General features: G+C 39.2%; 1 pseudogene and 6 gene segments (V, D, J or C); 1 reads left to right on the top strand and 6 right to left on the bottom strand.

The window, feature by feature from the left end:
* Window positions 1-8,972: 8,972 nt before the first annotated feature.
* On the bottom strand, window positions 8,973-9,512 carry LOC127186571 (Ig heavy chain V region 23-like; annotated as a pseudogene).
* Window positions 9,513-20,215: 10,703 nt separating this feature from the next.
* On the bottom strand, window positions 20,216-20,885 carry LOC127186570 (Ig heavy chain V region 1-72-like). The segment is given in 2 exon segments: window positions 20,216-20,712; window positions 20,795-20,885. Coding segments are annotated over 2 exon segments (588 nt in total).
* Window positions 20,886-25,408: 4,523 nt separating this feature from the next.
* On the top strand, window positions 25,409-25,900 carry LOC127186569 (Ig heavy chain V region 3-like). The segment is given in 2 exon segments: window positions 25,409-25,469; window positions 25,554-25,900. Coding segments are annotated over 2 exon segments (393 nt in total).
* An 8,603-nt stretch (window positions 25,901-34,503) lies between these two features.
* LOC127186591 (Ig heavy chain V region 3-like) lies at window positions 34,504-34,951 on the bottom strand. The segment is given in 2 exon segments: window positions 34,504-34,832; window positions 34,909-34,951. Coding segments are annotated over 2 exon segments (372 nt in total).
* Window positions 34,952-39,477: 4,526 nt separating this feature from the next.
* On the bottom strand, window positions 39,478-42,616 carry LOC127186568 (Ig heavy chain V region 3-like). The segment is given in 4 exon segments: window positions 39,478-39,851; window positions 41,447-41,515; window positions 41,877-41,948; window positions 42,586-42,616. Coding segments are annotated over 4 exon segments (546 nt in total).
* A 4,553-nt stretch (window positions 42,617-47,169) lies between these two features.
* LOC127186595 (Ig heavy chain V region 3-like) lies at window positions 47,170-47,825 on the bottom strand. The segment is given in 2 exon segments: window positions 47,170-47,705; window positions 47,783-47,825. Coding segments are annotated over 2 exon segments (579 nt in total).
* A 2,695-nt stretch (window positions 47,826-50,520) lies between these two features.
* Window positions 50,521-50,973, bottom strand: LOC127186592 (Ig heavy chain V region 108A-like). The segment is given in 2 exon segments: window positions 50,521-50,845; window positions 50,928-50,973. Coding segments are annotated over 2 exon segments (371 nt in total).
* Between the last annotated feature and the right edge of the window lie 21,116 nt (window positions 50,974-72,089).

The raw sequence follows: 72,089 nt of genomic DNA, 5'->3' as shown, positions 1-72,089 counted from the left end.
TCAGTGTCAGTCACAGGATAATTCCATCTGTGTTAATAGACAGGGATGCCCTACAGGTGCCAAAAACTGTATTAGATATTGCCATTGCTCTTGTTGCTCACAGTAACTCCATGGTTAGGCCTTATATCTTAAAAAATCTATTTAAAATAGGAACAGATTATAAAAGACAGAAAGATTAGATGATGGCAGTAAAACAGAGTCTTTCAGATCCAAGAGCACTGATGTGAATGTAAACTCAAAGAGACTACTGTGGCTTCAGGAATGTAGACTGTACCAAGTTAACCAAGAAATGATCCTCATATTGGGAGATGGCATGGACATGGGTTTTCACTCCCAACAAAAAGTTTCTGCAACAGAAAAAAATTGTTTGTATAGTAGAATTTAATTCTGTATATAACCACCCTTAAAGGTGGACTCATGCCCATCTAGAGATGGCCATCACAAAGTGATCTCAGTGTCATTACTTTAGACATCATATATCATGTCACTGATGATTTCTTTTTGTCTTACTTGGCTTACTATTTGTCATGGATCTAGAGCTGTGTTTTTATCTGGTGTGTGTGGGTGTGGGTGTATGTGTGTGTGTGTGTGTTACTATTTTTGCTTGCTTTAATCCCATTTTAAGGTTTTTTTGGCTATGTGTTTGCTTCTACGGAAGGAATGAAAGGGAGAGTACTTGGGTGAGTAAGGATATAGGATGGATCTGGGAGGCCTTGTGGGAGGGAATTCAGAACTCAGAATATATTGTATGTATTTTTGAAAAATTTGTACAAAAAAAAAACCCTGAGTAAAATAAGAACGAATATATAAAATTGTAAAGTGTGTAACAGAGGATCTTCACTGTGTTTGAGCATGGAAACTTCACAGCAGGTGCAGGTCAGCTACTACATATTAAGGAAGGAAACCACAGAGGATACAGAGTCCTTTCCACATCAACATCATCTCTATCTCAAGATTATTGGCTCCATTGTGCCCCCTGCTGGTCATGAGATAGGTTTGTCATGGCTTATATTCAAGTTTCCCTGTCTTCCTTGAGCAGTAACATATGAGCAACTTCAGTGCTCACAGGGCTCAGCTGCAGGAAGAAATGGATCTTGCTTACATTAAGATAATGCCTGATGTGTCAGAGGTAGATTTAAATTTTTTTTCTATATTATCTTCAGTGGCTTTTCCCTGGTGGCAGTTTGATCCAGCTCTAGCCATTCCGACTTGCAGTAAGGTGATTACGAGAAAAAAAGGTCTTGGAGACCCTCAGTATGCTATACCTGAGGCAGAGCACCTGAGGTCTGAAGGGCCAAAATCAATATTAGGCTCAGAAAGCAGGACTCCCATGTATGCAGGTGTGAACTTCTGGGACACTCAGATACAGGAGTTAATAGAAAGAAGAACCACTTTTGGGTTATATAAACATTGTGTGGAGACCTCTTCTTTATGCAGTGGGAAGTATCTTGAAACTTGTTAACAACTTCTCTAGCAGGTACCAGATAAGTCACTGAACCAAGGTGTTAGAGCCACTTAATAGATGCCTTCACAATGCACTGCAGAATTGCATTCAATTCAGAGGCCAAAACTGAAAGATTCCCCTTCATTCTGGTCAATCCATGATTTCTAGGAGTAGGAGACAGGAGTGTAACATGTAATGGTAATTTTCTGAGCGAAAAAGACTTATTTCTGAATTATTGTCCTTGTGATTGCCAAGTACCACAGGTCTCCCTGCTGGTTGTTATTCACCCATTATTCAAAACCAAGTAGTTTATTGAAACATGGAGACCACAATGCATACAAAGAACTGTGAAAGTTGATGCTGCATCAGTGTTCTGTAAATGCTTGAGAATGTTACTGAGACTGGCAGGGAAGGAAATATGGGCAAAATATATGTATGATCTCAGGACCTACCTCAATGAATGTGTACATACCATGAGTTGATAGATGAGTTCTATGAAAAGATTTAATCATACATTTGACCAAATTACAGGAATTATACTTCTGTGGCAATACATTCTGTATAAGTATAACTTACAACCTAGGAGACTGGGACTTTTGCAGGAACACAAATCCAGAATTAACAACACACCTTCAGGTTACATCAGAATTGAGACAACTAAATGAGTTTTTGTTAGACCAAAGGTTGGTGATTTGGATTTACACGTCATATTCATATTATTATTCCCAGGTATTCAAAAAATGTTTTTCTGTCTCGTAATTTAGGGATATTTTTATCATACATTGCTGGGAGCAACTACATGCTGGATTGGCAAAAGCAAACAAGTGAGCTTCCTCAAGGTAGCCCACTCCTTCTTACATGAATGATGATGGGTGTGTCCCAGGTTTAACCATAATGGCTTATTCTTGGCTATTGCCTTTCCATGCTTGTGCCTTATATCTGACATATATAGGCAGAGACCCTCATTATCTATAGAATAATAATGTTCCTCCATTTGTGCTATTCTCTCTGTTGGTCAGATTTTATAACTCCTGACAATGCTTTCTAATTGATTTAAATAACTTTAAACCCTCCTTTTTGTAGCAAAAACTGTCAGGAGCTCTATGAACATTCATGTAAATTATAACAAGAAGAAAACCAGATTGAAATAAAGTAATAATCAAAGAGGTGCATCCATTCTAAGCTTACTCCAAGGACATGGCCCAGGTGTGTAGCATGATAAGAAAGAGAATATGAATATAGAAACAAAAATTGTTTAACTGTACAAGACAAGAGAGACACCGGTGTCTTAGAGAAACGTTGTCATAAAAAACTCTTTCTTTGAACACGTAATATACATGTGATGTTAGAGAAAGAGAAAACTTCAGCTTTGAACTCATAATGAGCACAAAGCAAATCTTTTGTTTTAACCTTGTAATAAACAAAGTACATAGTCAGATATTAGGATCAATAGTCCTACTGTAATTCCATTTTTTGCAACAATTTATCTATTTTTGAATGAGGTAATTTTTTACATACATAGAAAATCTTTGTATTAGATCATATAAAAACTGAAGAGAGAATTAAACAGTCATTGAAACCATCTGCTTCATCCAAAAATGTGTCTGTCTGTCCATTTAGATGTCTGATTGTATATCTATGTATGTTCATGTATATGTGGATGAATGGTGTCTCTGGGAGCACATTTTTTTCTACTGATTGTCTATGTACAAGTGTGTGTGAGATTCATAAAAACCTGCTTGCTTTGTCTGCAAAAATATAAATAGCAAGGCTACCACCCTGAAAGATGAAGAGTTATAGTACATAGAGAAACACCAGCCACCAGCTGGCCATTCACGAATGTTATGACCTGCCTCAGTTTACCCTGTGTGCTGGAGCTGATCTCTAGTATCCTGGCTAGAGAGGCCTGAGGAAGAAACGTTTTGTCACAGTTAGTACCTCACCCGGGCTGCTGCAGAGTCCCTAGCAGAAAGCTAGACCACCACTGTGACCCACCTTAGTTTACCTTGTATGCTGGAGCTGGTCTCTATCAATATATCATCATGGTTTTCCCTTTTTATTGTTTTGTTAAAGAAGAACTTCGTCAAAGGAGATTGTCACTGTTGAAGATGTTGAAAGGTGTGGAGTTCTGTAGGGGTGCAGCACCCGCACTGCTAGTCTAGGCTACAGCGAAAGTCTGCGGATTGAAAAGATGACACAACAATAGGTCGTTCGTGCTAAGAGAATGCCATTTATTGGAAGTAACAGAGCTGCTTATATAGGGGAGGAACCAGTAATCAAACAGCACTGTGGAAAGTCTCCAAGAGGGAGCAAATGAAGGGCCAAATCATGAGACTCAAAACAAGAAAATGAAGGCAACCAGTGGAGCACAAGGTTTCAACTGCAGAAGAAACAAGTAATGTTTCAACTAGAGACAAAAACAAGTAATGGTCAGTACCAGCACAGCTGCAGTTCCCCTCATAAGGGCATCCTAAATCTACATCACTTTACTCATAGATGTCCTTTTACAAAACTGACAAGGGTACTATGGTACAATGAAGAGATAGAAAAATGAATGCTCAAAATGATTATTTCTGAGCAAGCATCCAGGTTAATCTTCCCTTTCATCTTAGTCCCAGGGCAGCTTTTTGCTCCTCCAGGGTTTCTGACACTCTCAGGATTTGGTTGCAGCCCTGTGTCTCTTGCACAGTAATAGACCTCAGTGTTCTCAGATGTCAGGCTGCTGAGCTACATGTAGGCTATGCTGGAGGATGTGTCTGCAGTCAGTGTGGCCTTGTCCTCAGACTTCTGATTGTAGCTAGTAATACCATATTCAGGATAAATCGTTCCAATCCACTCCAGTGCCTGTCCAGGCCTCTGTTTCACTCAGCTCATATAAAAATCAGTGAAGGTGTAGCCAGAAGCCTTGCAGGACAACTTCACTGAGGACCCAGGTCTCACCAGCTCAGCCCCAGACTGCTGCAGCTGGACCTGAGAGTAGACACTTGTGGAGAGAAAGGCAGAGTGGATGATATTGTCACCTCAGTTCCTGTTTCCTCTTCAGATTTGGAGCTGTTGAGCCCCTTACCTGTAGTTACTGACAAGAAAAGGACGATCCAGCTCCAGTCCATCCTTAGGGACAGTGTATTCTCTGGCTGTGGGGAGGACACTGATCAAATGTTGTTTTGGGGGTGTGGACATCCCTGTATTTACCACCATAAACTCAAATAATTTGAATATTCATGAACATGGTACTTCTTAGATAAGGCTCTAGGCCAGCTGGGGAAGAAGGAGGTACAAACACCTGGGTCAGGCAGCAGGATGCTGACTTTCAAGTCCTAATCTCCTGAGTAAATGCATTCCATATTCCCTCCCTTCTTTCAGATAAATGCAATTAAAATTTGAGTGAGAGAGTGACATCATTGACTCTTCTGTGGCTGAGTTCTCTGCCAATCATTCTCAGCACTTTGTCCATCATGAATGTCTGCTTCAGTAAGCTTCAAACTGCACACTGAGAGCTGAGAGCAGCAGTAATCTACTTGATATAAACATATATAATTATAAGGGATTTTGACAGCGTAACCATTAGCAGTACAACTGTGGTCTACTAGGGACTATGTCATCTCTATCCAGGACTTTTGACCATGTTTACCTGGGACAAACTGTTTCCCATGATTTAGGACAAATATCCAATTAGAAAGAAGTTGGTTTCTATACAACAACCAGGCACTAATGGGTACATCTTACCGGATGGCTGATGTAGACTGCAAGGCCTGGTATTGCATGAGATCACTGATATCTTTGTTCTTCCTTCAAGCTTCACAGCACCTTCCTGCACTAGGAAACCTAGCCAACAGTGAGAATTACAGATCAGGAATCTAAGAATTGAAAGGTAGATGAAAGGAATTTTAATGTTGTAATTTGACCTCAGTCAGATTGTGAAATACAAGAATACAAGTGATGACATGGATGCCTTAAAAGGCTGATCCTCTCTCACACTTGATGTGATTGTAGACAAGTGTACTGACTTTGGAATCAGTTTGGATAATTTACCAAAAAATAATAAATAAAATTATAATATATCCTAGCTACACCCTTCAAAGCCTATATCCAACTGACTCTACAGCTTGTTATAGGGACATATGTGGACTTCTATGTTTATTCACGGCATGTTATTTGTGATTTATTCACAGCAGGTAGAGAATGTAGATTTCCAACAAAGGACAAATATATAATGACAGTGTAGACTGGGTTGAACATTGTCTGTGCATCCATTGTGGAAACTGTCCTGAAATTTCTCTACAAAGTTTGTTCTGCCAGTGCTTGTGACATCCATCGAATCAACTCAAGCCCATGACCAGGCCTCTGCCTTGCAGAGCATTCACATATAGGAAATGGGAAAGCTAGCTGAGTCAAAAATGCTTGCAGGTAACCTTTCCTGAAGCCTGCTCCAGACTGCTGCAGCTAAATCTGGGAATAAGCACACATGCAGAGAATGACATGATAGCTTCAGTCTCTGGTTCCCACTTAGCACTTCTAGGAAAACACTTACCTGTAACCACTGGCACCTGGTAGAGGATGACCCAAATTCAGGGCAAGGTAAGAACCTATGTGCTTAGAGACTGTGGACAAGTGGGTACTAATGTAATACTGTACGTTTTGTGGACATCCCTGTATTTATAAACACAAACTGTTAATTTTGAAGTCATGTGGAAAGGTCAAGATGTGATCATTTTTTTAGATAGAACTGGTACAGTTTTTGTACGTTAGTCAGTGGCATGGTGAGGTTCTAGTGTCTGAGGTAATGCATTCATGCTCTATCCTGGCATCTGTGAACACAGAGCACTTCAGTCTCACTGAGAATCCAGTCATCATATCCAATGTTCATTAATGTGAACCAAACTTCAAATCGTTCAAAGACTACATGAATCTTCTCAGGGTCAACCTCATTTGAGATGCTAAGAAGAAACATTGACAATTGTGTTTTTCTCAGATACTTACTCAGAGCTTTGGAGGATATTGTCCACCACAATGATCTATGATTATGACTATGAATATGAACACCTCTTCTACCAGCTGCAAACTCTGAGACACTTTTCCCATATTGCTTAGGATCCTAAGGATCCAATATCCTTAATAATTATTTATTAGTATGTCATGAACTACTATTCTATCCAGTGAATATATAAATCAGATTTGGACCTTGGAGATCTCAATATGGATGTTATTTAGCAAATAATCTCTCTAAGGTTGAGCATCAAAATGGTATGTGTCAACACTGCCATGGTCTCTGAACATAAGGATGTTGGCAATGAAATCCCAGAGGCTGTTGGAATACACTCAGTGAACAACTTCCTTATCTCCTTCAGCTGCCCCTTTACTTATTAGAGAACGGGTGGATCTACAGTGCCCCCTGCTGGTCCTGGTAACTCACTTGTATAATTTCTCACACATAGACTGCTAACTTATTTCTATTCTTTGAAATGTACCTATTGAGTTTGAGAAGATATCTCAACAATGGAAGCTGAGCTGTTCCTCAAACGCTGAGTACATGAATCACAGTCCTTTCTCTAGGGGCTGTTAGATCTATCAATAGACGTGACCACTGATGAAGTATTGAGTTACCACACACACACACACACACACACAAAAACTAGAGATAAACAGGATGTACAAGCTCTGTGCAGGCAACTTCCTGACTCATGAAGCTGCAGTTGGGACAGAAAACTCAGAAGATCAGTAACAGGAACAAATGTGGCACTTACATGTCAGTTCCCAACTACAGAAAATATATTCACATCTAAGAAGTAACCAGAATTAAGAAAAATTTGTACTGTGAATCACTCTGTTTGATTATTCAGCATTCCTATCAAATGTAGGCTATATGGTTGTAGGTAAAGACTTAGCAGGTTGGTGTTTTCCCTTTGCCTTGGATCTTTGAGGATGAAAAATGCTGCTGTGTCTTCTGGAACCTCTTTTCTCTCTGGATCTAGCTTTCCCAAGCTCACCTTCCTCATATTCATGGAAGGTCATGAGTAATGGTTTTCACAGTCCTGTATATATTTTCTAAGACTTAGAGAATGACAGCTGTGGAGCTGAATCAACACTACCAGGTGCAATGTGTTAGTGTAGTCTCTCCAATATATATGACAAACTGTTTGTGTCCCTGCATGTAAATAACTAAAGAAAATTCACCTAGGTCTACTCTTTCTCGCAAAGAAGACTAACACGCACCTTCAGAGACTCTTCCTTTCTGGATCACATCCTACCCTCTTTCTGTGGCCTCCCTCTCCCTTCACACCATGTTGCCTTTGTTCTTTCCCACGTCTTAAGCTGCCTTCTCTATTGTCTTGCTTCTATGGACTGATGAGTAGTCACTGTTCTTACTGAGCACACATGGCTCCCATTCATCAAGGTTCTTGCCTTTAAGAAATTCCAGACAGCCTGGATTTTTCAGAATCTTTCATTCCCATTCATACTTTAGCAGAACAATAGTATTTTGGTTTTTGTGGCTACCTAGACTCAGATTCTTCATTATCTGAGCAATGTTGGAAATTGCTTCAAACTTATGCAGTCAGCCTGAAATAACAATCAGATATTACTGGTTATTCCAACAAGTGATTCTCTGTATGACAGGAAAGGACAAATGTAAACACCATTCCAGCTGCAAACCCTTTGGCCTATAATGGTGACCTGCATTCAAGGCAAAAATATATTTTCTAACTATATCCTAAAAACATCCTTATACCTGAAGATAAAAGCTCCCAATCCCTCCTCACAGAAGCTTTTGCCTTTTTTAATTGATGATCGTGACTATTACAGAGATCCACATTAGGTAATCATGCAAAGGGGAAGTGACCCTGGGATGCCCAACTACAGTTGATACAACATCAAGGCAAACCATGAACTTACAGCTCAAGGGAAATTCTGTAAGGAGGAGCCCAGGAACAACTGCAAGATCTAGAGGATGAGAATGCCACTTGTGATAGTATCTTCTACACAGAAAAGTGGTGATGCCCCTATGAAATCTCAACAATATGTCCATGTCTGTAAATGCCTGAAACTGTAAGTCGTTGCAACAAGACTAGAAAGTAAGTACATATGAGAACAGAGAATTGTGCGTAATCCCAAACCTATCTTCAATTACCATTTACATACATTGGGTCAATAAATTAGTTTTATGACAATGATTAATAACTTTTTATCAAGTTATGATAAATTACATTTATGAGGCAGTATAGTATTCTTTAAATGTCTCTTACATTCTAGGAGAGCAAAGCTACTTCTGGAAAACACAGCCAGAGTTTAAAACACACATTCAGGTAATTTAAGATGATGAATGAAATTTTTGTTTAGTAAAATGTAATATATATGGATTTTAAAAGTAAAATTCATATTATGCTTTATTCAAAGAAACTTCATTGAAAGTTTCCGTCTTGTAGAATGCAGAGATATTTTGTAACTATGCATTATCAAAGTTTTCCCATTCATAACAAAGATACTTGCTAATGGAGGCAGTCACTAGTGTAGAGTGTCAAGGCATAATGTACTATAGGGACAAATTCCAAGTCTTCAGGTTAATCTTCTCTGTCTTCTCAGTCCCAGGGCAGCTATCTGCTCGTCCAGTGTTTCTTACACTTTCAGAATGTAGTGGCAACACAGTGTCTCTCGCACAGTAATAGACTGCAAAATCCTCAGATGCCAGGCTGCTGAGCTCCATGTAGGTTGTGCTGGAGGATGTGTCTGCAGTCAGCATGGTCTTGTCCGGAACTTCTGATTGTAGACAGTACCACCATTGCCAGTATTAATAACTCCAATCCACTTCAGGCCCTGTCCATGGCTCTGACTCATCTAGTGCATAATGTAGCTGGTGAAGCTGTAGCCAGAAGCATTGCAGGACAAATTCACCGAGGATGCAGGCCTCACCAGCTCAGTCCCAGACTGCTGCAGCTGGACATGGGGATGGAAACCTGTGGACAGCAAGGTAGAATGAATGGCATTGTCATCACAGTCCCACTTAAGTGTTTGAATTGGGGAATCCCTTACCAGTAGATGCTGCAAACAGGAAAAGAATCAAGATCCATTCCATGGTGAGAGCGACAGTGTTCAGTGACTGTGGAGAGGACACTGATCACATGTTGATATGGTGTGAGCACATCCCTGTATGTAACAACCACACACTCACAAATTTTGCATATTAACGACTAATGTACATCTTAAATAAGAAACAGGTCCAGCTTCAGAAGAAGGAGTTACAAAATTCCTGGGTCAGGCAGCTGATGCTGATGTTCAAGTGCTAATCCTCTCTGAGAAATGCATCCCATATCCCTTCTCTGAGTCCTGTACAGGTTCTGTGGAAGTAACATCAGGGCCTAACCTCTCAATATATTTCTGGCCTGATGGCAGTTGCCTCACCCTAAGACAAAGTTATCCGATGAACCTAAATAAAGAGGTTGTGATATTGATAGTTATTTGAAATCTCCAAACCTGCTAAGTTATGAGAATTCACAGCTTCCTTCATGTTCATTCATTTTATACTGGGATTTAAAGTAGGTTACATACAAAAACCTAGTCAAAATGACCTAAATGGATCATACATCAGAAATATTAGAGCATCAAATTTTATTGCAGCAGTGTCTGCAGTAACTATATTATGGAAATAAAATACATGTCTGTCATGACATGAATTCCTAAGGAAGACATGATTTTATATGCACCCGTACAGAACACTTTCATCTGAAAGAATAAATCTCCAAAAAAATTAAAGAGTAAATATATGCTGTGTCCCAGCTGAATCCTTCCCAAGCATATACTCAGATGACTCCACATCATATTAAAGAGACTCTTGTACATCTAGATTCATCACAAAGGACAAGCAGATAATCACAGTGTGTGATGAATAGACACCGCAATTCTGCTCAGTTGTAAAAACAAGAATTAGGAAATCTATATTTATGTTGATGGACCTGGAGAAATGTGGTGAATGGGGTCACCCAGGTCCTTAAAGACAAATGCTTCATGTTTTGACTCATATACTATTTCACATTTTGAGTAATTTTTGTGTGTTTAATTTGTAGAAATTAAGAGACTAAAAATGTGTCCTTAGGGTCTGAAGAACTATGGGAGAGGATATATAAAATGAGCATAATAAAATGAAAGCAGATAGGGAGGAGAATGGGAACACAAAGCTTCAAACATGAACTGGTCTTGGGCAACGAAATCAAGAGGCACTGAAGTAGAATAAACCAAAATGAACAATTATAAGAAAAGTAGGATGAAGTCTAGGTTCTAGAAATAGAAGTAAAAATAAAGTTAGATATAGCATGCTTGTGACATGAGACATAATAATGAATATAATGGGAGTAAATAAAATTATATTAAGAAGTAAAGGGAAGCCATTACAGTTTTATTTTTATAACAAAATATCTGGAAAGAGTGAACAATTGCTAGTTGCCTAGTTTTAAATTTGTGATTTTATTTGTGTTAATGGTATAATTTTGCTTTCAGACTATGGAGTGGTTTTACTGATCTGCTGATACAGGTTTTTTTTTTTTATCAAAATTATTAAGCCTATTGAAAGTGTATGCAAAACTTGCAAGACTTGTAATTTACTTTTTAGTGTTTTCTCAGTTGTCTGGTACTCGTCATGCTCTATGGTTATGTACGATTTATGCTTGTATATAGCTGAGTAGGAAGCACATGTGTGGTTTTTATGTTTTATTTTCACTTAAGAGTCTTTGAACAGAGGCACCTGCATGGGTGGGTAGTGCTACTATCCGAAGACACAAGTCATGGAATATACATGTCAGTACAATCACAGGAAATCTCCGTCTGTGGTAATGGACATGGAGGCCCTACAGGTGCTGAAAACTGTATTAGATATTGCCATTGCTCTTGGTCCTCACAAGAACTCCATGGTTAGGCCTTATGTATAAAAAATCAATTAAAAAACTGACTAGATTATAAAAGACAAAAAGGATAGATGACTCCAATAAAACAGAGTCTTTCAAACACAAAAGGACTGACGCACATATGAACTCACAGAGACTGTGGCTCAGGAATGTAGCCTGTACCAAGTTAACCATGAAAAGATCTTCATGGTGAGAGAGGGCATGGTCACAGCTTTTCACCCTCAACCAAGAAATACCCGCAACTGACATTCCTTTACTAAGGAAAAATTTGTTTCATTAGTAGAATTTAATTCTGTATATTAACCACACTTAAATGTGGACTGGTGCCCGTCCAGAGATGGCCAACACAAAGCAACCACTCATGTCACTCACTATTTATTTCTTTTAGTCTTACTTGGCTTTTGCCTATTTATTATGGTTCTAGAGTTGTCTTTTTATCCTTTCTCTCTCTCTCTCTCTCTCTCTCTCTCTCTCTCTCTCTCTCTCTCTCTCTCTCTCTCTCTCTCTGTGTGTGTGTGTGTGTGTGTGTGTGTGTGTGTGTGTGTGTGTGAGCATTTTTTCTTGTTTTGATCCCCTTTGGATCTGTTTGACTCTGTGTTTGCTTCTACAGAAAGAATGACAGGGAGTGTAGTTGGGTGAGTATGGAGGTAGGAAGGATCTGGGAGGACTTGGGGGAGGAGATTCATAGCTCAGAATACATTGTATAGATGTTTTCAAAAAAATTATATAAAATAAAACCTGAGTAAAATAAGCAAGAAAATGTAAACCTGTGAAGTGAGTAACAAAGAATCTTCACTGTGTCTGTGCATGGAAACTTCACAGCAGGTGCAGGTCAGCTACTACATATTGAGGAAGGAAATCCCAGAGGATACAGAGTCCTTTGCACACCATCATCATCTCTATCTGAGGATTATTGACTCCACTGTGCCCCCTGCTGGTCATGAGGTAGGTTTGTCGTAGCTTCTATTGAAGTTTCCCTGTCTTCCTTGAGCAATATCATACAAGAGTAACTTCAGTGCTCACAGAGCTCAGCTGAAGGGGGGAATGGCTCTTGCTTAAATAAAGATAATATCTGATGTTTTAGAAGTTGACTTTAAATTGTTTCTGTACTATCATCAATGTTGGGGCACTGATGGCAGTTGGATCCAACTCTAGCCATTCCAACTTAAAATAAGGTGATTACAGGAGAGAACAAAGTCTTTAGACCTTCATTATGCTATACCTGAGACAGAGCACCTGAGATCTGATGGAACAAAATCAATCTTAGACTCGGAATTCTGGCCTCTCGTGTATGCATGTATGAACTCCTGGGACACGTAGATGCAGAAAGAGGATGGATTTTCAGAACTAACTGCAGTGATCTCTGTAAGATCTTATATTTTTCAAGACAAGAGTTCTGATAGCCATAGTTCATGGTCTCCTGGCGCTTGTATGTGGTAAACTGGGAGGAAAACACTCTCAATAGAGTCAGGAAACACCCTTGCTGGTCCCTTTCTGCACCTGCTCCTCAGGCTTAGCACAATAACTTTATTTATATAGTTTCTTCAACTGTTTCTGATCAGCAAATATTTAGAAATTTTATTGATGACATTGCCATACAAATAATACACTTTCCCAGTAGAATACACTCTGCACATTTAGAGAAAAATAATGAAAATGCTCTTTTAAAAACCCAATGGTAAAGGCCAAAGAAGATTTTACTAATTTATTTCACTACACTTTATTAATATGCTTTTAAATATGCACTATCCTGACATCTCATTTAAGTCTCAACTTCTGGTTAAATATTGAACAATTTAGCAAACAAAGGACACTTAAAGTCTGTCTACTTGGGAAAATGTGATATTTGCTCAACACAGGTATATCCAGAATCTCTACTTCCTTGCTTGCTTTCTCTCTTTCTTTCTTTTCTCTTCCTTTCTTCTTTCCTTCTTTCCTTTCTTTCTCTGTCTTTGTATTTGCAATTCTTTTTGTTACATTTTTAACTGAATAAAATTTTTTTTCATGCAATATGTACAGATTGTACTTTAACACCTTAAAACTTCTCCCAAATAACCATGACTTCCTCTCCAACACAAATCTACTCTTTCATTCTCTCTTTCTCTCCATTTTAAAATATTTTATTAATTTATTCATGTTACATCTCAATTGTTAGCCCATCCCTTGTATCCTCCCATTCCTCCCTCCCTCCTACTTCCCCCCTACTCCCTTCCCCTATGTCTGTGACTGAGTGGCACTTCCTTCCTCCAGTCAACGGTGGAGAATGTCCTTTCCACTGTCTAGGTCTAGGTAGGGGTTCAATGTTTACTGCCTATATTTTCCTTGACTGGTACAATAGTTTGAGCAGGACCCCAGGACCAAGATCTGTCCATCATAATATTCTTCTTGTAGAGTTCCAGGACCCTTTGGATCTTTCTATTCTCCCACATTTTTCTCACCTAAAGTCCCCATAGGATGTCCCCCCTCTGACCCTCTTTCCTGGTAAGTAAAGTCTTTCATGGGACATGCCCCTTGGGCTAGTGTCTCAATATAAGTGAGTATATACCATTTGTTTCTTTGCTTCTAGGTGAACTCACTCTTTATGATAATTTCTAGATCAATCCATTTGCCCACAAATTTCAGGAATTCCTTGTTTTAATGACTGAGTAGTATTCCATAGTATAAGTGTACCACAGTTTCTTTATCCATTCCTCTGCTAAGGGACACTTAGGCTGTTTCCATGTTCTGGCTATTATGAATAAGGCATCTAGGAACCTGTTTGAGCATATGTCCCTGTTGTGTGGTATAGCATTTCCTGGGTGTATTCCTAGGAGTGGAATAGCTGGGTCTTGAAGAAACCCTATTCCCATTTTTCTGAGAAAGTGCCAGATAGATTTCCAAAGTGGTTGTACTAGTTTGCATTCCCACCAGCAATGAAGGAGTATTCCTCTCTCCACATCCTCACCAGCATGTGGTATCACTTGATTTTTTTATCTTAGCCATTCTGTTGGGTGTAAGATGGAATCTCAGTGTCATTTTATTTACATTTCTCAGATGCCTAACAAGGCTGATCATTTCTTTACGTGTTTCTCAGCCATTCGATATTCCTCTGTTGAGAATTCTCTGTTTAGTTCTGAGCCCCATTTCTCAATTGGGTTATTTGGTTTGGTGGTGTTTAATTTCTTGAGTTCTTTATATATTTTGGATATTAGGCCATTGTCAGATGTAGGGTTGATGAAGATCTTTTCCCAGTCTGCAGACTGTCGCTTTGTTCTGTTGACGGTGTCTCCTGCCTTACAGAAGCTTCTCAGCCTCATGAGGTCCCATTTATGAACTGTTGACCTTAAGGCCTGGGCTGTTGGTGTTCTGTTCAGGAAGTTGTCTCCTGTGCCAATGTGTTCCAGGCTCTTCCCCACTTTTTTCTCTAACCGATTTAGTTTCTCTGGTTTTATGTTGTGGTCTTTAATCCACTTGGACTTAAGTTTTCTGCCTGGTGACAGATAGGGGTCTAATTGCATTTTGCATATCCACTCTCAAGCTGTACTTTAAAGCCACAGTAATTAAAACAGCATGGTATTGGCACAGCAATATGCTGGTGGATCAATGGAATCGAATTGAAGACCTAGAGATGAATCCACACACATTTGGTCACTTGATTTTTGACAACGAAGCAAAATCTATTCAATGGAAAAATGATATCATTCTCACCAAATGCTGCTGGTCTAACTGGATGTCTACATGTAGAAAAAGCAATTAGACCCCTATTTATCACCATGCACAACAATCTCTTTCGCTTAATAAAAAACAGATTCTCAAAAGTCTGCAATGACTTTCTCCACTTCTTACTTTCTTTCTTTCTTTCTTTCTCTCTCTCTTTCTTTCTTTTGTTCTTTTTTGTTTTATTTTCTATTTATTGTTATTTTGTTTCATTAGGCTTATTTCCTTATTCAGTTACATCTCAAACACAGCCCTCTCCCTCATTTATGGCCTCATATTCCTCCCCTTCTCTCCATTTCCCCCATCAACTACTTCTCAGAAAAGGAAAGACTGCCCCTCAACAACCTAGACCAGTACATTGGGATTAAGAACATCCTATTACACTGAGGCCAGACAAGGCAGTCCTGCTAAAGGGCATTGATTCAATAACAAGCAACAGAGTCCACTTCAGAAACACTTGGTAGGGGACTCCCATAACGACAAAGCTGCCCATCAGTTACATACCTGTAGGGTCATAAGCCCAGACCATGTATGCTCTTTTGTTAGTCTGTCAGTCTCTGTAAGTCTTCATGTGCAGTTCTTGTCCCTCCAGGTCCTTCTATCCTTCCCCTCCATACTTCCAAGCCCCGATCTCTGCCCCATGTTTCTCTGGGACTCTTGCATCTGATTTGATCTGCTTCTGGGTGGAGCCTCTCACTGGATAGTTATAAAAGGCTTCTCTCTGGAAGTATAGCAGAGTATCATGAACAGTGTCAGATGTTGGATATCTACCATGGAGTAGCACTCAGATTGGGCTAAATATTTGGTTGGACATTTCCTCAAACTGTGTTCCTGCTTTATCCCTGCACTTCTTGTAAGCAGGTTAAATTTTGGGTCAAAGGTTTTATGATACCTCACTGCTAATAGTCTCACCTAAGACTCCTCTCAGGAGCCTACCTTGTCAGAGGTCTTCAGCTTGTCTCAGAAATGACCTGCCACCATATTCTTTTCCCTTCTCACTCTCTGCACATTCACGCCTTGTTCCTTCTCTCTCCAAAACTAATCCAAACCTTCATTTTTCTGCCCATACAGCCTCCTATCAAGTTTACTCATTTCACCTACTTCCAGCTCTTTGTGTTTGATGATTGTAGTAAGATTATCCTGTAATATATGGCTAATTCTCAATTTTAAGTGGTATGTACAAATGGAAGTTGGTCTCTTCAGAATCTGGGTTACCTCACTCAGCATGACTTTTTCTACTTCCATCCATTTGCATGCAAATTACATGATCACTTTGTCTGTCATAGCTGAGTAGTATTCCAACCTGTAAACTTACCACATTATCCTTATCCTTTCCTCTGTTGAGAGACACCAAGACTTTCTCCAGTTTCTGTCTGTTATGAATAAAACAGCTATGAACACAGTTGAGCAAATGCCTTTTGGGTATATGCCCTGGAGTGGTATAGCTGGGTCTTGAGGAACAGCTATTCCTAACTTTCTGCAACAGCCCCAGAATGATTTCCACAGTGGTTGTGCAATTTTTCACTCCCACCAACAATAGAGGAGTATTTTCCTTGCTACACACACTTGCCAACATGTGCTATCATTTGAGTTTTTTATCTTAGCCATACTGACTTGTGTAAAGTTGAATCTCAGAGTTGTTTTGATTTGCATTCACCTGATGACTAAGGATGTTGAGCACTTCTTTAAGTGTTTCTCTAGGCCATTAGAGATTCCTTGGTTGAGAATTCCCTGTTTAGCTCTGTACCCCCTTTTTTAATTCGATTACTTGTTTTGTTGTTGTTTAATTTATTAAGTTCTTCATATATTTGTATATTAGTCCTTTATCTGATGAAGGGTTTATGAAGATATTTTAATATTCACCTGTCTCTGCCTCCAAAGTCATGAGATCAAAGCAAGCACCACTACTACAGCTTTTGCTGAATGCAAGAAATATCATTTTGTAGTGATATGGATGCCTGAAGACTCATAGTAGAGAATAAGAAACATAAGACACTTATGTAAAATGCATATCCTCCATCCCATCCCCTCAAAAAGAAGCAGCTTAGACAAAAAGCTGTCAAAGGGAATGCTTAACAATTGTGATAAGAATGTTGATGTGTTGTTCTCTAAGATTGATATATTCATGCAGGGTTGCAGATGGGAAAGGATTCAGTTTTCCTAAAGGGATGGTCACTTGGTGCATGGATATGCCCCAGTAAGTATATAAACAACAAAAATTGAAGTTGTTTGTTTGTTTGGAAGGATTGCTGCTGCTGCTGCTGCTGCTGCTGCTACTACTACTACTACTACTACTACTACTACTACTACTACTACTATTGTCACTAATACTATTATTATTATTATTATTATTATTATTATTATTATTATTATTATTATTATACTCATCCTCCTCTTCCTTCTTCTTTTTCTTCTTCTTCACTACAAGAATGGGTTGTAGAATTTGGGAGTACCAAGTAGGGAGTGTGATCAGAGTGCGTAATGTGAAATTCTAAAATAATCAATGAAAATATTATATTGGAAAAAAGAATAATAAAAGGAGGTGTGAAGAAAAAGCCCTGACAAAGCATTATGAAGCAAAGGACCTCTTAAAAATGGGTTAAGTTCATTTTGCCATGTGCATCTACTGCTAAGCATAGACTTGTCATTAAAATTGGGTTGTAATCCCAGTCAGACATCCTTGAAGAAAATTAATTTTTCCTATGTGAGATACATCCTAGGATAATAATGGGGCTTCTGTACATTTTCACTCTCTGCACTGAGACTCCATCTAGCTTAGACCTTTGAGGTCACTGTGCATGCTGCCACAGATTCTGAAAGTTCATATCTGTACCAGCCCTATTGTATCTGGAAGACTTTGTTTTCTTAGTGTCACAAATATGCTCTGGCACTTAAATTGTTTCATTCACCACCTTTAGAGTGTTCCCTGTGTCCTGAAGGGAAAGCTTTGATGGAGACATCCCATTTAGGTTTGAGTATTCCAAGGTATCTCAGTCTCTGCATATCTCCAGTTGTGGGTCTCTGTGTTTGGTCCTATTTAGTGAAGGAGGGCGCTTCTCTGATGATGAATGCACAAGACACTGACCTATGAGTATAGCAGACTCTTCTTAAGAGTCATTTTATGCCTATGTTCCTTTAGCAGACCAGTAGTTTTTTCCCCTAATTCCTTCACAAATCTAGTCTCAAGTTCATTACCAACATATCAGAGTCCAGTATGGGTTTAATATCAAAGAGTGAACATAAAGTCCAGTTATTTATTGATTTGGTACATTCACAAGATCACAATCACACCAGCAAATATTACAGGCAGATCACTATTGTATATCAAAGAGTTTGTTACTGTGTTGGTTTGTACTTGGGCAGCATGCAGAGTACCTTGGAGTAAAATTAACACTATTCAGTGAAAAGGGAAGTTCACGGAAAACATCAAACAGAGCTCTGATGTTTAATGACTTGTGTATGTATGGTTTTCAACAAATGGCCTAAAACACCCTACACCTCTATGTCCTGTTCCTCAATGTTCATTGTCTGGCCACCAATCCACCTGCATTCGCCAAGCCTGATACTCCATGAACATTCAGCTTAGACTCTTTCTTCCATCAAATACCTTGTATCCTTGGGACGCTGAGACACAATAACCTCAAGCTGTGTGCTATCCCCAAACTACTTTGTCTGGTCACTCCACATATGTTCCCCAAGGCTGACACTCCAGAAATATCCAGGCTAGACCTTCTCATAAAGATTCTTGACCAGGGAAATGTGGCCACTCCATAACACAGCTATCTTACTACAGCAAGCTATGGATACACTGATGCAATGGAAGCACAAGAAATGTACGAAATTCCAATGATATAAAGATGATAGAGGACTTTAAAAGGATGAAATAAACAAATCTATCAAAGACACACAGGAAAATATCAATCTCCCTTAGAGAAATACAAGAAAACTCAGTTAAATAGGTGAATGATATGAATGAAATTGTTCAAGACCTGAAATTGGATGTAGAAGCAATAAAGAAAACACAAACTGTGGGAATCCTCAAGATGAAATACCTACAGAAAAGGAAAGGAGAACAACAGATTACAAAAGATGGAAGAATCTCAGACATAAAAGATACAATAGATCTGTCCAAGAAAATATTAAATCTAAAAAGTTCCTGAAAGAAAGCACTCATGAAATCTGAGATACTATGAAAAGACCCAACCTATGAATATTGGGATAGAAGAAGTTGAAGAGTCCCAGCTCAGATTTAAGAACATTTCTTGAGATCATTTAAGACTTGAGACTATCAAAGGAGTTTTTCTTTACCCACATGTTGGTGTTAGGATTTTGTAGGTCATATTCATGTCATAATTTATTCTCAGGTACTCTAATAAAACTTCTCATCTTTCCTCATCCAGGAATACTCTTATCATTCATCATTAGTATTTTCCTTTTTATGGTTTTATTATAGAATAAACATGTCAATGGACCTGGCCATGGGTGAAGAGATTGAAATGGTATGGTATGTTGTAGGGGCACCCTAAGTCACCATTTCTTTATTTATAGGTGTCTCTTTAAAACATTGACAAAGGCACTATATGTAGTTGGTTCTGCCCATGCTTAGGAGGTTCCATCCAATCCACTAAAGCCCATGACAAGGACTTTGTCTCACACAGTGTCACCATACACAAAATGGGGAAGCTAGCTGAGTCAAATCCTTGCAGGTGTCCAGGTGTGAGTGAGGGTTGTAAAAATCTGCCTTGCTTTGTCTGCCAAGGTGTAAATAGCAAAAACACCAGCCTGTACCTATTAGAGTTGAAGTGTAAATAGAAAAAACTAGCCTGGAAGATGAATAGTTAAACTACAAAAAAAAAACATCTGCCACCAGATGAGCATTTAACTATGCTGTAACCCGCCCCAGTTTTCCCTGAGTGCTGGAGCTGATCACTAACATCCTGGCTAAAGAGACCTGTAAAATATAAGTCTCCTCACAAGAAGGAATTCACCTGGGATGTGGAAGAATCCCTAGCAGAAAGGTGGTGCACCAATTTGATCCACCTTCGTTTAACCTGTGTGCATCTCCAGGGTTTTTCATTTTTTATTTTTTTATTAAAGAAGAAACGTATCAGTGGAGGAGGTCAGTGGTGAAGATGTCAAATGGTCTGGTGTTCTGTAGAGGCATCCTAAACCAACATCACTTTACTCATGGATGTCCTCTTACAAAGTTGACAAAGGCACTATAGCACTGAGAGGAGGAAGCAGAAAAATGAATGCTCGAAATTATTATTTCTGAGCAATTCTCCAGGCTAATATCCTCTGTCTTCTCAGGCTCGTGGATGCTTCCTGATCCTCCAGAGTTTCTGACAGACTCAAGATGTGGTTGCAGCACTGTGTGTCTCACACAGTAATAGATCGCAGAGTCCTCAGATGTCAGGCTGCTGAGTCCCATGTACGCTGTGCTGGAGGATTTGTCTGCAGTCAGTGTTGCCTTGCCCTTGAACTTCTGATCATACTTAGTACCACCACTTCCAGCATAAATCCTTCCAATCTTCTCCATGCCCTGTCCAGGCTTCTGCTTCACCCAGTGCATATAGTAGCTGGTGAAGGTGTAGCCAGAAGCCTTGTAGGACAACTTCACTGAGGACCCAGGTCTCCCCAGCTGAGACCCAGACTGCTGCAGCTGGACCTGGGAGTGGACACCTGTGGGGAGAAAGAAGGAGTGGATGCCACTATCACCTGATTGTATGGACTCTCCTCAAGCCTGGAAATTGGACCACCTTACCTGTAGCTGCTGTAACCAGGAAAAGAATGATCCAGCTCCAGCTGGGGTAAGGACCTGTGTACTCAGTTATTGTCAAGAGGACAGTGATCATAAGTTTCTTTGGAGTGTGAACATCCCTGTTTTTACCACCACAGACTTACATGACTTGCATATCCATGACCATGGTACTTCTTAGATAAGGACATCCCACAGCTGGAGAAAAAGGAGGCAGAGGTCATCTGAGTCAGTCAGCAGGACACTAGACCCAAGTACATATCCTATCTGAGGACATACATCCCATACCTCTCCCCTGAGCTGTGGATGCTATGGGTGTAACATCAGGGCCTAGGCTCTCATTGGATTCCAGGCCTGAGATGATTGCTCCAATGCAACATATTGTCTGACTAGTTTACAGATGGTGATTGTGAAATTCCAAAACAGCCAAGTTATAGGGATTTACAGCCTCCTTTTGATACAAACAATTAACATTTGCCTTTCTATGAGGTTATATGCTAAAATGTTCACACAAATGATCAAAAGTGAATATTCTTCAGAAGAATTTGCACAAATGATTATTGTAGCACCATCACAATAACTAAAATATGGGGGAAAACTATCTGTAAGAAGAGTAAAAACGACAGGGTTATATATACAACACAACAAAAGTTCTACATCAGAAAGAAATGTGGATCTTAAGTCATTTTTAGGAAAATGGATGCAACTGGTGATAACTGTATTAATTAAGACTATTTAGAAAACACAGACATTGAGTCAGGCATGGTGGCACACACCTTTAATCCCAGCACTCTGGAGGCAGAGGCTGTCTGATCCCTGTTTGTTTGAGGCTAGCCTGGTCTACAAAGTGAGTCCAAAACAGCCAAGGTTACACAGAGAAACCTTGTCTCAAAAAACTGGAAAAAAAGAAAAGAAAGAAAACACAGACATTAAATGAGACACTTGAATACTTCTTAGATATTTTACTGTTATATAGAACTATGTATACAAATACATAATATTGTTATAAATTAAACTATCTAGCTTACTAAAGTGAAAATATGAGAGGCAAAAAAAGGAAGGGTGGAAGTTATGAGAAAAATATTCACAGTGTTTACAAGACTCATCTGAAAATTCTAAACCAATGTGAAATTGTTATTTATACTTTATAGAATGATTTTATTTGAAAACTTCATTCATAGATGAAATACATTGTGATCATATCTACCCCCACTAGTCCAGTGGGATCTTCCAATAAGTCTCTTTCCCAACATCCTGACTTTTTTTTCTTTAATAACACAGTGAATCCGATTAGTGCAATTTATATGCACATAAGTAGTGTCATTTATATTACTGCATAGAACACCTGCAGAAACAATTAAAAATAGAGATTTTATTTTCTTCATTAGTCATTAAATGCCAATAGTCCTTAGCTTGATGTGGACTCTCAGGAGTTCTCTGTTATCCATGTTGTAATATTTTTAAAACTGTGGTACTATCTTTAATGATGAGACTGGAGCCCATGTGTCATTCTCAGAGGACAACTTAAAAATTCAGTTTCTGTATTGTACCATCTGGGTCCAAGGAATCAAACTGATATTGCTAACCTGGCCAGAAGACACTTTTCCCTACTCAGCTATTGCACAGTCTCTCAGGCTGTAACTTTGACTGCCTTGATTTGTTCAGGTCTTGTGCTGGTAACTACAGCTGCTGAGAGTTCATGTGTACAGTGATTATATCAAGTCCTAAGACAGCCTTTCATGTCTATGTTCCCATATTCTGGACCTTTTTTCCATTAATTGATTTACTTATTCACTTAAATTCCTATAGCAATTTTTTATATCTCCTGTGTTCCAGGTCCTCCCTCCGCCCAGCTCCCCAGTCTCACCTGCCCTTCTCCGAATCCCCTTCCTTTCTCCTCAGAAAAGGGAAAGGTTTTCCATGGATGTATTCACATATAAATTTCTTAAACCCTCAGATACAGTAGTCAATAGAAGGAGGAGTAACCTCTGTGGTACTCATAGAAAAGTTAACAACCTCAGAAATGTAATATATCCACACTGAGAAGGAAGCAGAAATGAAGCGAAAGTACACTGCCACTCAATCTGTTTCCAGTACTGCAATTGCACACATTTAACAGGATTGAGGAGGAAGGAAATCTCCTTGACAAGGATCTTCATGTTTGGAGGACATGTGAGTGTAGAAAGCTTTATATCTACCTGTCTACCTTTCCATGTCCAGAATTTTCTAATTCCTGGACAGGGCATGTGTTAGTATTTCTTTTTATTAGTTTAAGATTTTCATTAATGACAGATAGATTTTAGATATTCCCCAAATGAGAGAAACAAACAACACTATGTAGGAATTCATGTGCATGTGTTTTTACATGGCTGAAATGTATCTATACATATTAAATCAAAAATATATGCTACATACATTCAGCCTATTCATGTATGTTTTCACTATTCACACTCATGAATCAGATGCACCTGACATGGCAGGAAATTAGGCCCTGGGATCTGTTGAGTGCATGTCTTCTCTTCTATATCTGGTCAGAATCAATGTGATGTCTGGTGAATTTTAAGTTCACAGGGCAGCATTCTCTGGGAATCAACATATCCTCATTAAAGTGCTAGATGGCTTTAACTTGGCATTTCAAAATCTCTGCTATGCTAGGTAATGTTTACTCCAGAAAGTGGGATGCTGGTGGCTAGCACAGGTTGTGATGGGCAGGAGTGCATGCCTACTTAGGTAGTATGGATTAAATAGACATCTATTCTATATGTAATCTATTCACAAAATCTGGGCTCTGGGATTATAAATGGATAATATTATCTTATTGTCCTAAAATAAATAAATATGAGGATCACTGTACTTCCTGATCTGGTGCCATGTCTGTGACACAGTCAGGGAACTTTCCGTGAATGCATGCATACAAAGATTTCCAGCATTTTTTCCATTCTCTCTCTTCTCTGTGAATTATTTCACCCTTCTTCTCTGGCTGGGCCCTGTATTCATCGATCACAAATACCCAGCAGTTTATTCTGTAACTGTGCCACATTTGATGCGTCTGATCACCACATAAGAGCCTAGGCAACATTTGCACTTTCTAGGGCCCCTTTGCAGAGGATTCTGTATTGTGCAAAGAGGCTCACATCTCTTCACTCTGATTCTCTCACAGATTGATACTATGATTGCAGGACAGTGTACTGTGACTGGGTAAGACTTTGATTGTGGAATCAGTGGCCGGTGTTTAATTGCTGAACTTCATTGTGAAATCTCTTGAATATGACCTAGATTGATGACAAAAAAGTGTAAGAGTTCTTCAACACATGAGAGATAACTGAATTAATTTACCTCTCACAGAATAAAGCCTATCCATTTATAATCTCAGAGCCCAGACTTTTGTGAACAGATTACTTATAGAGGAGAAGTCTATTGTTAGAACACTAAATTTAGTCTTAGTGCTCTAAATACAGCCTGCAAGGGAAAGCTCCAAGGCTTGCTTTTTTGCCTTTTGTTTTGTTTTGGATTTTGCCTCTATTATATTTATCACATAACATCTTATATTAATAGTACTTTTGATAGTGTGTCTCTTCATATGGCTATATAATTCCTTGAGTACATGGATCTCATTTCTGTATAATCATAGGACAGTTGTAATAGAACACACAGATGGTAGTCATTCAATAAATTTTCATTATATATTAAAAAAGAGTTATTCAATATAACTAGGAGGTGGTGGAGCATGTCTTTAATCCCAACATTCCGGAGGCAGTCGGATCACTTGGTTGAAGGCTAGCCTGGTCTACAGAGTGAGTCCCAACACAATCAGGGATAATGCACAGAGAAACCCTGTATGGAAAACAAAACAAAAGAGTTTGTTAGTAGCAATTTTGTTCACATGATGAGAATTAGACATTGATTGAATGTGTGATCAATCACTTCTGCTCCAACGTATTAAACCAATTAGGTAGACACCTGCTCACATTGACATCATCAATGAAATATGGTGGAACAATTTAAATGTCCTGTTCTCTTAATTTTACATGCAAAGTGATTAGGAAATTTCTTTATCCAGTGAGAAGTAATTATGTTTTCAAACTTTACTATTATGTTTCTTTTTAACATATTTATATTATTACACCTGAGTAAAATCAACTACACACAGCAGAAAGAGCCATGAAAAAATCAGAATTTACATAAATGTTACATTCATAGTGCTTTGGCTATTTGTATTTGGCAAGCTTGATGTAAACATCTTTCCTATCTTGTTGGGTCTAAAACATGCAGTATGTATGAACTGATGCAGACATTCATGATGGTCAAGTGCTGAGAATAATTGGTAGAGTACTCAATCACAGATGAGCGAACGATGTCACCTTCTCACCAAAATATGGAACATCTGAAAGAAGTGAGGGGATATGGGATGTGTTTCCTCAGAGGATTAGGACTTGAACCTGAGCATCCTGCTGCCTGACCCAGGTGTTTGTACCTCCTTCTCCCTCTGCTGGGCTATGGGTTTATCTAAGAAGGACCATCTCATGAATATGCAAATTACTTGAGTCTATGGTGGTAAATACAAGAATTCTCCACCCCCAAGTCATCATCTGGTCAGTGTCCTCTCCACAGTCAGAGAACACACCATCTCTAAGGATGGAATGGAGCTGGATCATCCTCTTTCTCCTGTCAGTAACTACAGGTAAATGGGCTTACCAGCTCCAAATCTGAGGAGGACACAGGGACTGAGGTGACAATGACATCCACTCTGCCTTTGTCTCCACAGGTGTCCACTCTCAGGTACAGCTGCAGCAGTCTGAGGCAGAGCTCAGGAGACCTGGGTCCTCAGTGAAGTTGTCCTGCAAAGCTTCAGGCTACACCTTCACCAGCTATCTTATGAGCTGGGTAAATCAGAGGCCAGGACAGGGGCTGGAGTGGATTGGATGGATTAATCCTTCAAATGGTGGTATTGACTGCAATCAGAAGTTCCAGGGCAAGGCCACACTGACTGCAGACAAATCCTCCAGCACAGCCTACATGGAGCTCAGTAGCCTGACATCTGAGGACTCTGCTGTCTATTACTGTGCGAGATACACAGTGCTGCAACCACATCCCGAGTCTGTCAGAAACTGAGAAGATAGAAGATATTAGCCTGGAGACTTGCTCAGAAACAATAATTTCAAGCACTCATTTTTCTCCTTCCTCCTCACAGTCTTTTTCCCCTCCCCCCTACCCAACTGTAAAATATTTATTATTATGTATACAGTGCTCTGCCTTCACATATACCCAAATGACTCTACACATTGTAGAGACACTTGAAATTCCATATTTATTCATAGCATGTTGTTCATGCTCTATTCTTAGCAGCTAGAGAATGAAATCATCCTAGATTTACACAAAGGTCAAATAGGTAAAGACAGTGTAGTCTGTTTTTAACATTGTGAGTATCCAGTTTGTATCTGTCCTGAAATTTCTCTACAGAGTTTGTTCTACCAGTACTTGGGAGTATCCATCCAACCAATTCAATCCCATGCCCAGGCTTCTGCCTCACCCAGTGTCCCATTATAGAAAATGGAAAACTAACTGATGGGAAATCCTTGCAGGCAACCTTTCATGAAGCTCCAGCACTCCTCAGGGCCGCCCCAGACTGCAGCAGCTGAACCTAGAAGTGACACCTATAGAGGATGCCATGATCTCTTCAGTCTCTAGCTCTCCCTTAGCCCTGCTCCTTGGAATGCACTTTCCTGTAGATGCTGCCACCAGGTAGAGGTTATCCAACTCCATGCTATGGTGTGAAGCTGTGTGCCAAAAGACTGTGGAGATGTGGGTACTAATGTGGTACTGTTGGTTGTGTGGACGTCACTGTATTTACAACCACAACTAATTTTTGAAATCAAAAAGGAGAATGTTTCTCAGATGAAGACATGATTTTTTTAGATACAACTGGTAGAGTTTTTCTGTTAATAAATGCATGGTGAGGTCTGGTATCTGAAGAAATGAATTCAAGCTCCATCATGGCACGCATGCACACTGAGCTCTTCCATCGCACTGAAAATCCATTCACCACATCCATTTTACTGCTGTGAACCTCACATCAAGTTTTCAAGAGACACCTGAAGCTCCTCAGGGTCAACCATATTTCTGATGATGTGAAGGTGCATTGACCATCCTACCCCACTCAGACACATAGAGCTCTTCCATCACACTGAGAAACCAGTCACCATATCCATATTCCTTAATGTGAAACACTTCAAGAGTTCAAAGACAACAATCAGGTTCAACCACATTTGCGATTTTGAGATGGTTCATTGATGATCCTGCTTCTATCAGACACTCACTCAGAGTTCTGGAGGCTGCTCTCTATCACAATCCAATGATCAACAAGATTAAAAATACCTTATCTAGAGATTGAAAGCTCTGGGACAATTTTCCCCATATTGGTCAGGATCCTGAGGCTCCTATATCCTTAATAAGTATTTGTAAGTATGTCATGAACTTGTATTTTATGCAATCAACATATGCATCTGGTTTGGCCATTGTTCTTCTCAATATGGATGCTTTCTAACAAATAACCTCTTTCAGGATGTAGCATGGATGTGGTAATGTGTCTACAATGTTACAGTCTCTGAACATAATGATGTTGCCAATTAAATCCACAGAGGCTGCTTGGAGACATTCACTGACCAACTTCCTTATCTGCTTCAGCTGCTCCTCTACTTATTAGAAAATTGGTAGATACACAGTGCCCCCTGCTGGTCTTGATAACTCACTTGAATAATTTCTCACACAGGGATAGCTCACTTATTTCGCTTCTTTGCAATGTACCTATTGATTTTGAGAAGATATTTCAACAATGGAAGGTAAGCTCTGCCGCGAACATTGTCTCCATGAACCACAGTACTTTCGCTAGGGTATGTTAGATATAGCATGGAAGTGACCACTGACGAAGTAGTGAGTTAACAAACAAAACACTGGAGCTAGAGAGGAGCTACAAGCTGTCTATAAGGCAGTTTTCCCACCCCTGAAGGTGTCCTTGGGGTAGAAAATTCAAAACACCACAAAGAGGAACAAATGTGCCACCTACAGATCACTTCCAATATAGAGAAAATATTTGCACATCTGAGAAGTAACTAGAATTAAGGAAAATATGTGCCATGATTCATTCTGTTTGCTAATTCAGCATTAGAACCACAGGTGGGCTGTATGGTTGTGAGTAAAGACTTAGCAGTTGTGCTGTTTTCCCTTTGCCATGTATCTTTAAGGTTCAACAATGCTAACTGTGTCCTCAGACAACTCTTGTCTCTCTGGATGTTGCTTCCCCAAGATCACCATCCTCTTATTCATGGAAGGTTGTGACTAATGGTTTCCAGAGTCTTGATATATTTGCTAAGGCTTGGAGAATGACAGCTGTGAAGCTGAATAACCCACTACCAGCTCCAATGTGTTAGTGTAGCCACCATCAATGTATACAACAAAATGTGATTGTCTCTCCATATGAACACATGTAGGAAAATCACCTGACAGAAGAATCCAACACACCTTCATGTTAAAAGTTTCAGATAGCTCAGGGATACAAGGAACATACTTAAGTACAATAAAGGTAATATACAGCAAGTTTATAGCCAACGTCAAATTAAATGGAAAGAAACAAAGCAATTCCACTAAAACCAGGAACAAGACAAGGCTCCCCACTCTCACTGTATCTCTCCAATATAGTACTTGAAATCCTATGTCCAGTAATAAAACAGCTAAATAAATCAAGGGGAAAAAAAGTGGAAAAGAAGAAATCGATGGAGCTCTATTAACAAATGACAGTATACATAAGTGATGCCAAAAATTCTACCAGAGAACTTCTACATTTGATACAGACCTTCAGCCACATGGCTGGATTAATATTAACTCAAAAAAGTCACTAGACCTCCTATATACTAATTCCAACATGCTGAAAAAATTAGAGAAACAACACCCTTCACAATAGAAACAAATAATACAAAGTACCTTGGTGTGGCTCCCCCTAGGAAATTGAAAGACCTGTATGACAAGAACTTCTATTCTCCGAAGAAGATATCAGAAGAGAGGAAGTTCTCCCATACTCATGGATTGGTTGATAGGACATTCTCTCAATCTCTGTTCCCTCTTTATCCATGTACTTATTGTAGGCTGGGTAAATTTTGGGTCAAAGTTTTTGTGGGTTGGTTGTTGTTCTTCTCCCTCCACTAGGAGTTCTGTTTGGTTAGGGTGTGACCTCGTCATTCTCCAGGACCCGCAACTGTTAGGAGTCTCATCTAGAGTCACCCACATTTCCTCCCAGGAGATTAACCTGTCAGAGGTCTTCAACTTGTCTCAGACATGAAGCCCCCTTCTCTGCCCTAGACCTCTCACCTGCCAACACCACGCCCCCCATATCTGAACCCTATACTGGTCCTGCTTCCCCAAACATCCTGCTATGTATTTCCCTCTCTTCATCCACTTTTTTTTGCCTATGCTGTTTGCTCTTCAGAGTTTTAATGACTTGCAAATGTAGATTTTTCAACAATATGGCTCTTTCTGTTTGAATAGTTATGGCCATCATCGATTCATATGTTTCAATGAATGGTCACAGAGAGTGGCACTATTGGGAATGTGAGCCTTGTTGGAGTAGGTGTGGCCTTACTGGAGGAAGGGTATCCCCATAGGGGCAGGTTTTGAGGTTTCCTATGTTCAAGCCATACCCACTGTGGGACACAGTCTCCTGCAGCTTCCTGAGGATTAAACACACAGAACTCTCAGCTCCTTCTCCAGCACTATGTCTGCATGAATGCAGCGATGCTCCCAAAAAAGATGATGATGATAATGAACTACATCTCTACAACTGTAAGCCAACCACAAATAAATGTTTACATTTGAAAGAGTTGCTGAAAGCATGGTTCTCTTCACAGCAATGAAAGACAAACTAACACAAGGGCCTTACCATCGGTTTGATGACAGTTACCAATAGCCTTAGCAATAGACTGGCTGTTTGGGAGTTTGCATGGTGTCTTTTGACCAATAACTTGATTAATGTACCCCATTCTCTGAAGTGGAGGCTTCATTTGGGTAGGGAAGATGTCTGGGTGAATCGTTCTCTCCCCATTATTTTGAGATTCAATTTAGATTTCTTTCATTTATCTATATTTCTTTAAATGCTGCTACTGAACATCTAGGCTGTTTCCTCTTTCCAGCTGTTGCAAAAAAAGGGGGCAATGAATATGCTGAGCAAGTGTCCTTGTGGTATGGTGTAAGGTCTTTTGGGTATATGCCAAGGAGTAGTAAAGCTGGGTTGTGAGACACTATTCCAGTTTTCAAAGCAACCACCAGTTGATTCACCCAGTGGTTGTACAAATTTACACTCCCAGCAGTAATGGAAAAGTGTTTCCTTTGATCTACGTCCTTGCCAGCATGAGCTGTCACTTGAGTTTTTTTTTTTTTTAACTCGGCCATTCCAATAGGCTTTAGATGGAATCTCACAGTGATCTTCATTTATGTTTCCCTGACAGCTAAGTATGTTCACCATCTTTTTATGCGCTTCTCAGACATTAGACACTCCTAAGTTGAGAATTCTCTATTTAACACTGTACCCCATTTTTAACTGACACTGAATTGCCATCCAGAGAGCATACACATGATGTACTTTGGCCACCTGCATATAAGTAACAGTTGTGCAGCATTCAATTCAGAGGCAAGGACTGGAAGATTATCCTGAATTGTTATCAATTCCTGCTTTCCAAGAGTAGGAGACTGGAGTGTTCCTTATAAACTCACTGGTATTTTGAACAACATTTATATTCAGCATAGATTTAGAAAATCTGGAGCACAGAATTGGCCTAGGGGATTCATGCCCCCACATTCCCATAGGATGGCATCCATATGAAGCACATGGCAATCAGGTTTCACAGAGTGAATAACTGTTGCAGAAACATGAAAATTTAGTATTCCTAGCTAAAAAAACTTCATATTGAATTCTTTCTTTGAGATTACCAAGTACTACAGGCTTCCATGCATCTTGTAATTCACCCCCTATTCAAAACCAAGTATTTCATATAAAAAGGAATACCACAATGTATGTAATGGACTGTGACAGTTGATGCTGCATCAGTGTTCTGCAAATGCTTGAGAACGTAGGGCATGTTACTGAGACTGGGAAAGAATGGAATTTGGGCCGAGAAGTATGTACATACAGTGAGGTGATAAATGAGTTCTAGAAAAAGACATAATATTTTAACCAACTTACAGTAATTATAGTTATGTTGCAGTGCTTTCTAAAATAAGTATATCTTCCAATCCAAGAGACTGGATCTACTACTGCAACACAAATCCACTCACTTATAGATGAATGAATTTTGAGAAAATAACCTATGTCACATAGTTGAATAAACACGTCTTCAATTAATGGTGTTGGTCGAACAGGATGTCTCAGTGTAGAAGAAGGCATATAGATGCAGGTTAATCAGATTGCACAAAAGCGAAGTCAAAGTGGATCAAAACATAAAAATAAAACCAGATACACTAAATCTATTAGATGAGAAAGTGGGGAAAAGCCTTGAACTCATTGGCACAGGAGACAACTTCCTGAACAGAACTACAACAGCTCAGACACTAAAATAAACAATTAATAAATGGACCTTATGAGATTGAAAAACTTCTGTAAGGCAAAGGACACTGTCAATAGGACAAAATGACAACCTACAGAGTAGGAAAAGATCTTTACCAATGCTACATCTGACAAAAAGCTAATATCCAAAATATATATAGAAAGTAAGAAATTAATCACCATCAAATAAAATCACCTAATTAAAAATAGGGTAAAGAGCTGAGTTGAGAATTGTCAACAGAGGAATCTCTAATTGCTGAGAAGCACTTAAAGAAATGCCCAATGTCCTTAGTCATCAGGGAAATCAAAATCAAAATGACTCTGAGATTCTATCTTACACCTGTCAGAATGTCTGAGATCAAAAACACAAGTGACTGCATATGATGGCATTCTGTGAAGAAAGGGGAACACTCCTCCATTGCTGACTGGATTACAAAATTGTACAACCACTTTAGAAATCAATCTGGCATTTCTCAGAACATTGTGAATTGTGCTACTGCAAGATTCAGCTACACCTCTCCTAGGCATATAACTGACCGATGCTCTACCAAACAACAAAGACATTTACTCAACTTTGTTCATAGCAGCTCTATTTGTAATAGTTAGACTATGGAAACAACCTAAATGTACCTCAATCAAACCATTGGTAAAGAAAATGTTGTACATTTACGCAATGAGATACTACTTGCCTATTAAAAACAATCATGAAATTTGCAGGCAACGAGGCTGAAGTAGAAAAGATCATGCTGAGTGAGGGTGGGACTAGGAGAGGGTGGAAATCAGGCTATAAATTGATTAATAAATTATTTAATAGAAAACAAAGAAATAACAATAGATTTTCTTTTCTCATAGAATATATCATATTTACAGTTCCCCTCCCTCTACTACTCCCAAGTGCTCCCTTCTAATCCTCCTGTATCCACTACCTTTCTATGTCTCATTAGAAAAGGACAGCCTTATAAAAGGTAAAAAAAAAAACTTAGAACAATAAGTACAATAAGCTAAAACAAAAATTATCACATTGTCCATGAAGTTGGACAAGGCAAATCAAGAAAAGACATCAGAATCAGAGACCCATTTGTTCATGCTCTCAGAGTCCTATGAAAATAATTTTGATGACAAGTAGTGAGATCCAATGGAGACATTATGCAGAAAGACAGACCTTGGAACGCATAACATTAAATGGGATGCATACATCAAATCCCACCCTTCAGAGCTCAGGGAAGTCCACAGAAAATGTAGTTGAAAGAGCCAGAAGGTGTGGAGGGCACTAGAAGAACAAGGCTGTCTAAGTCAACTGAGCAAAAGTCATGTGAACTCAGAGAAACAGAAGCAGCCAGCACAGGAAACAAACAAGTCTCAATCTGGCACTCTTCGTTTATATTAGAGCTTTCAGTTTCGTACCACACTTCTTATCCAGTTTTTCCATTGACTGACCTCTAGGTTGTTTCCAATTTTTGCTAATATCAATAGAGCAGCAATGAATATGAGGATCAAGCATCTCTAATGTAGTTTGGGTTTATGCTAAAGAGTAGTGTATTTGGATATAAAGACAGAACTGTTCCCAGCTTCCAGTGCAACAGTAAGACTGACTTCCAAAATGACTGCACACAGTGGGGAGCTTTGCTCTGTGAGTCATCTGAGTACTTGAAAATGACTTCTACATCATGTAACAGGAAATTCCTTGAATCAAGGACTGACACCACTGGACAGATGTCTCTCCAGTACGTTGGAGAGTCACATTCAGTTCAGAGACATGAAAGGGAAGATTTCTCTGCCTTCTGATCATGTCTTATCATCTAGCTGGAGGACACAGGAGGTTCTTTTATGAAGTCACCGGTATTTCAAAAAATAATTTCAAGTACAACATAGGTTTGAATGATCTCTACCATAGAAGTGACCAAGGACTTTCATGTTTACCACAACATAATCAGTGTATGAGATCTCATCCACACTAGGCAGAGGGCATTCATATTAGAGGAGGAAAGAATGTCTCCTACACGAACATGCAAAATTAATGTTCTGAGCTACAGAATCAAACCCTGAGATTACCAGCTAGCTACCACAGGTGTCTCTGTACTGAATGATATTCACCCATTTCCTCAAAATGAAATGTTCTATTAAAAAGCGTGACCTCTTTGTAACAAGGAGTATACCCAATGGATCCTAGAGACACTTGCTTAGTCATAGTCATTGCTGGTGTATTGACATTAGCAAAAACTGGAAACAGCTTAGAGGTCTGTTAGTGAAAAATGGATAAAAAATCTGGACTAAATTGAAAGCTGTAATATATAGGGAGAGGAACAAGGGGCAGAACTGTGTCTTTCCTGTGATGTCTGCTTCAGTTTCTCTGAGTTCACATGCCCTTTGCCCAGTGGACTGTGAGAGACGATGATGTGTCAGTGTGTGTCCATGTTCTGAAAAAGCCTGAGACTTTAGGTCAGTGCACCAAGATAGGGGTTGGAAATACACTGGAGAACAGAGACTTGTGCATAATCTCAAAACTATCTTCAATTAATATTTACATACATTGGATCAATATATTAGTTTTATGAAAATTGATCTAATGATTTGGTCAACATATGATAATTAAGTTTATAAGGCTGTACAGTATTCTATAAATATCTCTTACATTCGAGAAGACCAGAACTACTTCTGGAAAACACACTCAGAATTTAAAACACATATTCAGGTCACTTAAGACTATGAAAGAAGATTTTATTTAGTCATAGGTAATTTATGTGGATTTTAAAAGTGAAATTAATATTATAATTTATTCAAAGATATTCTGTCAAGAGTCTCAGTCTTGTGGAATCCAGAGATATTTTGTAACTATGCATTATCAAAGTTTTCCCTTTTGTATTGATTTATTAAGAAGTAAACTTGATAATGAAGGCAATCACTAGTTAACTGTGTCAAGTTGCACTGTAAAGTAGGGACAAATTCAATTATCATCACTTTATTCGCTGCTGTAATCATGAAAATTTAACAAAGTACATAAAGTAATGTGAGCAAGAGGAAGACAAATGGACACATGGGACAATTGTTCCTGAGCAAGTCTCCAGACGAATATTCTGTCTTCTCCATCTCAGGGCAGCTTCCTGATCCTCCAGGGTTTCTGACACACTCAGGATGTGGTTGCAACACTGTGTCTTGCACAGTAATAGACTGCAGAGTCCTCAGATGTCAGGCTGCTGAGCTCCATGTAGGCTGTGCTGGAAGATGTGTCTGCAGTCAGTGTGGCTTTGCCTCTGAACTTCTGATTGTAGCTAGTACCATCAAGTACAGGAATAATATCTCCAATCCACTCCAGGCCCTGTCCAGGGCTCTGCTTCACCCAATGCATAACAGAGCTGGTGAAGGTGTAGGCAGAAGCCTTGCAAGACAACTTCACTGAGGACCCAGGCCTCACCAGCTCAGCCCCAGACTGCTGCAGCTGGACCTGGGAGTGGACACCTGTGAGGAGAAAGACAGAGTGGATGACATTGTCATGTCTGTCCCACTTAAATGATTGAATTGGGGAACCCCTTACCAGTAGATGCTGCAAACAGGAAAAGAATCAAGCTCCATCCCATGGTGAGGGCCAGAGTGTTCAGTGACTGTGGAGAGGACACTGATCACATGTTTTTATTGTGTGAGGACATCCCTGTACATAACAACCATACACTCACAAAATTTGCATATTCATGACCAATGTACATCTTAAATAAGGAGTAGATCCAGCTGCAGAAGGAGACAGTACAGAACACAAGGATTAAGCAGCTGATGCTGAGGTTCAAGTGCTAATCCTCTCTGAGGAAATTTATCCCATATCCCTTCCCTGAGCCATGTATTTGCATCTACAGAAAGAATGAAATGGAGTGTAGTTGGGTGACTATGGGCATAGGAAGGACCTGGGAAGACTTCGGGGAGGGATTCAGAGCTCAGAATACATTGTATGGATTTCTTAATTGAACAAAATAAAAACTGAGTAAAATAAACAAGAAAATGTAAACCTGTGAAGTGTGCAACAAAGACTCTTCACTGTACTTTAGTATGGAAACTTCAAAGCAGGTGCAGGGCAGCTACTAAGTATTAGGAAGGAAGCCAGGGAGGATAGAGAGTCCTTTCCACATCTGTATCCTCTCTATCTGGGGGTTATTGACTCCATTTTGCCCCCTTCTGGTCATGAGGTAGGCTTGTAATGACATACACTGAAGTTTCCCTGTCTTCTTTGAGAAGTAACATATGAGAGTAATTTCAGTGCTCACAAAGCTTAGCTGCAGGAATTAATGGGGTTTTCCTCCAATAAATGCACACTTCTGATTTTGAGCACTTCTTATCCACCCTTTACTTTGTGCATTATTTTGTCCCACTCATCTGGGAAGGCCCTGTTTACATTGATCATAAACACCAGTGGTTCTTTTTGGAGCTAGACAATGTTTGGTGTTTCTGAACCACTTCAATATTCTTGAACCCCTTTACAGGGAGCATTGTATGTGATAGGTGGCTCATATCTCCTCCCTCTGATTCTCTCACAGACTGATCAAAAAAGGTAGCACTGGGAATTTTCCAGTTTTAATGACATGCAAACGTGTATTTTTTTTCAACAATATGGCTGCTGTTGTTTAACTATTCATGGCCCCCATAATTTGTATGTTTCAATGTATAGTCACAGAGAGGGGCACTATTGGGAAAGGAGGGCACTGTAGGAGTAGGTGTGGCCTTATTGGGGAAGTATGTCCCCCTGGGGGCAGGTTTTGAAGTTTCCTATGTTCAATCCATACCCATTGTGGGACACAGTCTCCTGCAGCTGCCTGAGATTTAAAGACATAGAACTCTTAGCTCCTCCTCCAGCACCATGTCTGCCTGTATGAGGCCATGATCTCTGCCATGATAATAAGGAACTACATTTCTAGATCTGTAAGCCAACCACAATTAAATGTTTCATTTCAAAGAGCTGTTGAAGGCCTAGTGACTCTTCACAGCAATGAAAGCCAAACTAGGATAAGGACCTTACCACGAGTTTGATGACAGTGACCAATAGCCTTAGCAATAGCCTTGCTGTTTGGGAGTTTGCATGTGGTCTTTTGGCCAGTAACTTGATTAATATAATCCATTCCCTGAAATGGAGGCTTCTTTCTGGTGAGGGAAGATGTCTGGTTGAATCTTTCTCTCCCCATGGTTTTTTTATTCCATTTTGATTTCTTTCATTTATCTATATATGTTTAAATGCTGCTACTGAACACCTAGGTAGTTTCCTCTTTCCAGTTGTTGCAAAAAAAATTTGCAATGTATATGCTGAGCAAATTTCCTTCTGGTGTGGTGGAGCTTCTTTCACTTATACACCCAAGAGTAGTAAACTTGGGTTGTGAGGCACAAATATTTCCAGGTTTCTAATCAACCACCAGTTTGATTTCCACAGTGGTTGTACAAATTTGCACTCCCAACAGAAATAGAAGAGTGTTTCCCTTGCTCCATGCCCTTCACAGTATGAGCTGTCAGTTGAGATTATTTTTTATCTTAGCCGTTCCAACAGGTGTAAGATGGCATCTCACAGTCCTCTTGATTTATGTTTCCCTGGTGACTAAGTATGTTAACCATCTCTTTATGTGATTCTCGGCTATTAGACATTCCTCAGTTGAGAATTCCCTGTTTAGCTCTGTACCCCAATTTTATTTTACACTGTATTGCCATCCACAGAGCATGTTTGAAATGGACATAGGTGCCCTGTATATATGTGCCAGTTGTGCAGAATTCAATTCAGAGGCTAGCACTGGAAGATTACCCCTGCATTCTGTTCAATCCTGGTTTCTAGGAGTAGGAGACTGGAGTATTCTTTATAAATTCACTGCTATTTCTGCCCACATTTTAAATTCAACATAGATTTGCAAAATCTAGAGCAAAGAATTGGCCTGGGGATTCATGTCTACACATTCCCATAGGATTGCACTCATTTGAAGCACATTACACTAAGATTTTCACAGATAGTAAATATCTGCTATAGGAACATGCAATATTAATGTTCTGAGCTAAATAGTCTTCATACTGAATTCTTTCCCTTGAGATTACCAACTACCACAGGTCTCCAAGCACATTGTAATTCACCCACTATGCAAAATCAAGTACTTGATAGAAAAAAAGGAGACCACCATGTATGCAATGGACTGTGAAAGTTGATGCTGAGTCAGTGTTCTGTATATGCTTGAGAGTATAGGGCATGTTACTGAGACTGGGAGGGAAGGGAATATGGGCCAAAAGTATGTACATACAGTGAGGTGATAAATGAGTTATATGAAAAGATATAACAATACTTTTAACCAACTTACAGGAATTACATTTCTGTGGCAATGCTTTCTAAGAGACCGGGTCTTCTGCTGGAACACACTGCCAGAGTTAACAACACACCTTCAGGTTACATGAGAACTGAGTAGATTAAATGAGTTTTTGTCCAATGAATAGTTGGTTATCTGGATTTTACAGGACATATTCATATTATTATTCCCACATATTCCAGCAAATGTTCTTCTCTCTCATAATCCAGAGATATTTTTACCATACATTGCTGGGAGCAATCACATGCTGGATTGTCAAAAGCAAACAAGTGAGCTTCCTGGAAGCAGCCCACTCCTTCTTGACTGATGAAGGGTGTGTCCCAGGTTTAAGCAGGATCACTTATTGTTGCTACCCTGTTTTTCCATGCTTGTTCCATATATCTGGCATATATATGCAGAGACCCTCACTGCCTAGAGAATAATAATGTTCCTCCATAGATGCTACTCTCTTTGTTGGTCAGATATTCTACAGAAGATTTTATAATTCCTGACAATGCTTTCTAATTGATTCAAATAACTTTAAACCCTCCTATAATATACCAAAAACTGTCAGGAGCTCTATGAACATCCATGTGAATTATAACAAGAAAACAAGATTGAAATAAATTAACGATCAAGCAGGGGGATTCATTCTAGGTTTATTCCAAGGATATGGTCCAGATGTACATCATGATAAGAAAGAGAATATGAATATAGTAAGAAAAACATGTTCATCTGTACAGGACAAGAGAGACACCTGTGTCTTGGAAAAAGCCTTGACATAAAAAAAATCTTTCTATGAACGCATAATATATACATGATATTAGGAAAAGGGAAAACTTCAGCTTTGAACTCATAATGAGCATATAGCAAATCTATTGCTTTACCTTGTAATGAACAAAATACATAGTTCGATATTAAGATCAATAGTCTACTGTAACTCCCTTCTTATGCAACAATTTTATCTATTTTAGAATGAGGTAATTACTTACATACATAGAAAATCTTTGTAGTAGATCATATAAATACCAAAGAGAGACATAAACACTTGTTACAACCATCGGCTTCATCTAAAAATGTGTCCGTCTGTCTATGTGTCTGATTGTCTGTATACACTGAGTGTTTGTTTATCTATCTGTATGTATATATTTATATACATGTTTATATGTGTATGTTCATGTATATGTGGATGAATTTTGTCTCTATAAGCTCCCTTGTTTTTGCTATTAATTGTATGTGTGCATGTGTGTATGAGGTTCATAAAGACATGCTTGCTTTGTCTGCCAAGGTATAAGTAGCAAGGCTACCAGCCTGAAAGAGGGAAGAGTTAGAGTACAGAGAGAAACACCAGCCACCAGCTTGCTATTCACTAGTGCTGTGATCTGCCCCAGTTTACCCTGTGTGCTGGAGCTGGTCTCTAGCATCTTGGCTAGAGAGACCTGATGAAGATATTTTTTTCTCTGCTACTCTGTCCACTGGGATGCTGCAGGGCTTTTAGGAGAAATCTGGGCTACCAATGTGACCCAATTTGGTTAGCCCTGTGAGCTGGAGCTGGTCTCTGTTAATACATCATGTTTTTTCCCTTTTGTATTGATTTGCTAAAGAAGAAACATGTCAATGGAGGTTATTACTGGTGAAGATGTTGAAAGGTCTGGTACTGTATGGGCATCCTAAATCAACATCACTTTACTCATAGGTGTCCTTTTACAATGTTGACAAGGGCACTAAAGTACTGTGATGAGGCAGAAAAATAAATGCTCAAAATGATTATTTTTGAGCAAGTCTCCAGTCTAATCTTCTCTTTCATTTCAGTCCCAGGGCAGCTTCTTGCTCCTCCAGGGTTTCTGACACACTCGGGATGTGGTTGCAACACTGTCTCTCGCACAGTAATAGACCGCGGTGTCCTCAGATGTCAGGCTGCTGAGCTCCATGTAGGCTGTGCTGGAGGATTTGTCTGCAGTGAGTGTGGCCTTGCCCTGTAACTTCTGATTGTAGTAAGTATTACCATTTCCAGGATAAATACCTCCAATCCACTCCAGCTGCTGTCCTGGCTTCTGCTTCACCCACTGCATATAGTAGTCAGTGAAGGTATAGCCAGAAGCCTTGCAAGACAACTTCACTGAGGACCCAGGTCTCCCAAGCTCAGCTCCAGACTGCTGCAGCTGGACCTGGGAGCGGACACCTGTGGGGGAAAAGTCAGAGTGGATGTCAATGTCACCTCAGTCCCCATCTCCTCCTCAGATTTTGACTTTGAGATCCCCTTACCTCTAATTACTGACAGGAGGAAGAGGACAAGCCAGCTCCATTCATCCTTAGGGACAGTGTCTTCACTGACTGTGGAGAGGACACTGATCAGATGTTTTTCCATGGTGTGAACATCCTTGTATTTACCACCATAGACTCAGATAATTTGCATATTTATGAGCATGGTACTATAGATAAGGCCTTAGTTCAGCTGTGGAGGAAAGAGGTACAAACACCTGGGTCAGACAGCAGGATGCTGAGGTTCAAATCCTAATTCACTAAGAAAATGCATCTCATTCCTGCCTTTCTTTCAAATGTATGCAATTAACATTTGGGGACAAGAATGACCTCACCGACTTATCTGTGGCTAAGTACTCTGCCAATCATTCTCAGCACTTTGGCCGTCATGAATGTCTGCTTCAGTCATTAAACACTGCACACTGAGAGCTGAGATCAGCACTAATCTACTTGGTATAAACATAAATATTTATAAGTCAGCTTGACAACATGACCATTAGCAGTAAAACTCGGGTCTCCTAGGCCCTATGTCATCTCTAGACATGGGCTTTTGATCATGTTTACTTGGGACAAACTCTTTCCTGTGGTTCAGGCTAAAAACCAGTTTAGAAAGAAGTTGCTCTCTCTATATAACATCCAGGCACTAATGGCACATCTTACCAGAAGACATGTTGTAAACTGCAATGCCTGGTACTACATGAGATCACAGGTGGCTTTGCTCTCCCTTCGAGCTACACAGCACCTTTCTGCACTAGAAAACCTAGCCAACAGGTAGAATTTACAGATCAGAACTTTTTTCTATATCCTACAAGGAAAGTCCTTATATAACAGTAGGAAGGCAGATGAAAGTAATATTAATGTTCAAGTTTGACCTCACTCATATGATGATAAGCAAGAGTACAAATGATAACACCGATGTCATGAAAGGCTGATCCTCTCTCACACTTGATGAGAGCGTAGACAAGTGTACTGACTTTGGAACCAGTTTGGATAACTCACCAAAGAATAATAAATAAAACTGTACTGTGCCCCAGCTACATCCCTCCAAAGCACATAGTCAAATGACTCAATGACTTATTATAGAAAAAAGTGAACTTCCATGTTTATTCACCGCACGTTATTCATGCTTTATTCACAGCAGATAGAGAATGAAATCATCCTAGGTTTCTAATCAAGAACAAATAGATGATGACCATGAAGGCCATTTTGGACATTGTGTGTACATTCAGTGTGGATCTGTCCTGAAATTTCTCTACATACTTCTGCCACTACTTGGGAGTATGCATCCAATCAATTCAATCCCATGACCAGGAATCTGCCTCACCCAGGTTCCCCATATAGAAAATGGAGAAGGTATCTGAGTCAAAACCTTTGCATGTAAACTTTCATGATGCTCCAGGAATCTCCAATCCTGCCACAGACTGCTGGAACCTAAGGGTGACACCTATAGAGGGGATGCCATGATCTCTTCAATCTCCGGCTCCCCCTTAGCCCTCCTCCTAAGAATGCACTTACCTGTAGCTGCTGCCACCAGGTATAGATGGTCCAACTTCAGACCAAGGTGAGAAACTGTGTGCTCAGAGACTGAGAAATGTTGGTACTAATGTTACACCGTTGGTTGTGTTGACATCCTTTATATGCAATCTCAGAATAATTCATGCAATCATGAGAAAGGCTGTTTCTTAGATGATGACATTTTCTCTTTTCTGATAAAACTGTTGGAGTTTTTATATGTTTGTCAGCAGCATTTTGAGGTTCTGGTATCTGAGGAAGTGCATTCAAGCCCCATCCTGGCACCTGTTCACACAGAGCTCTTCACACTGAGAATCCAGTCACCACATCCATGTTCCTTAATGTGATCCACACTTCAACTGTTCAAGAGACACATGAAGCTCCTTACAGTCACCCATATGTCTGATGCTGACAAGGTACACTGACTACCTACCACAATCAGACACATAGAGCTCTTCAATCCCACTGGGAATCCAGTCACCACATTCATGTTCCTTAATGTGTCCTTCAAGAGTTCAAGGACAACATCAATCTTGTAAAGGCCAACCATATTTTTGATGTTGAGAAGGTGTTGACAAGGCTACAGATGATGCCCCAATGTTACACAGAGTTTGGATGATTGGCCAGCAGCAAACTTAACTTGTCATTTTATTCCTTATCATTTTGGAAGCTGCTGCCCTACACTTTCAGTTCATTCAAGTAATTAAGGTTCATTCCTTCTCATGCCTTTGATGGAGTTGAAGACCAGATAAGTTAGTCTTATAATTGACCTTAGCTTTTTAGGGGTTAAGGTGTTTTTAGAGCTAGATAGAGCTTTTGAGTTGACAGAGATAAGTTATGATAGGTATTGATTCTCATTCAGAATTTTAGACTCACCAAGATAAGAAAGATGTTTTGTACATGGTTGCCAAGTAGAATTAGCCAAAACACCATGAATCTAACATTCATATGATCCTCGGTTCTTTCATGGTGCTTCTTATTGTGTAATTTTTCTATTTACATGTAATAATATAAATGTATATGCCAAAAAAACAAAATAGAAAACAAGACTATCCTGTTTCTCTTAGACACTTACACAGAGCTTTGGAGGCTGCTGTCCATCACAATCTAATTATCAAAAGGACTATGAACACCTCTTCTACCAGCCGCAAACTCTGAGACACTTTTCCCCATATTGCTTAGGGATCTGAGACTTCAATTTTATTAACAATTATTTATATGTATGGCATGAACTAGTATTCTATTCAGTCAACATGTGAATCTGATTTGGACATTGTTGATCTCAATATGGATGTTATTTAACAAATAACCTCTCCAGGGTTATAGTATGGAAAAGGTATGTGTCAACAATGCCATGGTATCTGAACTTGATGTTGGCAATGAAACCCACAGAAGCTGCTGGAAGACACTCATTGAACAACTTCTTTATCTACTTCAGCTGTTCCTTTACTTATTAGAGAAGTGGTGAATATACAGTGCCCCCTGCTGGTCCCAATAACTCACTTGTATAATTTCTCACAGAAAGAATGTTTACTTATATCTCTTCTTGGCAATATGCCTAAGACTAAGACAAATACTTCTCAAAATATTCTGTAAAATAGAAATGGAAGGAACATTGCCAAACTCATAATTTGAGGCTGCAGTCACCCTGAAATTTAAGCAACAAAATACTCAACAGAAAATATAATTTCAGACCAATTTCAGTTATGAACATTGATGCAAAAGTACTCAATAAAACACTCACAAACTGATTTCAAGACTACATCAAAACATCTTCCACTATGATCAGCTAGACTTCTTAGTGATGCATGAATGCTTCAGCTTATGAATATTCATCAATATAACATACCATTTAAATAAACTGAAAGAAAAACCCACGATCATTTCATTTAAAACATAAAAAGGATTTGAAAAATTCCACATTCCTTCCTGTTAAAAGTCTTGGAGAGGTCAGGGATACAAGGCAAATACCTATAAACAATAAAGTCAGTACACAGCAAGCCCATAGCCAACACCAATTTACATGGAGAGAAACTTAATTTAATTCCACTAAAATCACAGTCAAGAAAATACTGCCTACTCTCTTCTTATCTATTCATTATAATTACTTAAATTTCTAGTTAGAGCAATAAGACAACTAAAGGAAGACAGGAAAGGAAGAAGTCAAAGTATCGATATCCACAGTTCAGAAACTCAAGTATAACGCAAACTGGCAAGGATGGAGAGCAGGGGGAACTCTCCTCCATTGCTGGTGGGGGTGCAAATTTGTACAATCCCTTTGAAAATCAATTTGTCAGCTTTTCATAAAATGTGGGATAGTTCTACCTCAAGACACAGCTATACCACTCTAGGATATAGACCTGAAAGATGCTTCCACATACAACAAAGACATTTGTTCAACTATGTTCATAGCATCTTTATTCGTAATAGCCAGAATCTGAAAAAAACCCATATGTCCCTCATATGAAGAATGGATGAAGAAACTGTGGCATTTTTACACAGTGTTTTACCATTAAGCAATTAAAAACAAGGAGATTATGAAATTTGTAGGCAAATAGGTGGAAGTAGAAAAGATTATGTTGAGTGAGGTAAACCAAACTCAGAATGACACACATGGTGTGTACTCACTTCTAAGTGAATATTAGCCATAAAGTACAGGATAACTATGCTACACTCCACAGATCCAAAGAAGCTAAGTAACAAGGAGGTCCCAAGAAGATGCTTGAATCTCACACAGAAGGGGAAATAAAATAAGTATCTGCAGTTGATGGAGGGAGAGAACTGGGTTGGGGTAGTAATAAGGTGGGGAACTTCAATGGGGATCAGATGTGGGGAGAGGACACCAAAATGGCTCAGAGCAAGAACAGAAATCATGAGGTGGGCATTTCTGGCATAGGGGAAGCTCCCAGGAGACTATGCGGTTGACCCTAGCTGTGAATCTTAGCAGTGGACATATGGAGCCTGAAGTAGCCACCTCCCATACCCAGGTGGGACTTCTAGTGAGGAGGGGACTTAAAGCCACAAATAAAACTTTGACTCTCAATTTTTCCTGCATACAAAAAGTATATGGATCAAGATGGAGTGGATATGGAGGGCATGATCATCCATTGACTTGGGAAACTAGAAACCATTTCATGTAATAGAGCCAACCCCTCTCACTATTAGTGATACTCTGCTATGACTGCAGACAGAAGCCTAGCATTCATGCCTCCTAAGAGACTTTATCTAGAAGCTCTAAACATAGCAAAACAGTAGGAAATGCTCAGTTATTCGTGTGGAAGAGTGGGAAGGATGACTGAGTCAGCCAGGTGTTTAAGAAGACATACAGAATAAACTAACCTGGGCCCATGGCAGCTCACAGAGACTGAATCACCATTTAAAGAACAGAAAAGGGCTGGACATATGCCCCCTGCACATGTGTACCATATTTTATATTGTTCTTGATGTGGGTCCCCAAACAATTAGAGCAGGGGCTGTCTCTGACTCTGTTCCCTGCTGGGACCGCCTTACCTAGCCCTAGAGGCAGAAGATGCACTTAATCCTGCCATGAGTTGGAGTGCAGGGATGGATTGGTAGTCGTGGGGAGGGAGGAAAGGTGGCTAGAAGTGGGCTTTAATCAGGATGTATTGTGATTTATTAATTAATGGAAATATAAGGAAATAAAAGATGATTTTCTTTTCTCATACAATATATCATAGTTACAGGTTCCCCTCCCCCTACTACTCCTTGTTGCTCCCTCCCACTCCCATCTGGATCCACTGCCTTTCTGCCTTTCATAAGAACTTCCTTCTGAGAGGCAAAAATAAACTTAGAAAAATAAAAATAATACGCTAAAACAAAAACCATCAAATTGTCCAATAATTTGGACAAGGAAAATCAAGGAAAGTAAAAAGCCCGAAGAGGAGAAACAAGAATCAAAGACCCATTTGTTCATACACTCAGAGTCCCAAGAAAATGAATTTTATGACAATTAATGTGATCCAATCCAGCGATTATGCAGAAAGAGAGACCTTGGAACACACAGCTTCAAATGCGATTCCTCCATCAAATCCACCCCTCTGAGCTCAGGGGAACACACGGATAATGTAGTTGAAAAAGCCAGAGGAAATGAAGGACACCTGGAGAACAATGCCCTCTAAATCAATGGTCCAAAGGTCATGTGAACTCACAAAAACTGAAGCACCAAGCACAGAACAAACACAAGCTTTCAACTAGTCCTGTCCATTTATATTAAACCTTTCAGATTATTTATCCATTTTGTAACAGACTTCTAACCTGTTTCCAATTTTGACTAATATCAATAGAGCAGCAAAGAGTATGATGGACCAAGTGTCTCTAGGATCCTTTGTATCTGTGCTCAGAAGTGGTAGAGCCAGACATCGGGGTAGATCTATTGCCAGTTTTGAGTGCAACAGCCACTCTGATCTCCATATTGCCTGCATACAGTGGGGAGCTTTGCTCTGTGAGGTGTCTGGGCACTTCAAAATGGCTTGTACAGCATGTAACAGGCAACTCTTTGAATCAAGGACTGACAACCACTGGACAGATATCTCTACAGTAGATTGGAGAGTCACATTCAATTCAGAGGCCCAAAATTCAAGTTGGAGGAGATGGGAGGGTCTTTTATAAAGTCACTGGCATTTCAAACAGTATTTTAACTTCAACATAGGTTTGAATGGTCTCTAACATGGAATTGTACAAGGACTTTCATGTTTACCACAACATAATCAGTGTATGAGATCTCATCCACACTAAGCAGATGGCATTCATATTATGAGAGGAAATAATGTATTCTACAGGAACATGTAAAATTAATGTTCAGAGCTACAGAGAAATCTTCCTGAATCAAACTTTAAGATTACCAGCTACCACAGGTGTCTCTGTATGGAGTAATAGTCACCTATTTCCTCAAAATGGAATATTCTATAAAAAAGTGTAAACCTCTATATAACAAGGAATATACCAAATGGATCCTAGAGACACTTGCTCAGTCATAGTAATTGCTGGTGTATTGATATTAGCAAAAATTGGAAATGGTTTAGAGGTCTGTCAGTGGAAAAATGGATTTAAAAATGTGGTACTAAACTGAAAGCTGCACTATATGTGGAGAGGACCAGATGCAGACCTGTATGTTTCCTATGCTGGCTGCTTCAGTTTCTCTAAGTTCACATGCCCTTTGCCCAGTGGACTGTGAGAGACGATGATGTGTCAGTGTGTGTCCATGTTCTGTAAAATCCTGAGACTGTAGGTCAGTGCACCAAAACCTGGGAGGAAGTAAATTTGAAAACAGAAAATTGTGCATCATCTCAAACCTATCTTCAATTACTATCTACATACATTGGTTGGGGCAATAAATCAGTTTTATTAAAATTGATTTAGTAACTTTTGATCAGCTTATGAATTACGTATATGAGGTGGTACAATATTCTATAAACATCTCTTACATCTAGGAGACCAGAACTACTTCTCGTAAAACATGGCCAAAGTGTAAAGCACACATTCAGGTTACTTAAAGAAATGAAAAAAGTTTTTGTTTAGACATATGTAATATTTGTGGATTTTAAAAGTAAAAGCATGTTATACTTTATTCAAAGAAACTCCATTGAAAGTTTCAATCTCGTGGAATCCAGAGATATTTTGTAACTATGCCTTATCAAAGTTTTTCCCTTTGCTTGGATTTATTAAGAAAGAAATTTGATAATAGAGGCAGTCACTTGTGAAGAGTGTCAAGGTGCACTGGGGACAAATTCAATGATTATCACTTTACGCACTGCTATAGTCTTGAAAAGTTTACAAAGGTCATATGGTAATGTGAGGAGAAGGAAAACAAATGGACACAGAGCAATTATTTCTGAGCAAGTTTCCAGGCTAATCTTCACTGTCATTTCAGTCCCAGGGCAGTTTCCTGCTCCTCTATGGTTTCTGACACTATCAGGATGTGGTTGTGACACTGTGTCTCTCGCACAGTAATAGACCGCAGTGTCCTCAGAGGCCAGGCTGCTGAGCTCCATGTAGGCTGTGCTGGAGGATTTGTCTGCAGTCAGTGTGGCCTTGCCCTGGAACTTCTGATTGTAGACAGTATCACCATCTTCAGGATCAATCAACCCAATCCACTCCAGTCCCTGGCCTGGCCTCTGTTTCACCCAGCTCATAACATAATCAATAAAGGTATATCCAGAAGCCTTGCATGACAACTTCACTGAGGCCCCAGGCCTCACCAGCTCAGCCCCAGACTGCTGCGGCTGGACCTGGGAGTGGACTACTGTGGAGAGAAAGGCACAGTGGATGGCATTGTCATCTCATTCCCACTTAAATATTTGAATTGGGGAATCCCCTTACCAGTAGATGCTGCAACCAGGAAAAGAATCAAGCTCCATCCCATGGTGAGGGCCACAGTGTTTAGTGACTGTGGAGAAAGCACTGCTCACATGTTTTTATGGTGTTGAGACATCCCTGTATGTAACAATCATAGACCTACAAAATTTGCATATTCATGACCAATGTACATCTTAAATAAGGAATAGATCCAGCTGCAGAAGGAGGCAGTACAGAACACGTAGATTAGGCAGCTGATGCTGAGGTTCAAATGCTAATCTTCTCTGAGGAAATTCATCCCATGTCCCTTCCCTGAGCCCTGTGCAGGTGCTGTGGATGTAACATCAACTCCTAACCTCTCAGTGTATTTCTGGCTTGATGCAGTTGCTTCACTCTGGGACAAAGTTATCTGATTTATTTATAGAAAGAGGTTGTGATATTGACAGTGACTGGAAATCTCCAAACCTGCTAAGTTATGAGAATTCACAGCATCTTTCATATTCATACAATGTACACAGGCCTTTAGAGTAGGTTGTATATAAAAAACTGATCAAAATGACCCAAAAGGAACATACATCAGAAATATTAGAACATCAGCAGCAGTGTCTGCAATAACTAAATTATGGAAATAAAATACATGTCTGTCATGAGATGATTGCATAAGGATTATACACTTATATATGCACCACTACATACCAATGTATACAATGAACTGTGACAGTTGATGCTGCATCAGTGTTCTGTAAATGCTTGAGAACGTAGGGCATGTTACTGACACTTAGAGGGAAGGAAGGAAATATGGGCCAAAGGTATGTACATACAGTGAGGTGAGAAATGAGTTCAATGATATTATTTAATAATACTTTTGACCAAATTATAAGAATTAGTCTTCTGTGGCAATGATTTCTAATATAAGTATATCATATAATCCAAGAGAGAGGAACTTCTGTAGGAAGACAAAGCCAGAATTAACAACACACCCTCAGGTTATGCCAGAATTGAGATGATTAGATGAGTGTTTGTTTGACCACAGTTTGGTGATTTGCATTTTCCAGACCATATTCATATTATTATGATTCCCAGTTATTCCATAAAAAGTTCTTTGCTCTCGTAATCCAGAGATATTTTTATCATGTACTGCTGGGAGCATTCACATGCTGTATTGGGCAAAAGCAAACACATGAACTTCCTGGAGACAGCCCACTGCTTCATGCAGTGTGTCCCTGGCTGAGGCAGGATCACTTATTGTTGCTATACTGCCTTTCCATACTTATTCCATATATCTGGCATGGTATAGAATCTTACTGCCTAAAGGATAATCATATCACCAATAGTTGTTACTCTCTGTGTTGGGTAGATTTTCTACAGATATTATATAATTTCTGATAATGGCTTCTAATTGATTCAAATAAGATTAAATCCTCCTACAATACAGTGAAAACTCTTAGGAGCTCTATGAACCTCCATGTGAATTACACCAGGAAGGAAAACAAGATTGAAATAACTGAATAATCAAGGAAATACATTCATTTTAGGTTTAGTCCAAGGATATGGCCCAGGTTTATACAGTGATAAATGATAATATGAATATAGAAACAAAGAATAAGTGGTTATCTACACATGACAAGAGAGACACCTGTGTCCTACAAAAACCCTGACATGAAAATATACATAAGGTACATGTGAATTTAGAAAAAGATAAAACTTCTACTTTGAACTTATAATGAGCATACAGTAAAACTACTGCCTTAAACTTGTGATAAACAAAGTATCTTGTTAGATAGTAGGATCAATAGTCCTAATGTAACTCCTTTTTTATGTAAAGATTCTATCTATTTTGAATGAGATAATTTTTACATACATAGACAGCTTTTGTATCCAATCATATAAAACCCAAGAGAGAATTAGACAGAATTAGTTGAAGCCAACTTCTTCATCCAAAAATGTGTCTGTCTGTTTATATGTCTGGCTCTCAGTATATATTTTCTTTAACATATATATATATATATCTGATATATATATACTCTCTATGTTTATGCATATGTGCATGAATGGTGTCCTTGTGAGCTCTCGTGTTTTTTCTATTGATTGCATGTGTGCATGTATGTGTGTGAGGTTCACAAAAATCTGCTTCCTTTGTCTGCCCAGGTGTAAATAGCAAGGTCACAGGCCTGGAACTTTCAAAGTTAAAGTGTAAATAGCAAAGATACCAGCCTACAAGATTAAGAGTTAAAGTATATAGGAAAATACCAGCCACCAGCTGACCAATCAGCAGTGCTGCAACCTACCTCAGTTTACCCTGTGTGCTGGACTTGCTCAATAGCAACCAGGCTAGAGAGACCTGAGGAAGATAAGTTTCATCACAACTAGAAAATCACCTGGACTGTTGCAGAGCCTCTAGCAGAAATGTGGGCCACTGCTACAACCGGCTTTGGTTTGCCCTGTGAGCTGGAGCTGGTGTGTATTTATGCATCATCATGGTTTTCACTTTTTATTGTTTTCTTAAGTAAGAAATATGTTTATAGAAGTTGTCACTGGTGAAGATGTTGAAAGGTCTAGTATACTGTAGGAGCAACCTAAAGCAACATCACTTTATTCATAGATGTCCTTTTACAAAATTGACAAAAACACTATAAGACTGTGAAACGGAAGCAGAAAAATGAATGCTCAAAATGATAATTTACGAGCAATTCTCTAGGCTAATGTCCTCTGTCTTCTCAGGCCTGGGGCTGCTTCCTGCACCTCCAGAATTTCTGACACTCTCAGGATGTGGTTGCAGCACTGTGTCTTGCACAGTAATAGACAGCAGAGTCCTCAGATGTCAGGCTGCTGAGCTCCATGTAGGCTGTGCTGGAGGATGTGTCTGCGGTCAGTGTGGCCTTTCCCTTGAACTTCTGATTGTAGCCAGTACCACCACTTGAAGGATTATTCCATCCAATCCATTCCATGCCTTGTCCAGGACTCTGCTTCACCCAGTGCATATAGTAGTCAGTGAAGGTGTAGCCAGAAGCCTTGCAGGACAACTTCACTGAGGACCCAGGCTCAGCTCAGCCCCAGACTGCTGCAGCTGAACCTCGGAGTGGACACCTATGGAGAGAAAGGCAGAGTGGATGTTACTGTTAACTCAGTCCTTGTTTCCTCTTCAGATTTGGACTGGTGAGCCTTTTACCTGTAGTCACAGAAAATATGAAGAGGATGATCCAGCTCCATTCCATCCTTAGGGATAGCGTGTTCACTGAATGTGGAGACAACACTGACCAGAGGTTGCCTTGGGGGTGTGGAATCCTTGTATTTACCACCATAGACTCAAGTAATTTGCATATTCATGACATGGTCCTTCTTAGATAAACCCATTTTCCAGCAAAGAAAGAAGGAGGTACAAACACCTGGGTCAGGCAGCAGGATGCTGAGGTTCAAGTCCTAATCCTCTGAGGAAATGCATTCCATACTCTCTGCCTTTTTTTTAGATATATACATTTAACATTTGTGTGAGAAGGTGAAACCACTGATTCTTCTGTGAGTGAGTACACTACCAATAATTCTCAGCATTTTGACCCATGATTAATGTCTCCATCACTCACTACACACTGCACACTTAGATCTGAGGGATGCGCTAATCGATGTTATAAACATAAATATTTGTGAAGCAGTTAGACACCATGATAATGAATACTCTGGTCTACTAGGGACTGTGTCATCTATAACCATGAAGTTTTGATCATGTTTACCTAGGTCAAACTCTTTCCTAAGGTTCAGGCCAAAAGGACAATTTGAAAGAAGTCGGTTGCTATGTAACAAGCAGGCACTAATGGGTACATCTTACCTGAAGGCTGATGTAGACTGTGAGGCCTGGGACTGCATGAGATCACTGACGTCTTTACTCTTCCTTCAAGTTACACAGCACCTTCCAGCATAGGAAACCTGGCCAATAGGGAGGATTTATAGCAGGTAGTTTTTTTCTGTGTCCTACAAGCAAAGTCCTTATCTAACAGCTGAAAGGCAGATGAAAGGAATTTTCATATTCTAATTTGACCTCAGTCATATGATGATAAGCAAGAATACAAATAATGACATGGATGTCATGAAAGGCTGATCCTCTCTCACCCTTGATGAGAGTGGAGACAGGTGTACTGACTATGGAATCAGTTTGGAGAATTCACCAAAGAATAATAAATAAAACTATTCTGTATCCCATCTATGTCCCTCCAGAGCACATAGTCAAACTACTGTACAACTTATTTTAGAGACACATGAACTTCCATATTTCTTCACAGCATGTTACACATGCTTTACTCACAGCAGCTAGAGAGTGGACTGATCCTAGATTTCAAACAAAGGACAAATCGATAAGGACACTGTAGGCTGTGTTGGACATTATGAGTGCATCCACTGTGAATCTGTCTGAAATTTCTCTACTGAGTTTGTTCTGCCAGTGTTTGGGTTATCCATCCAGTCAATTAAATCCCATGGACAAGCTTCTGACCCACACACCATCCATATACAGGAAGTAGGGAAGCTATGTGAGTGAAAATCTTGGCAGGTGGACTTTCATTAAGCTCCAGAACTCCTCAGTCCATACCAAGACTCCAGCAGCCTAACCTAGGAGTGACACCTATAGAAAGGATGCCATGATCTATTCTGTCTCTGGTCCCCTTAGCCCTCCTCCTAGGAATGCACTTTCCTGTAGCTGCTGTCACCAAGTAGAGATGATCCAACTTCACACTAAAGTGAGAACCAGTGTGCTCAGAGACTGTGGAAAAGTGCGTACTAATGTGGTATTGTTGGCTGTGAGGACATGGGTGTATTTACAACTACAAACTAATTTATGAAATCAAAAGGAAATATATGTCTTAGATGAAGACGAGAATTTTTTTATAAGATAGAACTTATAGAGTTTTTCTGATAGTTAAATGCATGGTGAGGTTCTAGTATCTGAGAAAATGCACTCAAGCAACATCCTAGCACCCACCCACTCAGAGCTCATCAATTGCACTAACAGTCCATTCCCCATGTCCATGTTCATATATGGGAGCCACACGTCAAGTTTTCAAGAGACACCTGAAGCTCTTCAGTGTCAACCATATTTCTGATGATGACAAGATGCATTGCCCATCCTACCCCATCCAGACACATAGAGCTCTTCCATCCCATTGAGGAACCAGTTACCATATCCATGTTCCTTAATGTTAACCACACTTCAAGTGTCCAAGAATGACATGAATCTCCCCATGGTCAACCACATTTGCAATGCTGAGAAGGTACAATGTCCATCCTGTTTCTATCAGACACTTACTCAGAGTTTTGGACGCTGCTGTAAAGCACAATCCAAAGATCACCAAGTCTATGAACACCTCTTATAACAGTAACAAACTCTGGGACATTTTTCCCCATTTTGCTTAGGATTCTGAGGCTCCAATAACCTCTCCTGGGTTGTAGCTTGGAAATAGTATGTGTCAAAAACACATGGTCTCTGAACATAATGATGTTGGCAATGAAATCCACAGAGACCTGCTGGAATACACTCAGTGAAAAACTTCCTTATCTGCTTCAGCTGCTCTTTATTAGCATATTGGTGGATCTACAGTGCCCCCTGCTGGTCCTCATAACTCATTTGTGTAACTTCTCACACAGGGATAACTTGCTTACTTCTCTTCTTTGCAATGTAGCTATTGATTTTGAGAAGATATTCCAACAATGGAACGTGAGCTGTGCCTCAAACAATGTGTCCATGAAACACAGTTCTTTCTCTAGGGGCTGTTAGATCTTGCAATAGAAGTGACCACTGATGACGTTGTGAGTTAACAGACTAAAACCTAGATATAGACAGGAGCTATAAGCTGTCTACAAGGTAGTTTTCCCGCCACTGAAGCTGTACTTGAGACAGAAACTTCAAAACACCACAAAGAGGAACAAATGTGGCACCTACAGATCAGTTCCAATCTACAGAAAATATTTGCCCGTCTGAGAAGTAACTAGAATTAAGAAAAATTTGAGCTGTGATTCACTCTGCTTAATAATTCAGCATATGTATAACAGGTGGGCTTTATGGTTGTGTGTAAAGACTTAGCAGGGGTGGTGTTTTCCTTTTTCCATGTATCTCTAAATATAAGAAATATTGAGTGGGTCCTGAGGCAACTCTCTTCTCTCTGGGTCTAGCTCCCCCAAGCTAAGCATTCCCTTATTCATGGAAGGTCATGACTAATGATTTTCAGAGTCTTGGATATATTTGCTAAGGCTTTGAGAATGACAGCTTTAGGGCACATAAATGAGCACAAAAAATTCTACCAGAGAAATTCTACAACTGATACAAACCTTCAGAGACACAGCTAGATTCAAAATTAACCTTAAAAATATAGTAGACCTCCTATACCCAAATCCCAAAGGGCTGAGAAAAATAGAGAAACAGCACCCTTCACAGTAGAAACAAATGATACTTCCACACTTCTGAGGAATGCCTCATATTTTTCTATAACGACTTTGCAACTACACACTCCACCAGCACCCCATAAATCTAAACCTTTGTCAGCTACAAGCTGACATCATTTTATTGATATTGGGAGTTCTGCATGGTTTAAAATAAAAACCTCAAGAAATTTTGATTTTCATCTCTGTGGTGATTAAGAATGTTTCTTCAAGCATTTCTTAGTCATTCATACTTTATCTTTTGAGATTTCCCTTAGATCCATATTTCATTTTTTATTTTCATTGTTTTCTTCACCTCAATTTTCTTTAGATTATTTATGGATTTTATTTTTAGATCTATCAAATTTTAGTTGGTTTAAATATTTATATTTAATTCTGATGCCTACTGCTTTATATAAATTATGATATCCTTTGCCATACAAAAGCTTGCCAATTTCATGAGGTCATTTCTTGAACTGCTACTTATTGTTCTTACTGCCTGTGCTTTTGGTATTCTGTCCAGAAAGTCTTTTCTGGTGCCAGCAAGTTCAAGACAATTCCTTTCTTTTTCTTATGTCACATTCAATGTATTTGACCTTGTATTAAGCTAATTGACGCATTTCAAATTGAGTTTTGTTCATGGAGATGAGAATGAATTCATTTGTATTCTACTACATGTAACCATTCTTTCTGGATGAGATCACTTGTTGAAGATGCTATCTTTTCTCCAGTGTGTATGACTAATTTATTTATCAAAAGTCAAGCCGTCTGTAGATGCATGGGCATATGCCTGTATCCTCAAGATGATTCCATTGATTAGTGTGTCTGTTTCTTCCCAATTCTGTGCTGTTTTCACTATTGTAGCTCTTTATCACAACTTCAGATGGGGCATGGTCATACATACAATAGATCTTATTAGAGAATGCTTTACTAACTACACCTGTGTTGTTCTAAATAGCTGTCACCAAGAGTCACCTTACACACTTAACAGTGTTAAGCTTTTCCTAATAGGTAACAGAGAAGTTAAAGGTATACCAGGACTTCATGTAGCTGTGACCCTGCAATGCCTCATTGAACTGCCTGGAAGAGGCATGATCTTCAGGGAAGAGCATAATGTCTGCTCGGTGCTGGTGAACAAACATTTCCATCTCAGGTTGGACGATTATTTTCCCTCCAAAAGGCCTGGTTAGCATAGACTTTGGGTATTTTGGAGACAGCTCTCCTTTATCTGATATCTACTCTGTGTGGTTTAATCTCTATCATGAAAATCTACTAATAAATCTCTTATACCACAAATCTAGTACTTTGAGTTTCCTCTACTTAAATCTTACCTTGATGCAACCTATAAAAAAATATATCAAAACTGACAGTGTTCTCTCTGTGCTCACATAGTTGACACATGGTCTCTATTTTGTTACTCAAATTCTGATGAAGGAGAGGCCTCAAAATGTTTTGTAGACAGTGTTGTACTCTCAACAATCTGCTACAGCTCAGGAAGGGTGTCCTAGAAATCTTATGTTATTGTGATACATCAAGGGAGAGAATACATAATTCCATGGGGTGGTGAAAACTTTGCCTTTTCTTGATAAAGTCAGCCTGCTCCGCCTGCATTTGGCCCCATGAACATTCATGGACCCATCGATTCAAGCTTAAAAGAACACGATATTGACATTAGACATAAATTTGAAACGAATTTAAGTATTATAAGGCAAAAGGAGACTATGTTTTTGCCTAAAAGGACACATGAAAATGAAATGCCCATATGTTCCAGGCTCTTTCCCACTTTTTCCTCTAAGTGGCTTAGTGTCTCTGGTTTTATGTTGAGGTCTTTAATCCCACTTGGATTTGAGTTTTGTGCAAGGTGACCAATATGGGTCCAGTTGCATTTTTTTTACACATAGACCTCCAGTTAGACCAGCACCATTTGTTGAAGATGCTATCCTTTTTCCATTGAATGGATTTGGCTTCTTTGTCAAAAATCAAGTGACCATATGTGTGTGGATTCATATCTGGGTCTTCGATTCGATTCCACTGATCAACCAGCCTGTTGCTGTGCCAGTACCATGCTGTTTTAATTACTATTGCTTTATAGTACAGTTTGAGATCAGGTGTGGAGATTCCTCTGGAGCACCTTTTATTGTACAAGATTGTTTTAGCTATTCTGGGTTTTTTGTTTTTCCATATGAAGTTTAGAATTGAACTTTCAATGTCTTTAAAAAATTTTGTAGTTATTTTGATAGGGATTGCATTGAATCTGTAGATTGCTTTTGGTAGGATGGCCATTTTTACTATGTTAATTCTCCTGATCCATGAGCAAGGAAGATCATGCCATCTTCTCAGGTCATCTTCAATCTCTTTCTTCAGAGTTTTGAAATTTTTTTCATACACGTCCTTCACTTGCTAAGTTAGGGTAACTCCGAGATATTTTATATTGCTTGTGGCTAATGTGAAGGGTGTGGTTTTCCTAATTTCTTCCTCTGCAAGCTTGGGAGACAACTTCCTGAACAGAACACCAACGTCCCAGGCCTTAATGTCAACCATTAATAAATGGGACCTCATGAGGCTGAGAAGCTTTTGTAAGGCAGGAGACACTGTCAAGACAACAAAGCAACAGCCTACAGACTGGGAAAAAATCTTCACCAACCCTACATCTGACAAAGGTCTAATATCCAAAATATATAAAGAACTCAAGAAATTAAACACCACCAAACCGAATAACTCAATTGAGAAATGGGGCTTGGAACTAAACAGAGAATTCTCAACAGAGGAGTATCAAATGGCTGAGAAACACTTAAAGAAATGCTCACCCTCCTTAGTCATCAGGGAAATGCAAATCAAAACAACTCTGAGATTCCATCTTACACCCATCAGAATGGCTAAGATCAAAAACTCAAGGGACACCACATGCTGGCAAGGATGTGGGGAGAGAGGAACACTCCTTCATTGCTGGTGGGAATGCAAACTAGTACAGCCACTTTGGAAATCTATCTGGTGCTATCTCAGAAAAATGGGAATAGGGCTTCCTCAAGACCCAGCTACTCCACTCCTTGGAATATACCCAGAAGATGCTCCAGCACACAACAAGAAAATTTGCTCAACCATGTTCATAGCAGCCTTATTCATAATAGCCAGAACATGGAAACAGCCTAAATGTCCCTCAGTAGAAGAGTGGATAAAGAAACTGTGGTACATATACACTATGGAATACTACTCAGCTATTAAAAACAAGGAATTCCCAAAATTTGTGGATAAATGGATTGAGCTAGAAATGATCATAATGAGTGAGTTAATCCAGAAGCAGAAAGAATCAAATGGGATATACTCACTTATATCTGCATACTAGCCCAAGGGGCATGTCCCATGAAAGCCTTCACTTACCAGGAAACTGGGACAGAGGGGAGGGCATCCTATTGGGACTCTAAATGAGAGACGCATGGGAGAATAGCAAAATAAAAGGATACAGAGGGTCCTAGAAACTTACAAGTAGAACAATATGATAGGCAGATTTGGGCCCAGGGGTCCCACTCAAACTTAAGCACCAGCCAAGGACAATACAGGAGGGAAACTTTAAACCCCTTCCCAGATCTAGCCAAGGATCAGAATATTCTCCACAGTTGAGTGGAGAGTGTGATATGACTTTCTCATGTACTCTGGTGCCTCACATTTGACCATGCCCCCTGGAGGGGGAGACCTGGTGGCACTCAGAGGAAGGACAGCAGGTTGCCAAGAAGAGACATGATACCCTGTGAGAATATACAGGGGGAGGTAATTCCCCTCAGTCACAGTCATAGGGGAGGGGAATAATGGGAAAATGGGGGAGGAGGGAGGAATGGGAGAATACAAGGGATGGGATAAACATTGAGATGTAGCAGGAATAAATTAATAAAAAGAAAAAAATAAAGTGAAGTTAAATTTTTTCATTACAGATTACATGGTGTTTTCTTTCATCTTTTACAATCAATGGAGAATATAAAATTCTACAGAACAAGAAAGCATTCTAACAAAGGAGTACATATAGTTCTGTATAACCTACAATAAATCACACAACAAAAATCTATCAATATCTAAGCAATTGTCAGCATTACCTGATTATTATTTCTTAAACAAAACTCAGCAAAATTTAATCATAAATTTCCCCAGACTTTAAGCCTTTGTGTTTACATGACTGTCACAGCAGCATAGCTTGAAGTTAAACATATTTAACATAGAAAAAACTTGACTTACTTCCAATCCCAAGTCTTTATCCAAATCTATCTTTATCCAAACCTAAGCTAACTGCTAAGAAGTCCTCAATTATAAAATATCTGGATAGCATGCCATTTCAAGCCCGCCTTCTAGTATTTTCAAAGCAGATTCTAAAGAAAATTTTGATTTGTTGTATAAAATATGCTTTCTTTTCTACACCTAACAATATTTAACCAGTTACCCTTATGTCAAAGTATTAATTTTATGTTCAAGATGTTTACACCTGTCTGCTCACAATAGTCAGAGACAAAACTCTCTCACTGTCTCAAACCTTTGGCCAGATGCCTTCTTTCAATTTCCTCTGTGGGAAAAAGTTTTCCAGTGTATACTTCATTAGGATAAGATTCATAGCCAAAGTGAATTTTAGGGGAAAAGGCAGATGTCAAAGTAGGTTTTAGGCAAAATTTGACCTGGGCCATAGATAACATTTAAGGACAGTTCTGGTTATCCAGACATCTTTGGAACTTTGTCAAGCAAAGCCTCTGTGACTTGTCTTCATGTTGCTGACAATAAAGGCTGTGCTTCATGTAGCAACATTCATATCAGATTAGTATTTTTAAATATCCTCATAGTAATAAATGAATATGACTGTGAGTACCAAAAGATAGAGAGAAATCTAGAGCATTCCTTCTGAGACCCTGCTCTGATGACTTTCTGTCTCTTCTGTCTTGCCCATTCCTCAAGGACTTCATGCTTTTACACTGACTGGGAGGGGAGATGAGATGAAGACCCTTGAAACTGCCTCTGCATAAGAATAGATTGTCAGGTCCTACTTTTCCAGTTGAGGTATTCATTCTAATATGTGATAAACTGGATTTTTGATGATTGACAGGGACTTTCTTTTGTGTCATTTCTGTGTTTGTAGCTTTCCAGGAGAGTGACATGGATTTTAAAAACTAACTGGAGTGACCTCGATGGTGTCTTTCAAAGCAAAGGTTCTGACTAACATCTGGCATGGTCTCCTGAGTCTTGAGTGTGGTTAACTGAGAGGAATATACTGTAGGTAGAGTCAGGAAACACTCCTGATGTCCCTTATCTGCACCTGTTCCCTGTTCCTTGCAAAATTATTTTATTTACATAGTTTCTTTTAACTATGTCAGCTCAACAAATACTTAGAAACATTATTTATGAGATTGACATAGAAATAATACACTTTCATAGAAGAAATTACTCTGTACACTTAAAGAATAATAATGAAAAATTCTTCGGAGGTAAAAAAAAACAAATCCCGAGAGCAAAATCCCAAATAAGATTTTACAAACTTATTATACTACATTTTACCATTATGCACATTAAATATGTATCATCATTAAATCTCATTTAAGGTCTCAAATTCAGGTTACACTTTGAGCAATTTAGCAAAGACAGAAGACTCAGAGCTGTCAACTTGGAAAAATATGAGTTTTACATGCCAAAGATATTGCCAGGATTCTCCCTTCCTTCCTTTATTCTTTCTTTCCATTCTTCCTTCCTTCCCTCACTTCCTTCATTCCGCTGTTCCTTCACGTCCTTCATCCTACCCTTCCTTCTTTTTTATTTAATTCACAAATAAATTATATAAATTAAAAAATTGTGTAAATACTTTGGGTAGAGATTACATTGAATTTGGTGATTTCTTGTGGTAAGATGACCATTTTTACTATGTTGATTCTCCTGATCCACAAGCATGGGAGATCATTCCATTTTCTGATATCTTCTTCAGTTTTTCCTTGGGAGATACAAGGTTTAGTATCATTTTCTCTAGAACTCACATGCCCACTGGTCCCTAAAAGCACTGATGCTTTTTCTTGATTTCTTCAGTGACAGATGTCCATACAGTTGTCTATAGAAAGCCCAAAGGATACATATCTATTGTACTCATCAGACCACAGAAACTCTCTGAAAAGAGACCACATGTTCAGTAATAAAACAAATATTAACAAATTCACATAATTCAGGTCAGTCAGAAAACCCATCTAGTCACAAAGTAATATATTTTAAAATCTACAGTGAACAAAGAGTAATTCCACAATTTCACGGATATTAAACAACAAAATAAAAGAAGAAATGAAAAAAAAAATCAAAATGTTAAAAAGACAACATCAAACCTCCTGAACACATTGAAAGTTTCTAAAAGAGAAGATTATACTTGTGCGTTGTAGTTCTCTCTGTATGTTTGGATGATGTTCTCATGTTATTCCCTCACAAAGGACTGGTTACTCCAGAAAGCACCTTGCTGTATTAATTTCTGCCTCTACATCTTCACAGATTCACAGCCACAGGCTTCATCACGACTGACTAAACATGGCTTTACCTTCCTCATTGTTGTTCTGCTGCTGTGAGCACAAGTTTATGGGGATATTAAATTGGTAAAGAATTTCAAATGCATAGAGTTGCTCTTGACTCGAGCCCATTAATTCAGCACTCATGACATTCATTATCCTTCTGAGAGAGACAGGAGCACAGAGTCTATGACTAAGTGAGAGATCTATAGTGGAAATGTTTTACCTCCAGCACTGACATCAACTCTACTGCATTCAGCTTTGTGGCTATTTCATCCCTCAAATGGACATAAGGCTTAGCTATCTCTTCATATCACCTCACTTCCCTCCCTCTTCCACCCACTCAGTCTGATGCTCCCATTCCAATCTCCAACCCATCTACTCACAACTATTTACTCATTCCTAGGGAAAAACACAGTTTCCCCTAGATCCTTACCACATACCTCACATCTGTGTTCATAAGGACTTTAGCCAGCCTATGGAAGACTTAACAGATAACATCCACAGAGAGTGTATATAAACATATTTGTCTTTTGGAACCTGAATTATCTCAATCAAAGTGGTTTCTTTTTAGTTCCATCCATTTCCTGTGAATTTTATAGATGTAAGGTCGTTTGGATGTATGGTGAACAGTGTTATAGCTGGATGTTGAGGTAGATACACTTCCAGACTTCTGAGGAATGCCTCATATTTTTTGTAATGACTATGCAACTACACACTCCATCAGTACCGTATGACTCTAAATCCTTGTCAACTTAAACTGACATCACTTTATTGATATTGGGAGTTTTGAGTGGTGTAAAATAAAAACCTCAAAGAAGTTTTGATTTTCATGTGTATGGTGATTAAGAATGTTTCTTCAAGTGTTTCTTAGTCATTCATATTTTATCTTTTGCGATTTCCCTGCTTAGATCCATATTTCATTTTTTATTTGCATTGTTTTCTTCACCTTGGTTTTTTGGAATTATTTATGATTTTTAATTTTAGACTTCTATCAAATCTTAGTTGTTTTAAATATTTATATTTAATTCTTTGCCTACTGCTTTATACAAATTATGATAACCTTTGCCATACAAAAGCTTGCCAATATCATGAGGTCCTTTCATGAACTACTATTTATTGTTCTTATTGCCTGTGCTTTTGCTATTCTGTTCAGAAAGTCTTTTCTGGTAACAATAAGTTCAAGGCAATTCTTTTCTTTCTCTTATGTCACATTCAGTGTAACTGACCTTGTATTGAGTTAATTGATGCATTTCAAATTGAGTTTTGTTCACGGAGATGAGTATGGATTTATTTGTATTCTTCTACATGTAACCATCCTTTTTGGATGAGATCACTTGTTGAAGATGCTGTCTTTTTTTCTGTATGTATGACTAATTTATTTATCAAAAGTCAAGTGCTTCAAAGATGCATGGATATACGCCTGTATCTTCAAGATGATTCCTTGATCAGTGTATCTGTTTCTTCCCAATACCATGCTCTTTTTATTATTTGCCCTGACCAGTGGGGGTCCGACTAAAGCTCTGGAGGAGAATCACCTGAATAAGGGGGAAAAAAACACAAGACACAAAAAAATAGTGGAAGTCTGAATGTTGATCAACCTCTCAAACTTTTATTTTTCAAGCAGCAGGTTTTATAAGGCAGGAGACAGGGAAGCATATTGCGATGGCAACCCAGTAGCAGGCTATCTCAAAACACAGGGAATTCCAGACAGGGTCATAATGTTCTGCCACACAGAATATCTTGCTCTATCTTTGTTTAGTCTAACTGCTAAACCTAAGAAGGTCAGCTAGTTTCTGGTAAAAGGCAAGCTCTGGGAGAAACAGAAACTTAAAGGTGCAGACTTGGACAAGATGGCTGAACACTGGCCATATGGCCAACTGTCCTCAACAATTATTTTAGCTCTGTAGCACAACTTCAGATTGGGAATGGTAATACCTTCAATAGGTCCTCTATTAGAGAATACTTTCCAAGTTAGACCTGTGTTGTTCTAAATAGCTGTCACTAAGGGTCACCTTACACGCCTAGCAGCCTAAGCTTTTCCTGATAGGAAACAGAGAAGTTAATGGTAGACCACGATTTAATGTAGCTGTGACCCTGCACTGCCCATTGAACTGCCTGGAAGAGGCATGGCCTTCATGGAAGAGCATAATGTCTGCTCAGTGTTGGTGAACAAACATTTTTATCTCAGCCTTGTAAGATTATTTTCCCTCCAAAAGGCCTCGTTAGCTTTGTTTGGGTAATTTGGAGGCAGCTCTCCTTTACCTGATATCTACTCTGTGTGGTTTAATCTCTATCATGAAATTCTACTAGTAAATCTTTTATAATACCAATATGTTACATGTAGATACTTTAACTTAAATGTTACCTTGATGCAATCTATAAATAGAAATATATTATAACTGACAGTGGTCTCTCTGTACTCACCACCTGGTACATGGTCCCTATTTTGTTACTCCCATTCTGATGAAGGAAGATCCCTGAGATGGTTTTTAGATAGCATTGTTCTCTCAAAAATCTGATATAGCTCAGGAAGAGTGTCCTATAAATCTATTGTTATTGTGATACATCAAGGGAGAAAACACAGAATTCCATGGGGTGGTGAAAACTTTGCCCCTTTTTGATGAATTCAGCCTGCCCCACCTGAATTTGTCCCTACAAACATTCACAGACCAGTCAATTCAAACATGAAAGAACACAATGTTCACATCAGACATAAACTTTAAATGAAATTATTATAATACAAAGTGATACTATGTTTTTTACTAAAAGCACACATGAAAATAAAGATATGATGTTACTCTTGAATACCGAACATGAATTACTTCACTTATAATTTCAGGAAACACTATGATTTATAAAACCAATGACTGGTGACTTTAAAAAAGGCTTGGTAATTAGAGGGTATCGAACTATTTGCTTTTTCTGGACTGGAGTGAATTTACAACCTGTGTTTTGAAAAAATGTTTCTCAGCAGTAAATCTCTGCTTCAGGGATTCACTCTTGGGCTATTTAGACATCCAGGAAGTATCTGGGTACTGAAAGTAATTTCTCCAGCAGGTATTAGACAAGTCATTGAACCAACGTGCTACAGTCAATTAATATATGCATTTCCAGTACACTGTAGAATTGCATTCAAATCAGAGGCCAGAACTAGAAGATTCCCCTGCATACTGGCCAAACCCTGTTGTGACCAGCCTCAGTTTACCCTGTGCGCTTGAGTTGATCACTAGCATCCTGGCAAAGGGACCTAAGGAAGATAAGCCTCACCTGGGCTGTTGCAGAGTCCCTAGCAGAAAGCTGTGCCACCAATGTGACCCACCTTGTTATCCCTTGTGTGATGCAGCTGGTCTCTATCAATGCATCATCATGGTTTTCCCTTTCTTATTGTTTTATTTAAAAGAAACTTGTCAATGGAGGTGACCATTGGTGAAGATGTTGAAAGGCCTGTTGTTCTCTATGGGTAACCTAAATCAACATCACTTTATTTGTAGATGTCTTTTTACAAACGTGACAAAGGCATTATAAGACTGTAAAGAGGAATAGGAAAAAAAATGAGTGCTCAAAATGATTATTTTTGAGCAAGTCCTCAGGCTAATCTCCTCTGTCATCTCAGTCCAAGAGTAGCTTCCTGAACCCCTCGGGTTTCTGACACACTCAGGATGTGGTTGCAGCACTGTGTCTCTGGCACAGTAATAAATGGCAGAGTCCTCAGATGTCAGGCTGCTGAGCTCCATGTAGGCTGTGCTGGAGGATTTGTCTACAGTCAGTGTGGCCTTGCCCTTGAACTTCTGATTGTAGCTAGTACCACCACTTGAAGGATTAATGTATCCAATCCACTCCAGCCCCTGTCCAGGCTTCTGCTTCACCCAGTACATATAGTAGCTGGTGAAGGTGTAGCCAGAAGCCTTGCAGGACAACTTCACTGAGGACCCAGGTCTCCCCAGCTCAGCCCCAGACTGCTGCAACTGGACCTCTGAGTGGACGTCTGCGGAGAAAAAGGTAGAGTCCATGGCATTGTCACCTCAGTCCCTGTCTGCACTTCAGGATTGGAATAGGAGAGAACCTTACCTGTAGTTACTGACAGAAGAAAGACGATGATCCAGCTCCATTCCATCCTTAGGTATGGTTTGTTCACTGACTTGCAGAGGACACTGATCAGATGTTGTTTTGGGGGTGTGGACATCCCTGTATTTACCAGCATAGACTCAAGTAATTTGCATATTCATGAGTATGATACTTCTTATATATGGCCCTAGTCCAGCTGGAGAAGAAGGGGGTATAAACCCCTGGGTCAATCCTAATCCTCTGAGGAAATGCACTCTATACTCCTTCCTTCCTTCATATATATGAAATTAACATTTGGGCGAGATGGTGACATCATTGACTCTTCTATGACTGAGCACTCTGTCAATCATTCTCAGCACTTTGATCCATTGTGAATATCTCCATCAATTATTAGACACAGCACACAGAAGCCTCTGTAAAGAAGGCTGAGCACAGAACTAATCTACTTGGTATAATCATGAATATATATGAGGAATTTTGACAACATGACCATTAGTAGTACAACTCTGGTTTTACTAGGGCCTATATCATCTCTAGGCATGGACTTTTGACCATGTTTACCTGGTAAAAACTCCTTTTTATGCTTCAGACCAAAAGTCCAATTAGAAAATTCAGTTGCTTTGTAACAACCAGACACTAATGGGTACATATTACCTGAAGACTGCAAGGCCTGGTACTGCATGAAATCATTGATTTCTTTGCTCTCCCTTCAAGTTAAACAGACCCTTCCTGCACTAGGAAACTTAGCCAACAGGGAGAATTTAGAGATCAGGTAGGCTATTCTCTGTCCTACAATAAAAGACCATAGCTAACAGTTGAAAACCAGATGGAAGGAATTTTAGTCTTCTACTTTGACTCAGACATATGATGAAAAGCAAGAGCTCAAATGAAGGTATGGATGTCCTGAAAAGCTAATCCTCTCTCACCATTGATGGAAGTGTAGAAAAGTGTACTGAATTTGGAATCAGTTTGGAGAATTCATCAAAAAATGATTAATAAGAGTATGCTGTATCCCATCTACATCCCTCCAAAGCACAGACACAAATGACTCTACAACTTATTATAGAGACACCTGAACTTCCATATATATTCACAGCATGTTACCCATGCTAACAGCAGCTAGATAATGGAATCATCCTAGATTTCCAACAAAGGACAAATGCATAATCAGGATGTAGGCTGGATTGGACATTGTGAGTGCATCCAGTGTGGATTTGTCCTGAAATTCCTCCACAGAGTTTGTTCTGCCAGAGCTTGGAATACCCATCCAATCAATTCAATCCCATGTCCAGGATTCTGACTCACCCAGCATCCACACAGAGGAAATGGGGAAGCTACATGAGTCGAAATCCTTGCATGTAACCTTTCATGAAGCTCCAGGAATCCTCAGTCCAAACCCAGACTGCAGCAACAGAACCTAGGACTGACCCCTATAGAGAGGATGCCATGAAACCTTCGGTCTCTGGCTTCCACTTAGCTCTGCTCCTAGGAATGCACTTATCTGTAGCTGCTGCCACCAGGTAAAGATGATCCAACTTCAGACCAAGTTGAGAACCAATGTGCTAAGAGACTGTGGAAAAGTAGATAGTAATCTGGCACTGTTGGTTGTGTGGACATTGCTGTATTTACAACCACAAATAATTTCATAATAGAGAAAAAGAATGTTTCTTAGAAGAAGACATGAAATTTTTTCAGATTGATCTAATAGAGTATTTTCTTATATTAGTCATTGGCATGGTGAGGTTCTGGTATCTGAGGAAATACATTCATGCTCCATCCTTGAACCCACGCACACAGAGCTCTTTCATCCCACTGAAAGTCCATTCACCACATCCATGTTCCTTTATGTGAGCATCACATCATGTGTTCAATTGACACCTGCAGCTCCTCAGTGTCAACCATATTTCTTATGATAAGAAGGTGTGTTGACTATGCTACCCTATTCAGATTCTTACATAGAGCTCTCCCATCCCCGTGAGAATCCAGTCACCATATCCATGTTCCATAATGTGAACCACACTTCCGGTGTTCAAGGATAACATGAATCTCCTCAGAGTCAACCACATTTGCGGTGCACAGAAGGAATATTGACCATCCCGTTTCTATTAGACACTTACTCAGAGCTTTGGAGGATGCAGTCTATCGTAATCCAATGATCAAAAGGACTATGAACACCTCTTCTAACAGCTGGAACATTTTCCCCATATTGCTTAGGATGATGAGCCTCCAGTATAATTAATAATTTTTATAAGTATGTCATAATCTAGTATTCTCTTTAGTCAACAGATGAATCTTACTTGGATGTTGTTGATCTCAATATGGATGCTTTTTAACAAATAACCTCTCCAGGGACATAGCATGGAAATGGTATGTGTCAACAATGCTATGGTCCCTGAACATAGTGATGTTGGCAATGAAATCCACAGAGACAGCTGGAGTACACTCAGTGAACAACTTAGCTTCTTCAGCTGCTCCTTTACTTATAAGAGAATTGGTGGATAAACAGTGCCCCCTGCTGGTCCTAATAACTCACATGTAGGAACAGCTCACTTACTTTTCTCATTTGCAATGTACCTTTTCATTTTGCGAAGATATTTCAACAATGGAAGGTGAGCTGTGCTTCATACATTGTGTTCATGAACCACAGTCCATTCTTTAGGAGCTGTTAGTCCTAGCTAAAGAAGGGACCACTGATGAAGTAGTGAGTTACCAGACTAAAAACTAGAGATACACAGGAGCTACAAGCATTCTACAAGGAAATATCTCCCCTTCTGAAGCTGCACTTGGTTCTAGAAACTCAGAAGACCAGGGAGAGGAATAAATGTGGCCATTACAGATCAGTTCAGTGTCACCTACAAAAAATATATTCATATCTGAGAAGTAACTAGAATTAACAAAAATTTGAACTGTAGTTCACTCTGTTTGCTAATTCAGCATTTGTATTAAAGGTGGGCTGTATGGTTGTGTGTCAAGACTTGGCAGGGGTGCTGTTTTCCTTTTTCCTTGTATTTTTAAATGTCCCCTGAAGGGGAAGAACTGGTGGCACTCAGAGGAAGGACAGCAGGTTACCAAGAAGAGACTTGATACACTATGAGCATATATGGGGGAGGCAACCCCCCTCAGGAACATTCATAGGGGAGGGGAATAATGGAAAAATGGGAGGGAGGGAAGAATGGTAGGATACAAGGGATGGGATAACCATTGAGATGTAACAATACTAATTTAATAAAATATATATATATATAAGAAACGTTGAGTGGGTCCTGAAGCAACCCTCTTCTCTCTTGGTCTAGCTCCCTCAAGCTCAGTATTCTCTTATTCATGGTTGGTCATGACTGACGATTTTCATAGTCCTGGACATATTTGCTAAGGCTTAGAGAATGACATCTCTGGGGCTTAATTACCCTCTAAAATATGCAATATGTTTGTGTAGCCATGACCAATGTATATGAGGAATGTGTTTGTGTGTTGGCAAGTAAATACATGCAGAAATTCACTTGACAGAATCCAACTCACCTTCATGTTCAAAGTCTTAGGTAGATCAGAGATACAAGGCAAATACCTAAGTACAATAATAACAATATACAGCACACTTATAAACCACATCAAAATAAATGGTGAGAAACTTAAAGCAATTCTACTAAAATCAGGGATAATACAAGGCTCCCAATGCTTACCATAACTCTCCAATGTAATACTTGAAATTGTATCTCCAGCAATAAGATAACTAAATAAATCAAGGGTAAACAAATTATAAAAGAAAAAAATCAAAAGGTCTCTAATCACAAATGATTGTACACATAAATGACCACAAAAATTCTACCAGAGAACCTCTACAGCTGAAGCACACCTTCAGTGACATGGCTGGTTTCAAAATTAACTTTAAAAATACAGTAGATCTCCTATACCCAAATCTCAAAGGGCTGAGAAAAATCGAGAAACAACACCCTTTGCAATAGAAACAAATAATATAAAGTACATTGCTGTTACTCTAACCATGCCATGGACTACTAGCTCAGTCGGGGATAGGTCCTTGGTATCAGGAGTTCTTGGAACGTTAGTGAACAGAAATAAGGTTAAGTGACACACAGACAAATCTTCATCTGAGTGTATTTCTTGAACGCAGTGAGGGTTTTTGGTTACATTTTCCCACATCACTTTCCCACAGAGCAGATTCAAGGAAGTCAATGAACAATCAAGCATTCAGGTACAGGGTACAGAATGCGAAGTTATTGTTACAACCTTGAATGAAACAATACAGAGTAAAGAGACACCTAACAGAAAGACATGATCACTCCTAAGTTGCTGGCTTGATATTAATATGTATGTGCTTTCTTTTTATTCAGGGCCAACGTCCTCTCTCTAACAAAACCTGTACTCAGCACCTGTGTGCCAGGACTTTTCTTCCTCTTTTATTTTTTTCCTTCTACCTGGAGTCTTTTGAAATACTCCATTTCTTTGTAGGCCATAATATAACTTATTTACTAATGATTAATTCCTAGTCATGTCTCATTTAAAAAGTGGAAGTGAAGCAGAAGTACTTTGACCACAGACATTCCCTGGCTGCAGACCCAGGCCAGGCTCTCATAGCAACCATTGCTACGCTTGAGGAATCCCACCATGGGAGTGAAATTCACTTAGAATTTAGAGAGAAACAGAAAATAGTTCCCAGAAAGGAGAGTTTTGAAACTGCATTTTTTTTCTGGCAGTATTATAGATACCAGTCCAGGAGACTGTCCCTTTTTTGGGGGTCTTAGTTCTCAGGCCTGTGTAATATTTGTCACACAGACTCTACTGGAGAGCAATGACATGACCAGCAAAATGAAAAATCTGTATGAGAATTTCAATTCTCTGAATAAAGAAATTGAAGAAGAAATCATAAGATGGAAAGGTCTCCCATGCTCATGAATTAGTAAAATTAACATATAAAATGGTAATCTTACCAAAAGCAATCTACAGATTCACTGTAATTCCCACCAAAATGCCAACAAAAATATGTATGGACTTTAATTTAAAAGAACAATTTTCAGCTTCATATGTACAGAACAAAAAAGCCAAGATTAGAGCCGGCGTGGTGGCGCACGCCTTTAATCCAAGCACTCGGGAGGCAGAGGCAGGCGGATCGCTGTGAGTTCGAGGCCAGCCTGGTCTACAAAGTGAGTCCAGGATGGCCAAGGCTACACACAGAGAAACCCTGTCTCGAAAAACCAAAAAAAAAAAGAAAAAAAAAAAAAAAAAAAGCCAAGATTAGATTTTTTAAAAATCCTATACAATACAAGAACTTCTGCTGGTATCTCTATTCCTGATTTTCAACTTTACTACAGAGCAATAGTAATAAAAAACTCCATGGTACTGGCATGGAAAGAAACTGAAGAACATATGGAATCAAATTAAAGGCCAAGAAATAAACACACACACACACAAATGGACACTTGAATTTTAACAAAGAATCCAATTCCTTACAAGGGGAGCAAAAGCATCTTCAACAAATGGGACTTGGACTAACTGAATGCCTATATGCAGAAAATGCAAATACTTCGTAATTATTATTCTGTACAAAACTCAATTCTAACTGGATGAAAGGCCTCAACAGACCACAGGGAGCCTTTTTGAAGAGGTGGAGAACATAGAAGGACCTGGAGGGGAGAAGAGCTCCACAAGAAGACCAACAAAGTCAAATACCCTGGGCTCAAGGGGATTATGGAGACTAAAGCAACAACCAACAACTACGCATTGACTGGATCTAGGCCCCTACACATATGTACCAGATGGGCAGTTTAGTTTTCATGTGGGCCCCCTAGTAAGGGGAACAGAGGCTGCTTCTGACATGGATTCTGTTTTTTCTGATCAGGAGCCCCTAGCATGGCTTTCTTGCCTAGCCTCAGGGTAAGAGAATGTGCTCAGTCCTGATGCAACTTATTAGACTGCAGTGGGTGGGGAATTCACCTTTTTTTGTAACTAGGGGGTATATGGGGATGAGTGGGGAGGGAGGGAGCATATAGAGAGACATCAAGAGGTAAAGGGAATAAATATAAAAAGCCCTTAGCTAATGTGAACAGAAATCGCTTTTACAGTAAATATATGAATTGACAGAAACACAGAGGGCTGCAGGGAGGGAGAGGTTAGTGATCTCATACTAGTGAGTTCACATCTCACATGTTATCTCTAGAACAAAAGAATAAAAACCCACCCACAAGGTATGTGCCTTGTATCCCTGATATCTCCAAGACTTATAACATGAATTTGGATTTTGTTAAATACTTTTTCATCATCTAAAGAGATGATCATGTGAATTTTTTTACTTGCAGTTTGTTCATATGATAGATTACATTGATGGATTTCTGTATGTTGAACCACCTCTGCATGCCTAGGATGAAGCCTACAGTGAATATTTTATATGTTTTTTAAATTATTTATTATTAATTTATTCTTGTTACATCTCAATGGTTATCCCATCCCTTGTGGTCCTCCCATTCTTCCCTCCCTCCCATTTTCCCCTTATTCCCCTCCCCTCTGACTGTTCCTGAGGGGGATTTCCTTTCCCTGTATATGTTCATAGGGTATCAAGTCCTTCCTCTGAGTGCCACCAGGTCTCCCCCTCCAGGGGACATGCTCACACATACATACAGATATAGATAGATAGATAGATAGATAGATAGATAGATAGATAGATAGATAGGTAGATAGATGGTAAACAGTGGTGATTGACTGGGACATTGAATTGTGTCATTTCTGTATTTGTAGATTTCCAGGAGAGTGACATGGATTTTAAGAACTAACCGGAGTGATCTCTATTGTGTCCTTCAAAGCAAAGCTTCAGACCAACATATAACATATATGAATGTTATTAAGTGAGAGAGGTAAACACTGTATGTGAGTCATGCAAACACTTTGATGTCCCTTCTCTGCACATGTTCCTTATGTTTTGAATAATTTTTTATTTACGTAGTTTCCTTTAACTGTCTCAGCTCAAATATTTAGAAATGATACATATGATATTGATGTAGAAATACTACAGTTTCTTAGAACAATTGCTCTGAACATTCAAAGAACAATAATGAAAATTTCTTCAGAGGGAAAAAACTAAATCACAAGAGAAACATCCCAAATAAGATTTTACAAACGTTTTACACTACATTTTACCATTACGCACATTAAATATGCATCATCAATAAATCTCATTTTTATTTCAACTTCTGCTGACACGTTGAGCAATTTAGCAAAGACAGAAGACTTAGAAGCTGTCAATTTGGAAAAATGTGAGATTTACACACCAAAAATATTGCCAGAATTCTCCCTTTCTTCTTTTTTCCTTCCTTCCTTCCTTCACTTCCTACTTTCCACTGTTCCCTCAC

This window comes from Acomys russatus, unplaced genomic scaffold, assembly GCF_903995435.1.
Source record: "Acomys russatus unplaced genomic scaffold, mAcoRus1.1, whole genome shotgun sequence".
Lineage (NCBI taxonomy): Eukaryota > Metazoa > Chordata > Mammalia > Rodentia > Muridae > Acomys > Acomys russatus.
This window is presented reverse-complemented; position numbering and strand designations above follow the sequence as displayed.